This window comes from Eublepharis macularius, chromosome 16 (genome assembly GCF_028583425.1).
Source record: "Eublepharis macularius isolate TG4126 chromosome 16, MPM_Emac_v1.0, whole genome shotgun sequence".
NCBI lineage: Eukaryota > Metazoa > Chordata > Lepidosauria > Squamata > Eublepharidae > Eublepharis > Eublepharis macularius.
Window position 1 is genome coordinate 35,101,754 of NC_072805.1, and position 72,089 is coordinate 35,173,842.

A 72,089-nucleotide genomic window follows, 5' to 3' on the forward strand; every position below is an offset into this window, starting at 1 on the left:
TATGGGTGCTACTGGACTTATAAGTAGTATATATGTGTGTGTACTGTGGTCATGCATGTAGTGTATATAGATAGTGTATGTGGGGCAGCAACATTAAGGAGTCTTGCAGAACTTTAACATCTGTGGTGCCCTTAGTGGATAAGGCCGGGGGTCCAGCTGGCCCAGGAACCCTCTACCCTGGTTGCCCAGGTAGGCATCAAAGCTGGGGCTCGGCTTTCCCTAATGGTGCCTCCAAGCTCTGGTTGATATTCAGAGATATACTGCCTCTGGATCTGGAGGTTCACATTGTTGTGACTGGAAGCCACAAATCTGGCTGATCCCTTTTTAAAGCTGTCTGTGTTAAGGGCCATGTCACGCAATGTAATCTTAAACAGCATCACACACTCTGCTGTAGCATAGTAGTGAAGTGGTCAGGATGTGAATCGGCACTCTTCTGGTTGGAATCCCACTACTGCCGTTAACTCTAGGTGGCCTTGAGTAAGCCACTCCTCTCAGTCTCAGCTGCACTGGGGGATAAGTATAACACTGACTTTGTTCACCACTCTGAGTGGGGCACTAATCAGTCTAGAAGAGCTTTATGTAAGCACAATTATTATTATAAGGGATCTGCTGTAGCATAGTGGTGAAGTGGTTGGGCTGCGAATCAGCACTCCGCTAGTTTGACTCCCACTACTGCCATGAGCTCAGCAGGTGGCCTTGGGTAAGCCCCTCCTCTCAGCCCAGCTCCCCAGCTGTATTGTGAGAATAATAATAACACTGGCCTTGTTTATTGCTTTGTGGGGCACTAATCTATCTAGAAGAGTGGTATATAAGCACAGATGTTGTCGTTGTTATTGTTGTCAATGGGCTTAGAAGGGTGCAATTCTGTTTAGCGCCGCACTGTTAAAAGACTTAAAAACAATTTTTTAGCGTAAGTGGGTTTTTTTACTGGAATTGTTCTTTATTTAAACTATAAACAATAACATAAATAAATACCATAACATACATAATAACATAAATGTTGATGGACTGCAGCCCGCCTCAGATACATTTCATGGGCCCCAATCTGCAGAATTTGATGCTACATAAATTCTGAAGGAGGACACAAAGTTTCTTGCTTGTTTTTGCCACAACAGACTAACATGGCTACCTTTCTGATTGAATACAAATAGATAAGTTGTCTAATGCCAAGTCTCGTCTAACTACACAGCTGCACATGGATGGAAATTGCACTGCCGCGCTGTAGCAAAAATTCACAACCTATGAATGGATCTTCTCAAAGTTTTTTAAAGGGAAAAAGCGCCCATCCCCCAATTTGGATCCAAACCATGGAGCAGGAGAAATGGCGTAACCCTTCCCCCTCTTTTCCAGTTTTACTGATCTCAGCCACACACACAGTCCTTGTAATTAATCCTGGAATGGCCAAAAGAAAGGAGGAGGTTCTTGGGGGGGGGGGTGTCCATTTTGATCCATGACACAGTGGCATGGGCGGGGGGGGGGGGAGAAACACTGTGGTTGCAAGAAAGTGAGTCTAAAATCAGAAGTGTTGCAATTTTCCAGGCTTCATGGCATACGTATATGTAGAACTTGTGGGCACCCAAGAATGGGGTCTTTATCAGACAAAATGAGGTAAATAAATTTTAAAAAAGCAAACATTAGGATTAGAAGGAAGTTAATCCTTAAGAAAACTAGGACGAATGTATAGAAGGCAGCCAGCATCGCTTCTTATCGAAGAATCTCAAGGGAAAACTTGCTGGGCTCTTGGAATAGTTTGTACTTTGGTTCATGGTGAGATAACCGGGTCTTATGACTATCCAGTGAGTCAAAAGGATGACTCGTTCTTCAGGAAATACATCTGTGTAACATTTTGCAGTGAGTTACATCAGTAAGCTGTGTCAGCATGTTCTTTCCCAGGAGCAAGGAGGGGGGAGGGTTGTTGTTGTTTGCAGAATTAGAGATTTCACTGCATGGGGCGATGAAGACAGAGAGAAGCTATGGTGGGGGACAGATGGTTTCTCCACAAAGGCAGAGTTGAGCCCAAATCCTGCTTCCTGACTGTAGCAGGCACAGGAAGTCTCCAGGTATTTTTTTAAAAACCCTTGTAGTCTTGAGAACTAGAAACTTAAGGCTGTGATCTTAAATATACCTCCTAGGAAGGGAAGCAGGAATTGGCTTCCGAAGCTGCTTAGATCAGGTTGTACACGTGCTGTTTCGCCTTCCGTTATTATCTCTGAAATGAAATCCTGGCCTCAAGTCATAGCTGATTCATGGCACCCCCCCCCCCCCGTGGGGTTTTCATGGCAAGAGACTAACAGAGGTGGTTTGCCCTTGCCTGCCTCTGCAGCCCTGGTCTTCGTTGGCTGTCTCCCATCCAACTGCTACCCAAGGCCGACTCTGCTTAGCTTCTGAGATCTGACAAGATCAGGCTCAAAAAAGGCAAAAAAACACACACACAAAGTTGCATTTTGCATTAAGTATTTAACAGCATGTATCTGGTTTACAGGGCCATCAATCCATCCAGAAGGTGAGATGAGGACAAGAGCTGCAGTAATCCAGGGGGCAGAGACCCACATCTAAATCTTTATTTGCAATTTTGCACAGCTTTCTTACATTCAATGCACAAGAGGAGCTCTCAGAAGGTGGGTTGGATTCCTATGACATTTTAACTCTTTTTTCCCCCCTTGGCTGCTTTTCTGTAAAGCAGATGCTTTAAATGCTTTAGTTACAGTCTGGGTAGGTGATTACATTGGTCGCTGGTGTGAAATCATGTGAAATGGTGACAGACGTGTAAGCTACCATTCCAGGCCTACGTGCAGCCTGGCAAGGCAGGAATACAGTTGCTATCTCCTAGCCAGGAGATCGGAAAAGTCCTGAAGTGTAGGTCATGAGAACGGCGAGCTGACACCCCACAGCCCCTGGAGGTGTGCAAAATCTACAGATCAAAGTAGTGGAGTTCCTGATCCAAGTTCCTTCTAATCTCCCCCCTCACCTCCTCCCTAATTAATAGCACTCAGGAATCGGACTCTTCCTGTCCCACACTCAGCAAGCCATCAATATCAGTAGATGTGCCTGATCGAACCTCCTCTGGTTTTATTGCCTTACAATGCTGGAGACAACCTGTTGAATTATTGTGCTGGGGGGAAAATGTCATCCTGCCCAGAAGGATGGACTTTATCCTTATAAAAAGGGCGGCTTTGTAGCAGCCCTGTGTATCCTGGGATCTTTGCTCAGGGACCCTCAAACTTTTATCTGAGAGCCAAGCTACGAGTGATGCCTTACACAGGTTGGACACTTGTCAGCTTCTGTCAAGTTTTGAAGGGAGATGTAGGCATCTTGGTTTTACAGCTTGGCTCTCCATTACAGCTGCAAGACCAGGATGCCTACATTTCCCATCAAAACTTGAGGGAAGCTGACAAGTGTCCAACCTGTGTCAGGCGACACTTGTAGCTTGGCTCTGAGTCCCCTCCTTTTCCCTACCATGAAGTGCTGTTACTCTAAAGGGTGTCCCGCCTTCTCCTCTTCTAGATCTGTAACTACAAGTCTTCCTTGGAACTGCTTTCCCACTTCCCTTACTGTTTTCTAGATACGTGCGTGAGTGCTGTAAAAAAATAATTAAAAATCCACTCCTGTTGAACATCTGCCTGTTGCATTCTCCAGAGGCAAGCAATCCTCGTATAGATTGGTTAAAAGATCCTGAAGTTACCCTCCTCTTGAAACCTCTCTTTGCTAATTCCCCTAACTTTACAAGGAGACCATCGATTTGGGGTAACGGACTTGGGGCTAAAATTGAGTAGGGAACACCCCTGGGTTTTGTTCCAGGGTCTGCCTTCCATAGCAGCAAGTAGTAATGATCATGAGTGCCCTTGAGCATGTGAAGAGAGCCTTGGTCACTGAGCATCAACACTATCTGGGAAAAGAGGGAAATTGCTTCCAGGTGGGCTTGAGCTTTGGTATGTTTCATTTTAAAAGTAAAGTTGTGAAGTTTTGCAATCCTGAAACTGTCTTTTATGTGCCTGTCTCAGAGTTGGTGAGTGTAGAATTAAAACAGCATTCTTTGTGGAATGGACAATTTATATAGAACCTGGCCACATTCACGTTCCTCACTGTTTTTTATTTTGCATCTAACAAGGCACTACACTGACTGTCATTTTCTTTTCATTCTCGCCTCATTGAGAATCTTGGACAGGGTGTTTCAAACTGATGAGTTAAATTCCACCTGGGGTATTTGCAGGCACTTCACATGTTTGTATTGTAGCAATTAAAGCACAAGCGTCTTTTAAATCACTGTAAGGTACAACTTAGGCAAGATGCCGATCAGCGTGAATGACATAATGCAGCTTCTCTGCCGCGTATCTGAAGAGCGAAAAATGAAGGCAGCCTTCCGGCATTCCGGACGAGGAGCATTGGTGGCCGGCGCGACTGCCTTTGTTGGTGGCTTGGTAGGAGGTCCGCCTGGCATTGCCGTAGGTAAGTGAATGTTTCCTGATGAAAAGGAAGGCTCTGTTATAAAGCCATTGTAACCTTTTTAATTCAAGTATTAAGGAGCTGATGGAGTGAAGAAACAGAGTTTATTGTAGTGTAATGAAAAACTGATGATCTAAAATGAGTATTTCTTACCTGTTTTTCAATGGTGGGAGGGAAGGCAGCATGGTATAGTCCGATCTCGTCAGATCTCGGAAGGTAAGCAAATAGAGGTTGAGGCAGGTGGGCTGAAAAACTGGTTTCCTACCAGGAGGGGAGGGTTGCCCCCCATATTGTTGTCATCTGGTAGCTGGCCACCCTGCCCCACGGATGTGTGTTAATGCTTGATGGATGGCAATATGGGCACATCTGTCCGTTTTAGACTTTATTGTACTGACTGATACGTTTTATTCTTATTTATGCGATCTGTTCTATTGTATTTATTACTGCCTGTGATCTGCTCTGAGCCCACTTGAGGAGAGAGCAGAATATAAATTGAATAAAATAAAAATAAAATAAATAAGGGAGGTCGGAACTTGGATGGGAGACCACCAAGGAACACTCTGCAGAGGAAGGCACTGGCAAACCATCTCTGCTTCTCACTTGCTTTGACAGCCCCTTGGTGGGGTCAACATAAGTTGGTTGCAACTTGACAGCACATACGCACAAACGCTTCAAGGTCGAGCCCCCTGGGGTGTACTTAGTTCAGTGGGTTGGATCCAAACAAGCTTCCACTGGTGAGGAGAAGGAAGAAAGGATCCCCTTTGACCCCCCCCCCCAAGGCTATGCAGGTGAGCAAGGGATCTGTAGGGACAAAAGCCCGTGGAGTGGGGGACCATAGTAAAGAGCAGAATTGGGCAAGGTTGAGTGGAAAAGGTGGCTGAAATCAACCCAAAGAATGCTTTGGTGAACTGTTTGTATGGACACAGCACATGGCTGATGATGTCCATCAAAGTGTTCTGTCTTGGTCTTGATGCATAAGATGCTTCTTTGTGTTGTGCTTCCAGGAGGTGCAGTCGGAGGGTTGCTTGGTGCCTGGATGACCTCTGGACAGTTTAGGCCCATCCCTCAGATTATCCTGGAATTGCCTCCCGTAGAGCAGCAGCGGCTTTACGACGATGCTTACGCCATCATCAGGAATTTAGACTGGACTGACTTGGCGCAGCTGACGGCCCTGGTCATGGGAAATGCCGCCGTTCAACAGCAGTTGCTAGGCATGCTGATGAGCTATCTCACCAACGAGCTCCGGGCAGAAATCAAGTACGGGGACTAGTTTTTTTCCAGGATTTCCTGTGTGGACCCTTTTTTGTTTGACTGTGAAGAACATTTTAACCTCTTAGGACCATTGATTTCACATTAGAAATGGGAGATTGCTGGAAAGAATATATAAGCTATCTTCTTCCCCTGCCACGACTTTAATCGGTGGCACACAATTGCGTTGAGTGTGTCTGGCCTGGTGCCTCGTTCTCCTGCCTTTCCTCGCCCCCTTCTGTCCTGTTGCCCAACATTGTTCTCTGCCAGTCCAGTAACTGCTGCTATCTCCGTTCATTGATTATAGAACATAGATGCCTTGTTCTCTCATGGTAGTGCCTAGATGGCGGCTGGGATTTAAATACCAATGGCAGATAGGGCCAATGAGTTCACACTATCAGATAGTCCTTGGGCCATGAGCCAGTGGGTAGAACTGGCCGTTCTGACATTTTATCCACATAACACTGTGCTGGAGTAGATCACAATGTTTATATTGGTTGGCGTGAATATGATATTTATGATGGTAGATTGTTGCCTCGCTCTTGATATATTTGCTGTGTCGTTAGGGTATGCCAAAGTAACCTTTGAAAACCCACTTGAAATCAAGTCTGTCGAATTGCCTGAACCTGTCTACCTCTTGTATCATGAAAGGCATAAAAATAGTTGGTTGTGAGCAGTTCATTACAGGTTTCTGACTTAAATGAGATCCACAGCAACTGGACACTTTTTGCCTATCAAAGTCATCTTTGAGCAGAAGACACATGAACAATGATGCACGAGCAGCGTTTGAGTTTCAGAGCTGGAATTCCAGTTTTAAAAGTCCTTTGCAGGAAGAGTGGGGAAAGTGTGTGTGGTTTGATTACATATTGGATTTCAGTTCAAGGTTCTCTTCTCTGTCTTGGTGCTCCATCACATCTTGGTGTTTGATACTTTTTTTCCTTAGTGTTGGATCTCATCGGGTAATCAGAGATACGCTGCATTTTGCTATGGAAGTTCCCTTTCAACATGACGGCTAGTAGCCTTTAATGGATCTACCCTCCATGCATCTTGCTCATCCCCCCTTTTAATTTTAAGGTTTTTATTTATTAGTGCAAAAACATTAAAAAAATTAAAAAGCAAACAGGAGAGGAAAAGAAAAAAAAACTGCTGGCTACAAAACACTATTGTCAAATCTATACATAGGCATCTATAACAAATTTCCAAATATCTAAATATAAGTCTATGTGCAATTGCCTTCTATATGCAATATGTTCAAATGTTGATATGTTTATAAGGTCTTCAATCCAGTGATTTACAGGAAGTGGGTTTTTGTCTTTCCAATGCTAAAGTATAAGGTGTTTTTTTTTAACAGAGGGCCATTTCCATTGACCCATCAGTTAGGTTCCAAAAGACAGGCAAGTAATTTAACGGTACATTAACATCCTCAAAAATAAATGAGTTTTCTAACACAAAATTAATATGACTAATAACTTCCTCCCAAAAGGGCTGAATGACTAAACATGACCGAAGCATATACTTAAGACATGCATGTTGTGAATTACACCACCAACAGATGCAGTGCAGTGCAGTGCAGTGCTTAAAAAGATGCTGCGGTGTCCAGTATACCCTAAATACAATTTTTTGCTGAACAAGTCACAACTTAAGAACCATACTAGCAACAGGTATATGGTTTAAGGTCTTAACCCATTGCTTTCACAAAATTGGACGCTCCAGATCATTATTCCATTCATCTCTAAGATTCTGTATATCATATTTATTAACTGACCTCGAATACTTATATACAAATACTCAGGACCGGTGCCGCCATTGAGGCAATGAGGCGGGCGCCATGGGCGCTGGGGCACTGGAGGGGGCACCGGAGGGGTTGCCAGGGGCGGAGGTGCTCGCCGTGGAGCTGGTGTGCCTGGCCCGTGGCTGCTACAGCTGGCCAGCCCGATGCTGCCGCCGCTGCTGCTACCACCATCACCACACACCCCCAGCAGGGCGCAGCAGCCACGGGCCAGGCACGGCAGGCGTCTGGGGTGGCGTCTGGAGTGCGGGCAGCCTCTGCGCGCCGCCCGCCAGCCAATGGCCCCAGCTTTTGCTGTGTGATGATCATCATGTAGTCATCATGTAGTCCCGGGGTGCACGCGCGTGCACCAGGATTGCCACGGGCGCCAGAAACCCTGGCACCAGTGGTGCAAATACTGTAGATTTCCCTTTCTGTATTGATTCAATAAGAATCTTCAAAAGTGGGGGAGATTCTAAAGCACTCAAAACGTGCTGGACCATATTTGGACACCAACAAATGTTGCAATTGTAAATATTAGAAGGAACAGCAAATAGTGCAAAAGGAAGAATTCTTTAATAGGAAGTAATCCCTATGCGTTTCGCATCCACTTCGTCGGGGATGTTCAGAATTCCTTTCAACATCTATTCCACGTGTGCACTTACTGCAGAGTCGCAATTGTAAATATTGCCATTCAGCATTACTCATCCTCATTTTTTGCTGCCCTAAGCCCGCACTGAGCCTGTTTGTGGGGAGGGCAGGCTAGAAATCAAATAAATAATAAAAAGAATAATAATTTAAAGACATTTCTGCTTGTGGCCATCAGTCCCATCTGCATAGACCATAAACACTGACAGCTTAAAACAATTTCCAGATTTAAATAGCAAGATTCGAGTTCAGTAGCCCCTTAGAGACCAACAAGATTTCGAGGTTATAAGCTTTTGAGAGGCAACTACTCCCTTTGTCAGGTAACTCGGACTCTCAAAAGCTCATACCCTGGAAATGTTGTTGGTCTTTGAGTTGCTACTGGACCCGAATCTTGCTCTTTTACCTCAGGGCAACACAGCTACCCAACTGAAAAAGACTAAAATTGTGTTAAAAGATCAAAACTTTAATTAAATTATGTGCTGCCCAGAACGAGCCAGGCCACCTCTCCTGGACCCTTCAGGCTCACAGACACAACAACAGCAACAGATGTCCACTGACGTTGCACAGCTGTGGTCTCGAACTCCCGAGCTCAAGCGATCCGCCGGCCTCAGCCTCCCATGCTCAGGCTGGGATTGCAGGCGCGCGCCACGGCGCCCATCTTTAAATTTTGTGAGAATGTGTATCCTCAAAAATCTTGCTTTCTGATCATGCAAGCAGAAGCTGGAAAATATGCACATTATCCTATTAACACACAATGGCAACCACATGTATCGAGAGCACCACACGTAGTGTGATCACCTGTCATGCATGGTTGGATTGACAAACTAATGACTGAATCGGGCTTGTATATGTTTGGAATGTTTGAAAAGAACTCCCGTTGCAGGCGTCAGAGAGTGAGAGAGACTTACCTTTAAATTATTTGGATGTAAAAAGGACCAAACATGAGAGCAATATTTCATATTCCTTCATGTGGATGAGTTCTCTCTGAACATGCTTGAACCACCCTGTTTGCATTCAAATAAAAAGTCACACCCCCGCCCTTTCAAAGCATATTTATGGCCAAAATGAAGACTCTACACTTGAACACATCCATATCACCAGAAGTCAATCAATAATAAGTACAAGATTGAGATCTCCTGTACTAGGAATTAGATGAAAGATGAATATAAACAACGTGAACGGATGTTGCAGTAATTTAAGGATGGTTTGGCTGCACGGCAGGTCATGTATTGCCTCCCAAATTTTTTTCTAAGGTGCTGCCATTTAAATATTACTTTCTCACTTCAGCTTAGTGGTTTAAGATGTCAAAGAATCCATATTTTATTTCTTTTTCTCTTTCCCATAGTCCTAGAAGCAATATTTGCTGGGATCGGAGGAGAGGGCTGTGTTTTTGTGCACACACAAGTCCACCTGTCACCTCAGCATCGTGCCTTCTGCCTGTTACGAGGGGGACTCCCCTAACACCTATCCACCTCATATGCCGTAAACTTACTGCCTGACATACACAGGTGTCGCCTTGGAAACCGAGAAGCGCTGCACCAGCAGTTTTAGGAAACAGCTGAGGAAAAGCCAGTGTGGGGAGCTGCACATATTTATACCAGGAAACCATCTGTTCTGCCGATGGTTATTAACCTGGCAATGCGTTGAGTCTGACAGAATCAAGCGGAATTTGAACAGGCAGATGGTGTGATGTTTGGGAAAGATTTCTGGTGGTAGCAAGGGGAGGGGGGGTGAGCAGAACTCTCCACTGTTTTCTGTTAGTGACCTGGTTAGAAAACTAGCCAGTTGAGGGAACTTTGCTGAGCAAATGAACTGGAAAGATTTTTTAAAGTTTGATTGAGGTGGATTTTCAATTGAAACACACCATCTAGTGGCCTAAAGAGGAAGTCAGTTTGGTGTAGTGGTTAAGGGTGGCAGGACTCTAATCTGGAGAATCGGGTTTGATTCTCCACTCCTCCGCTTGAAGCCAGCTGGGTGGCCTTAGGTCAGTCGCAGCTCTCTCAGAGCGCTCTCAGCCCCACTCACCTCACAGGGTGATTGTTGGGGGGATAATAATAGCATACTTTGTAAACTGTTCTGAGTGGGCTTTAAGTTGTCCTGCAGGGCGGCATATAAATCAATTAGGATTATTAATATAAGTCATGGTTCTGTTTCAGTGACGAGTTGCTAATTTGGGGTTGGGACATTACTGGAGATTTGGGGGTGGAAGGTGGAGCCTGGGCAGGGAATCAGCTCAGCAAGGTATAATGCCATAGAGTCCGCCCTCTGAGGCTGCAGTTTTCTCCGTGGAACTGATCTCTGTATTCGGCAGGTCAATTGTAATTCCAGGATATCTCCAGGCCCATCAGGTGACGGTACCCTAGCGTCAAGGTAGGCAGGGGCGCTATCTCCACCAAAGGCAGTGTTCCTCAATTTGGTTCTAGGGTGGCTCCTGGCACCCACGTGTTTTGTCCTCACAACAAAGAGCCAAACCAAGCTTTTTGTCCCTCTCGTTGAAGAAGGGGGTGTTCCAGAAGACACCAGAAGGTATCAGTTTTGTGGATCTGTGTCTGTAGGAAGCACCTATTGAGAAATACCTGCCCCCACTGTAGGAACATGTTTGGCTTGGAATCTCCCAATGGTTTGTAGAACAGTCCAGAATTTTGCAATTAGCCCCACCCCCCCACGGCAGCCATTTAGCGATTGGTTCTATCCCCCATGACAGCCATTCGTGTGTTTTATGATGCAACAGGACTGTCCTCTGGTTCAGCTGGCTTTTTTGCACAAGGGAGCTCGGGTCAGAGAAAGAGATTTTTTTCCGCAAAGGTTCGGTAGCACTGGGATCTATTTGATGGGACCCAGGTTCAAATCTCTAGTCTACCATGGAAGCTTGCTAGGAGGCCTTGGGCCAGTCACTTTTGCTCCCACTAATCTGCCTTGCAGTGTTGTTGTGAGGATAAAATTGAGGATGAGAGAATAATGTTTTAATATGAGTTGAGTCTAGGTTTCCATCTCTGTGGCAACAAACTCTGGATTCTTTGGGGGGGCGTGTGTCGCTGATACCATGACATCACTTCCTGGTGAACACCCAGAAGTGATGTCACATCCCCCTCCCTTTTTTTCTCCTGCTGCTTGGTCGATCAAGCACAGGCATTGAAGTGGGAGAGCAGAAGCCTTCGCACTGTGGATGGGAACTAGAAACCCTAGATGGGTCCATGTTGGTATAAATAGCTAAATAAATAAATGGTGGGTTAATTGGCGGGGAAAGTACCAATTCTAAAAGTGGTGTCATGGAAGGAAGGGTTCAGGACTGGCTCTTGTCTTTGGGGAAGAGAGGCTGTTTGGCTTCAGCTTCCAAAGAAAGGGGACAGTTTGCTCCCTATATGGCCACAGGAAGGGATTGCTATGCCTAGTCATGCAAGGAAATGGGTGCCCATGGACAAGCCTAGCGTGAGCTCAGCATTTCACTAGTAGGTCAGTAGGCAGGGAGTGGCCCCTAACCCTGTTGTTTTTCCTCATCCACGAAGACCCTTTTGGATTTCATCCCCAATGTTCAGGAAGCAAACAGCACTGGGAAACAGATCGGCATGTGTCACGGTGTTCTTTGACACCGCATTGGGGATAGCTGCCCTATCCAATCATTTCAGGGATGCAGATTTTCCTGTCCCCAGCAGAGATCCTTCTCTGTCTGTGAAACCAATGTGACCTAGTGGTTTGAGTGCTGGACTGGGACTGGGGAGAGCTGGGTTCAATTCTGCACTCAGCCCTTCAGATGAGCCCTTGGCTTATCATTCTCTCAGCCTAACCTACCCCACCGGGGTTTTGTAGTGATAAAATAGAAGCGGGGAGATCTATGTATGCCACCCTCAGTTTATTGGAGGAAAGGCAGGAGGAAAGGCCATCCGAGGCTAGATGGGTGGCAAAGGACCTTGGTTGTGGCTCCAAAACTTTGGAACTCCCTCCCCAAGGAGATTCATCTGTCCCGCTCTGCTGCCGTCTTCCACCAGCAGATGGAGCCTTTTTTGTTTTGTTTGGCATATCCCCAATGACTGTTATTGGCCTTCCTTCCTCACTTTAGTGTTTTGTGTTTATATGTTTTTTTTAATTAAATTATTTTATATATTTTAAATTCTATTTTAAATGTTAAAATATTTTCATGTTTGCATGAAAATATTTTCATGGAAAGGCAAAACAAACAGGTTTTGAATGAATGAATGAATGAATGAATGAATGAATGAATGAATGAATGAATGAATGAATGAATGAATGAATGAATGAATGAATGTGATAGGTTCCATTTTACCATCATGGCTTCATGGGCTGTTCCCATTTAATAAAGTTTCTTCCATTTCTCACCTTCCACTCCGGGCCAACATCCATTTTTTTTAAAAAAAAAATTCCCCCCAAAACATTGATTCTCACTTTGGAATTAAATCCATTTTGTCACTAATTAGACATGAGCTTTCATCTTTGCATATCAAGAGATCACACAAGCTGCCAGCCTGAATGCATACATTTCATCATTTAATTGCTGTTACCTCTCTGCTAATGCCTCCTATTAAATGTGATTTATGCAACCCAACAGATAAAACATAAATCCATCCTAAACATTGCCAAAAAAAGGAACGAGGGGAAACACAGAAGATTGAGGGACTTGAAATCAGCGTGCTCCAATGAAGGAACTTCAAAGGGGGATTCCAAGAGGAAACTGCAGAGTTACGACGAGTCCTCAGTAGGTTTGATAGCATTTGTCAGGGACTCGAGAGGTCGGACAATTTTCTCAGCATCAATAGGGGCTGAATGGCTTAACATGGCCCAGCAATATATGTTATCACTAGTTGCTGTGTCTGATTGCTGTGCAAAATCAAAAAGAGTCCAGTAGCACCTTTAAGACTAACCAACTTTATTGTAGCATAAGCTTTCGAGAATCACAGTTCTCTTCGTCAGATGCATGGAGGGCAAGAAGAAACTGGTCAGATACAGAGGAGGGGAGGGGAGGGAGGAGTAGATGCAAACAGCCCTCAAACAGCTCCTTCTGATACAGAGATCAGAGATATGCACAGATTGCTGTGCATATCTGTAAACTTTTCAGTTTCGCATAGAAATGTCACAAGCTTGTCTTTTTAGCTCCAGTCTTTTTCTCCCAGTCTTTTTCTCCAGTCTTTTTCTCCCTCTGTATATGAAAAATTTTGCCTGCTGAGACTTTAGTTCGTTGCATATGGCAAAAAGGAACTCAAACCTATAAAAGCTGATGTGCAACAGACAGGTATGTCAACAAGGTGCCACAGCATTTTTCTTTCCTTATAAGTGTTCAGGCACTTGAAAGCGCGTAGCTCAGCCAGGCTACTTGATGACCAATACTGAAACGTTAACCCAAAAATGTTGTTTCCGTTCCAATATGGGTTGAAGAGGTGCTGCTATTCTGCCCACAGAGGAAGAGAAAGAAAAGTCACCCACAGCCCCCACTTCCTGTTTCCACTTGCAAGCTGACGTTTGGGGAGAGCGATTGTCTCGCCAAGGAGCAAGAGGTTATTTTAGGATCTGACAGCTATAAACACACAGGTGTGGAAAGAAAGCAATTAATTAAACAAAGCAAGCAAAATACAAAAGAAACATCAACGCATAATCAGGTCAAATCATACATACAAAGAAATAACAGGAAAATAGACAGCACTTCAGCACAATTACATAACAAGACAAAGGAAATATATGTATATGACCTGATAGTTTCCAATGCCAACTTCAGTTGTCTGGGACCCCAAAAGACAACGGGCAGACCCCTATGACCAATTTGTGTCCAGCTCGTTATCGGTCAGTCTGGGCTGAAGTCCAGTTAAAGGATGATCTTACTAAGACATATAGGCTAAAATTACCTTATCTTGAGTCCCTTCACAAGGAAGATAATTAAAGCAAGGTTGATTGATTGCAAGGGTCAAGACTAAAAAACACTCTCCGTGTCCAGGGCAAGCCGATAAAGGGGGTGCCCTGGCAGCCCGTTCAAGAAATTATTATTTGACACACACACCCCTTTCTGTCAGGTGTTTTATTTTAGTATCCTTAGGGCCAGTTTGCTTGACCCTTTTGGTATCTATGTATCCTCGTACTCAAAATACCAGCCAGGTCAGAGCTTACATCAGCAAAAACAGTATAGCTTAGTAAGGCATCTTCATATGTAATAGAAGACATATTTAGGCCCAAAATAGTAAAGAGTCTCGTAGCACTTTTAAGACTTCCCAACTTTATTGTAGCATAAGCGTTTGACAACCACAGTACTCTTTGTCAGATGCATCTGACGAAGAGAACTGTGGTTCTCGAAAGCTTATACTACAATAAAGTTGGTTAGTCTTAAAGGTGCTATGGGACTCTTTACAATATTGCAACTACAGAATAACACAGCTATCTCCGCTGGATCCAGGCCAAAAATGGCTCTTTGGGCAAGATGGAAGAACTGTGGCACCAACTCCTTGAAATACAGATATCTTCCACAATTCCACTATGATAGAGATAGGAGTCACCCTGCTCCTACATCTCTAGGCTGCACTGCCATGGTTGCTTGGTATAGTCAAGGTTGAGATGCTGTGCTGGCTCAGTCTTTTCAGGGAGAAGGCTAGGAAATCCAGATAGTGAGGGGCATTTCCTAACACACGAAGTGTGAGTTATAAATATAAAACTGAGATCAGAGATAGAGGATCTGCTTTGGATGGAGAAAATCTCAACTTCAGTCCTTGGCACCTCCAGTTAAAAGATCTTCAGTAGTTGGTGAAGATCTTGCTGTGCCAGGACAGCCACAGCCAGTCAAAGCAGACGGACTGATTCCAAGTGAGGTGAGACTTATTTTAGGAGGAAAGATATCTGTATTTCAAGGAGTTGGTGCCACAGTTCTTCCATCTTGCCCAAAGAGCCATTTTTGGCCTGGATCCAGGGGAGTTAGCTGTGTTAATCTGTAGTTGCAAAATAGTAGATTCCCGTAGTACCTAACTTGTTTACTGCTCTGGGTGAGGCACTAATCTGTCTAGAAGAGCAGTATATAAGCGCAGTTATTATTATTTATTATTGTTATTCTCCTAGGATGTTCTTAACAGCCCCATCAAAGAAAGCCAAGGGTATATTTGGGGAGATTTTTTCCCTTTTGTAGGACAAAGTTTATTGTGTAGGTATATATTGTGATGAACTGTGAGAATGTTTCAATTTTTCTACATATTAAGATAGACGAGTAAAAGGAGAGTGCAATCAAGTCATAGCTGTCTTACAGCGACCCCTGGTGGGTTTTCAGGGCAAGAAACTAACAGAGGGGGTTTGCCATTGTCTGGCTCTGCAACCCTGTTCTCTGTTGGAGGTCTCCCATCCAATTACTAACCAAAGCTGACCCTGCTTAGCTTCTGAGATCTGATGAGAGCAAGCTTGTCTGGCCTGTCCAAGTCTGGATGAGTGGCTGGCCAATTATTCAAATTTCAGGCCACTGCAAGCAGAAGATAGGGTGGAGAGGGTTTTGTCTGCACCTGTTCTTTATGCAGGACAAATGGATTGACGGTGCAATGAGTGAGCACATCCCGAATGCACATCTGGCCTGCCTGATCTTTGGTGCGCTGCGAATGCAGCTGCCTCTTCCATAGCGGCAGGAAATGGAATCTACTCTGAAAAGCACATTTTATGAACACTGCAGATGGCTACACAGGGAATGCTATTTGATGGTTCTGTTTGATTTTTAGCACATATAAGTCAAGGTTTATCACAAAGGGTGATAAACACATGGAATTTGTTGCCACAGGAGGTGGTGGCAGCTACAAGCATTGCCAGCTTCAAGAGGGGACTGGACAAATATATGGAGCAGAGGTCCATCAGTGGCTATTAGCCACAGGAGATAGATGGTATTCTCTTTGTGGGGAGGTGGTGCTCTGTTGTCTTGGTGCTGGAAGGAAGGCAGTGGGAGGGCTTCTGGTGTCCTGGCCTCACTGACAGTCCTTTAGATGGCACTGGATTTCTAGCCACTGTGTGTGACAGAATGTTGGACTGGATGGGCCACTGGCCTGATCCAACATGGCTTTGCTTATGTTCTTATGTTCTTATGTTTTACTCTGTTTTCGTACTTTAAAATGTATTTGCCCAGGAGCAAAACAGTCTGCGGCACCCACTCCACAATTTATCCACAGCTGTTTCTCAACAGCTGCTAACACTAGACTTTGTGGCTGTTTGGGACTCTATGGAAACAACCGCAAACTGCAGAGAAGAATTGCTCAAAAAGCCTGGGAATTATGTTTGCTAGCCAGAATTTTTAGGTCTGTTGATAATCTAGAAATTACGAAGCAAACTGGGTTTGTGTACAAGGTGAATGCAAATTTGCTAATCCTAACTCTTGTTAAATGAAATATTTTAATATTAGAGGAGCAGAAAATTGTAGAAATGTAACTGAACAGTGGTGCTGCAACAGGTTTATTTCTTCATTCCTGGATAGCCGGCATATCCTTGGATAACACTATTCGAGGCATTTTCAACGGCCAAAAAGGCAAAGCCTCGCCTGACCTGGAGCCAAAATCGTCCCTCTGGGCAGACATCATATAAAAGCCAAAGAAGAGAGAAAACTCTCCACAAGTCTTATTCCTAAAGTGGAAAATGGTGCCTATCTATGATAATGTAAGATCAGCCTAATATCCAATTTAGTCCAACAGAATTGAACTCCAGCGAAGGTATACTGTCTCTGAACATAGAGGCTCCATTTAGTCTTCATGGCTAATAAACATTGATGGTCCTATCCTGCTTTAATTAGTCCAGTTCTCTTTTAAAGCCATCTCAGACCTGCTCTGCAAGATACAACTTACCACATTACAAGCTGTTGATGATTCTTGGCATGAACACATATTACAAGTGTTGATTGTATAAACATAAAACCTGCACTGTGTAGAGATGACATGGTGCTGGTTTTGTGAACATCCGATCAGGGGAAATGATTCCAAGAAGCATTTTTTAATTATTTGCTCTAATTAATTTTTGTTTGAACTTCTAAGGGCTGAAATATTTGTGAATCCAGGAAGGATCAGTTTCCAATTTACACCTCTCCAGGCTAAATTGTCAAAGGAATCTGAATTTGGCAAGTGCCTCTAGATTATTCTAGAATACTTCAGAGTTAATGACTGATGATTAGCTATTGTGGGAGGGTAGAGGAGTGGAAAGAGAAGAAAGCTGGTTGTTGTCTGGGTAACTGATGAAGAATACATATAACAATAAAGACTGACTAAGCTTTGTGGTTATTCACAATAGCGATGTGGTTCTTATTGTAATCTTCCAAGATGGAACTGGGTGCTTTAACAATGGTTGCCTGTTCAGCTAAGCAAACCCAAGATCTTTATAGCAGGCTATGGGGCCAGAAATGCTCGCACCCCGCACAGTGTAGTATAACAATTAAGCCAGCTGTCTGATGCAGCAAGCCAACAGCCAATGCTAGTTTCTGGCTTTGTAGCTATTGTTATGCTTCTGTCGCTTCAGAATGAAGAAGACCCTTTTCTGAATCAAAATGCTTGGCTCCATTTATGCTGTGGATGCTACTTTCCCACTTTTTGAGGCACATGCAATGCCCAGATTCCACTCAAAAGGGGAGACTTTTTGCATCAAATTTGGGGGCTTCCATTCTAGAAGATTCCAAATGTTTCTCTGCACAGAATCACATTTAAGGTCAGTTTCGCAGAGGACCACTCGAAGAACATCAATTACTTCTTTTTACCTTTTTTTTCAAAAACTGTTTTTACTGTTGATATCCTTCTTTGTTGATGAACTGGCATCTCTCCCAGTGGCTGGAAAAGAGCCAGAGAACCAAGCTACAAGTGACGCCTGACACAGGTTGGACACTTGTCAGCTTCCCTCAAGGTTTGATGGGAAATGTAGGCATCCTGGTTTTACAGCTTGGCTCTCCATTACAGCTGCAAGACCAGGATGCCTACATTTCCCATCAAAACTTGAGGGAAGCTGACAAGTGTCCAACCTGTGTCAGGCGTCAGTTGTAGCTTGGCTCTCAGTCTTTGCCAGCTGTAACCAGTGGGGAGATGTTGCAGGGAGATGTCTAAAACAGTGAAGAAGACTAGCTGACCCCAAACAACCCTCCTGTTCCACTAAGACCAGGTTTAAGTATCAAATCAATCAAAATACTACGTAGAACCTGGCTATATGCAATAGAGAATAAAAGAAACGTTCTGCTGATTTACTGTCAGGCTTGTCTATTTCACAGGATATCTTCAATTACAGAATGCAAGCAATAGCAGTCAACTTATTGTTCTGAGCCAGGGCTGAGGCACACGCAAAGGGCCTTTAAGTCCACCTTTCTCACTGCAAACCGCAACGGAGGTTGTGGTTTGACTCACTCAATAGTCGGCATCTTATCTTGAACAGTGAGAGCCCCCGCCCCGTTCACAATGCAGTAGAAGGCAATAAGGAGCTCTCTGTCTGGGGCTTATCTCAAGGGTCAATGGGGTGGAGTAGCTAGAGTTATGAAACCAGTTCAGATCCTTGCTCAGTCACAAAAACTAACTTCCTGGGTGACCTTGAGCCAATCATTGTTTCTCAGCCCAATCTACCTTACTGGATTGTTGTGAAGATTAAAGTGGGTGGAGTTATGTACATAACCCTGATCGCCTTGGATAATAATAAGGATTATTGTACAGTGTAAAGTCAGCATGGGGCAGTAGTTAAGAGTGTTGGAACCAGGTTCAGATCTATGGGTGACCCAGGTTCAAATCTCCAGTCTGCTCACTGGGTGATCTTGGGCCAGTCATGTAAGCGGTCAGTCCGGCCTCTGCCATTTTAATAGCAGTTTTATATATGGCTGCTTGTGATATGAAAGGTGTTCAGGCCTCCGGAGTTAAAATGGCCGCGGTATTGCCACTAGAGAGCCTCTAACAGTTGCTGAGTCCTGCCCCGGAGAACACGGCATGCATGGAATGCTGCACCAGAATGTGCAGTGATTGAGAGGCGATTGGACTTACTATCCTTCTAGCCCCAAAGGTCTCGCAGAGTCATCCCCACTTAGCACATTCCTTTCCCTCCTTCTGTGATGAGATCTCCTGTCCAAGATCAAGGAGCTAATCAAATGACATTCATAAGTTTATACAGTTGTTCCTGGGAAAGTACAGTCCCCACCTAAAATCCATCAACTTAGCTCCGGCGGAATTCACTAACAAACTATCCCTGTCGTACAGCTCTAGTACATGTTTTGCATTTGCTTTCACACACCCTGGCAGCTACCAATCAAGGTAATCAAACCTTTTGTCAAACCCAGGAACCAACCGTTGGAGCCTTTGTTCTAACGGCTAGGTGGGCTCTCCCACCTCAGGGCACATTTTACCTGTAAAGGTAGGACCCTGGCCTCATTCAAATGGTGCACGCTTCCTGAGTCCAAGCACTGCTCCCTTAGGGTTGCTTCCCTAAGTCTCTCCCTTTCTCCTGGCCAAGAATGCTGGTGTTTGAAGCTCTCTTCTTCTATGGACCACGCTGCTCCTCTGATTGGTAAATATACTTCCCCCCACTCTATTCCAACTTCTGGCTAGCCTCCTAGGACTCTCTCTCTCTCTGTGTAATTATTTTACCTCTGTAACTCTGAGTGTATGTGCATGCAGTTTTGATCTTTAATAGAAGTTGTTGTTTGATGTTAAGCACCAGCCCCGTCTGCTACCTTGGAGAGGGGACCTGGTAGAAATTGGTGATTTCCCGCTTGTTACCCTTCTCGCATAGCCATTCACCTTGCTTGCTAATTCCCCCACAAATCATCTTATTGCAAGGAGACCAGTTCCGGTAGCAGTCACACACACTCAGCCTAACCTACCCCACAGGGATGTTGTGAGGATAAAATGGAGGAGAGGAGAACAATGGAAACCTTTTTAGAGAAAAGGGGAGGATATAAACGAAGCAAACAAGTAATAAAGACACTGTTCTCAGGACAGGACAGGATGAAAAAGTCTCAGCACGGATTATAGCCTCTGGTGGCAGGTTTTTATTCAGTACGCCTTCTGCAGCGCTGTGAGATAAAAGCACCAGCAACACCAGTTTTTAGTCCTCCTTTTCAACCAGACACAGAATCCGATGAGGAAAACAAGAACTTTTTGTGTTTAAATTGCTCTTAAAAATCAGAAACATCTGCTTGACTCCAGGGGCTTTTTTTGGCCCTGTCTGTCGTTTGTCTACGAGGGTGGGAGGAACAACACACAAACGACACACACATACTGTTTCAATTGACAGGCTGCTGTGGAAAATTGCAAAAGGCTTGGGAGAATTGAGTCACTCTGAAAAGAATAAACCTGAGCAAGCACCAACAAGGAGCTGGCCTCTTCCTTACTAATATTCAGGTCACTTTGTAAAGGCCGATTTGGAGTGGCCATTGCAGGCCTGAAAACATTCTCGTTCAAACCCCCACAAGGTTGGAGGGCATTTTAATTAAAATAACAGGGACAGCTACCTATTTTGGAAGATTTTTACTATTAGCTTGCCCTGTTAGCTATATATTGTGTTATTCATTTAATAACTTGCGCGCTCTAACAGAGGCAGTGAGATATCACTGTCGAGAAATGGGTTTAGGTGCTCGATCCATATTGAATGCATGGAGCAGCCTTCATTTGAGACCACTAATCCATTCAGTCCAGTATAGCAGGGGTCTCTAACCTATGGGTCTAGGGCAAAATGTGGCCTTGTACAAGAAAATTGTCCTGATCTGGACAGCCCAGGTGAGCCTGATCTCATCAGATCTCAGAAGCTAAGCAGAGTCGGCCTTGGTTAGTCGTTGGATGGGAGACCTCCAACTTAGATCACGGTTGTAGAGTCAGGCAATGGCAAACTATCTGTGTTAGAGCCAAACTACAAGTGACGCCTGACTCAGGTTGGACACTTGTCAGCTTCCCTCAAGTTTTGATGGGAAATGTAGGCAGCCTGGCGGAATGTTGGACAAGTGACAGTTGAAAAGTCCGTTGGACAGTAGTCGGAGAGCCAAGCTGCAAGACCAGGACACCTACATTTCCCATCAAAACTTGAGGGAAGCGGACAAGTGTCCAACCTGTGTCAGGTGTCACTTGTAGTTTGGCTCTCAGTCTCTTGCCTTGAAACCCCCACTAGAGGTCACCGTAAGTCAGCTTTGACTTGACGGTACTCTCCACCATTTATCAAGAAAACCAAAACTTCACGTTAAGGTATATTAAAGGAATGGCACAAGCTAGCCTGATCTCATCAGATCTCAGAAGCCCTAGTTCTTCCTTGACCACCAAGGAAGTCCAAGGTCGCTGTGCAGAAGCAGGCAATAGCACACAAATTCTCTTTGTCTCTTGCCTTAAAAACTCTGTGTGTGTGTGTCACCATCTGTGAGTTGACAGCATTTTACACACATATTGGAGGGACAGGTGAGAATCTAGAATAACCAGTATGGGAACAGAATGACAGGCAAAGATTTTTATGGACTTCTTAGAGACGCTTTACAGGTAGAGAAATGACCAATCTGAACAGTTGTCAGTAATCCAAGTGCAATTCATGTGTGTATTTATGCCGGAGCACTATAACAATTGCACAGGGTGCTGCTGTATTTACTTATTGCAAGACCTTGTGTTTGCCACTTCCTAAGAAAGGACTCACAACCAGCAGCACTGAAATTTTATGGATTATTGATCAACACGTCAATTATCAGTAACGTTCAGTTACATCATTTCCATTCTACAAATGGATTTTCTTATACTGCCTCTCTTGCTCTGAATTTTGATGTAGTTTGCATCTTTTATTATAAAAGGGTGCTGATCCCTGATCCATACTGAAGTGCTGTGGACTTGGGTAGAGTACTTCCTTCACAGATAGAAGCTCTCAGATACAAAGATCTCCATTTGCAGATGGTGAAAAAAGACCAATCTCAGCCCAAAGTTCTGGAGAATGCCTACAAGTCAGGGTAGCCAGTACTGAGCTGGAGGGACCAGTATAGGCAAGCTTAGTACATATACATGCGCCAAATTGCAGAAGCCCTTAAAGATATCAGGCATATATATATTATATGTTATATAAATTACTGTTAGCAACCACAAAATATGAAGTGCTTTCCTACCAGAGAGCGTGGAACAAAGAATGCAATATTGACACCTCTGAGGACAAATGGCAAGAAATCTAGAGGGCTTATATATTTAACTCCAGTACAGTGAACATCAAAATACAATCAATAATGATCATGACACGCTGGTACTTAACCCCTTACAGCACATATATTATTCCATATCACCCATGTGCTGGAAAGGCTGTGGGAAAAGGGGTACTTACCTACATTGTTGGTGGGATTGCACTCACATTAATCAATTTTGGCAAGAAGTGATTGACCACTCTGACTAGAAATAATTTTGTTAAACAATTGGCAAGATCCTGAACATAAGAAAAATCTTGATAGCCCATTTGCTAGCTGCAGCTAAATCAGCAATGGCTGCAGCAAGGAAAAACAAAAAAAGTCCTACCGTTTCAAATTGGTTATTGAGAGTTTGGGACCAGTTTAATTTGGTTAAGCTTACTGACTATATTAAACAATCTGAAAGGCCTGATTATAGGTCGAAATTTATTGAGCTTTGGTACCCAATCCTAGAATTTTTAACTAAAGATGAATGTGCAAAACAGCTACTTAGACCTAAATACTATTTTTATGTACTGCTCACCATCTAGAATAAGGCAACAAACTCAGCCTTATTGTTATAACAGCATAGCTGACGTTGACGTATAAAAAGGTACGAACGAATGTTGGAAACCCAAGTTTCACTGTTAATGTTTTGTTTGTTACTGTCAGGGCTTTTTTCCAGCGGGAACACAGTGGAACGGAGTTCCAGCACCTCTTGAAAATACTTGGAAATAGTGCATGAAAATAATATTATTTCAAAGAATCCCATGTGTTTCTTCCTCATTTCCCTCTTGAGAGTTCGGCCACCTCTTTTCCCAGAAAAAAACTCTGGTTACTGTTATATTTGAAAAACTAAATACATATTTTTTAAAAAAAGATATCAGGCAGATATCTAGTCCTGATACCAGATATCATTTATCTGAATGAGCCAGGGTCTGAATACGAGATTCTGCATGCAAAACACGTACCCTCTCACATCTAAGGCTCCCTCTCCATCTCTCTTACATACGGACTTGCAAAGAATCCTTCTGTAGGGGGATGGGTCACAGGGCTACAGCCACAGTCAGGGCTCATTTCGAGGGGGAATGCGCAGGAACGTAGTTCCGGCAGTTCCCCAAAGAGGTCACATGTCAGGTGGCTCTGCCCACCTCTCGGCCATTTTGGGCCCGTTTCTGCCTGGATTGGGGCAGAAATGACCCGGATCAGGCCTCTGACGGGTGATGGATCACGTTCCCACTCAGCAGCGGCCCGATCCTGACCATTTGGGGCCCCTTTTGCCATTTTGGGCCCAATTTCAGCCCTGAATGGCCAGGATTGGGTCCAAAACAGCCAGGATAGGTGATGTCAGGGGGTGTGGCATACGGAAATCAGTTATGCCAATGACACACTTCCAGTGCTGTCAAGGGGTGTGGCATATGCTAATGAGTTATGCTAATGAGTTCCTCCAGCTCTTTTTCTACAAAATGACCCCTGGCCACAGTCAACATACCATAGAGGTTGGAGTGTTGGACAAGGCTCAGGTTTGAATCCCCACAATGCCATGCAAGCTTGCTGGGTGACCTTGGATCAGTCATATATCTTGAAGATAAAACAGAGGAGGGGAGAATGATGCAAGCTACTTTTGGTCTGCACTGGGAGAAAGGGCAGCTATAAATGAACTAAAATAATTAAAATAAACTAATGGGACTGCACTGACAAATCACTAGAATTGGATCAGGGCTTAAATTTCTGCACTGTTCCCCATCAACCAAAAGTTCACTGATTTTCAATAAGTGCTCTCAAGCCATCCATTGTAATACATTGTAATCTTTAATCAATGATTTATCCATAAATAAAAAGGGGAGGTGGAATGGTTAATTAGAAAAAAGAAGTTCAGCTCCAATGTAAACATATTGGCAAATGGAGAAAACTCATTAGGGAGCTGTAGGTTTAAAATACCAACTAGTATTTCTGCACAGAAAGGGAAAAGACAAACAAAAAGCAAGATATGCAGTCAATAGGAATGGCTCCTAGTTTAGTTATAAGATTATCTGCACTAAGAAAGTCACTATTGTCTAATGGTCAACAATAGTATAATAATTTGGTTACATAGATCCTAATATAAAAGTATAAATAAGCCATTTTGGGTTTTTTAAAAATACTTTATTTCCAGCAAAGCGCTGATTGATGCTTAGTTTCTAAACTGAGACATGCAGGCTCAAACTAGGTTTAACGGGGTTTCATTCACCCCCCCTCCCAGAACTCTGTCCCTTAATGGGACATCTGTGTGTGTGTGTTTATAGGGGAGGGGGATCCTCCACATAGGCTAGAAGTCCCTTTTGTATGGTTAGCAACCTCTCATTAAAATTCTCAGTGCAAATCCCAGCTCTTATATAAGCAACATGAAGTAAGCGTGTCACTCCCACGGCCGCAGAAGAATGTGGTTAAAATACTAAGCAAGAAAGCCAGTCAGTTCTTAAGCTTAGCCGCTCTCATGATTTTGAGGTGAGCAGATAATAATGGCAACATAGCGGCCTGTTTTAACTGAAAACAAATGGCATGGAAAGGATATAGTCATCGTAAGTCCTGCTAGCTACACGCGACGCAACTCGGACTTACACTCTGGCTATCAGCATTGCATCTTATTTCTCTCCAATTCTGAAAACCAGAAACTTGCTTTAAAAGAAACGATAAGAGCTGAGATTTCTGGAAATCTTAGCAAGAGGAGGAAGCCTCCCCTTCCCCCCACAAACAAGTCACACACAGGCACTTCATTAAAATTAAACTCGATATTTGAAATATGTATGATAGAAGCTGTGGTTTTCTTCCATTAAAGACCCTTTTGTTGCAACGATCATTATTCTATTAAGTGATAGCAATTTTTAAGCATGCATAATTTTAAATAAATTAATGGATGAAAATAGGGGTTTTGTCTTGTAGGCAATGCTGCCTACAAACTGCAATTTTGTACTCTAAATATGGCTTGTATTTCAGAGCAGTTTTATATGGTTTCTTTGGCATTTACTATTTTAGCCCAAAATTCTCCTTTTACCTTAAAATAAGACACTGAAAAGCCAGGGCCTGCATTCTTTTAATTATTATTTTGAATATGATAAAAATCAAGCAATGCTGAAGCTAGAGGAAATCCACACTTTAAGGCCAAAACTCATAATGTAAATTCAGAGATAGATGCTAACACTATAAATTAATTTCCAAACTACCACGACTGATTTCCAAGTTTCCACTCCTAAAATTCTCCTAGTGCTGAACTCAACTTAAACTGAAGGCTCGCTTCACACTGGAGCTTATTTGCGATGGGCATGTAACTGGTTAACTAGTTGTGTGTGCTCTCGTTTCCCTCCTCTGGCCTAAAGATGGGAGCTTTCCACTCACTCCAATTAATTGCAACTTGCAGGCAACCTTAGTCTGAAATTAGTTTCTTTCCCAGCAACTGGGGATTCTTACAGCACAATCCTATGAGTTTATTCCAAAGTAACTTCCACTTTAGTTAATGGGATTTGCTCCCAAGTAAGCATTCTTAAGATTGCGGCTTTACACAGTGCAATCTGTAAGCAGAGTTATACCCCTCTAAGTCCAGTGAAATCAATGTTGGCTTCGAAAGATGCAACTCGGTTTAGGATTGCACTGTTAACCACAGTTTCATCTGGGTTAGGAATTCCAGTAATGGTGGAAATAGCTAACACCAGTATATTAAGACTCCCTTATTTGGGCATAACGACCAACTGGAGTTAGCCAAAGACTTCTGTGCTGGGACACTACTACACAAGAGGAAGAGCATGCCTGCCTATTAATTCAACAGCTCGTTAAATAAACAATCTCTTTGATATGTCTGAAATGGATCTAGGTCAATGCAACATCGTCATACAGTCTTCTCCTTTCCGCATCCTGTTGATCAAAATAAGGCTCTTGAGTGAACAGCCAAACTCAACACGAAGCATTTGATTTTGGGGGGGAAGTAGCAACCAAGTGCTTGTATTATTGCCCACAAAGTAGGCCATCATCTTGGATTCCTGGACCTTCATGTAGGTTCCATAGTGATTGTTAGATCTGGAATGTGGCTTCCAGCTTGAAGGAAAGCAGAATTTTCCAGCATATACCACGGCTGTTCCAATGGAACTTTCCCCCTTTCATCTAGGTGTACGATGTCAACACTTTAGGAACTGAAAACAGGACAAGCTCCAACCTTCTTAGAAAACTTGTCACGTCTGGGATTGTTCTAAGCATCTACCTCTAACTCTTAGAGTGACAATGGCCTCTCCCACACATACTTGACACAATAAGACCTTCTTCCTTATTCACAGAATAGGAGAATTGAGGAACACAATCAAGAAACTCTGAAAAAAGTGCATTAAGCCTCGTGCCTGTCCTCTTTACTCCTCAAAAGTAGCAACACGGATCCTACAATTAACAATACTGCAAAAAGGTCAGCTATGGAAAGACGACCATGCCACGTCCGATGTGTAAAAATCAGTATCGGTAGGCCAGTAGTCCAGTTTATCCTCGTCAGACCTGTCGCTGTCATCACCGCTTGAAGGGTCGTAGCCACCTACAGGGGAATCTGCGGGTTTCCCCTGGCCACAGTGCTCTTCGCTTTTCTTTTTTTCTGCCACCAGTTGTTTATAGCAAAGGTTACAGACCCTCAAAGGCTTGGGAGAGAGCCGGGGCATGAGAAACCTCTGTCGGGAGCACTCTCCGCACACAACAAAGCCGCATTTTCGACAGTGGTGCCGGCGTGTGAGAGTGGAGAATTTGGTGTGCGTGCAACGCATGCAAATATCAGTGGCCTTGTCAGGGATCCAGGGTGCGGCATGTTCTGTCGGGGGCTGCTGGCCCGTTTTGGACAGCAAGAGACGAATGCATTCTTCCAGATGGTTGATCCACTCTTTCCTCTCGGTAAGGGAGGCTGCAGAAACGACAAAGGATTTCTTCGACGTTTTGATCATCCACCGGTTCTTCGTTTGCAACGTATCTGGCAAGTTTTCCAAGGTGACTTCGTCCAGGGGTATGATGTGCTGTGAGCTGTACTTCCTCTTGTTGATCACAATGCTTCCGTACACAAGGAGGTCGTTGAACAGGAAGAAGATCCGTGGCTTGGCTTTTTTGCGGCATTCTTTGGTCAAAATACCTTCGCCCAAGAGGACCCTTCCTGGCATGGCCAGCGGCTGACCCGATGCCCCGAAGCAGTTCTCTACAGCAGCAATACGTTGGCTATTAATCTCGGTATTAGCCAGGTGTTCTACCATCTCGAAAAGTCACCTGGAAGCAGGAGGAAAAGCAGAAGAGGTAATGGACGAGAATGCTTTCTGTCCTCAATCCCCATTAAACACACCTCCACCCTACATCTCCTACGTACAGTAGTCGAATTCACAATTGTAAGATTTTCTTTAAAAAGGAAACTGGCCTTCCCATTCAGCTTGAGGCCAGCATTACTTCTCAATATGATCCCTCCTAAAATCAATCGACTTGCATGTTACCCTTAAAAGATGAACGTCCAATGCCTAAATGAATTCTTTAGAGCCAAATCACATTTTTCAGAATTATCACATGGTCGCATCCCTTCTGAACTCAATTACTTCAGACTATCAACGGAAATTTCATTTGAATGCTCTCCCATGCCCAGAACTTTCCGTCCATTGTAAGTTCATTGTGTGCACCAGCCTCCGTGGACCCAGTGATCAAGCTGGACTCTGAAATCCGCTGTCTGTCTTGAATTTTGCTGCCAGTTTTAACTGTATCTCTATTTATTGTATATTGTATTGTGTTTTAATCGGGATGTGATCTGCTCTGAGCCTGTATTGCAGGGAGAGCGGACTATAAGTCCAATAAATAAATAAATAAATAAAGAAGTTAGCATGAATTTATTATTTTATTTATTGTATTTATGTCATTTATTGTCCGCCTTTCTCACTGAGACTCAAGATGGATTACACAGTATGAGATTAGTACAATCCATATCAAGGACATTTCCATAAACAATCCTGTAGGGTAAATAGATAGAAGTTAGAAAGACATAGCATTAGTAAGAATCCAATACAAAGTAGAAGAAAATACTGACACAGAATATAATCACTTCTAGGACTGACATTAGACACCATAAAGCAAACATAAAGCACAGGTAGTACATAAGAGTACATATTTAAAGCAAAAGATAACATGTAAGGCAACATAGTGGAGAAGTCTACGGTCCCTAACTCATTAGCGTATCACCTGAGACCCCCATCCCTACAATACAGCCCTCCTATTTGAGTAAAAAGCCTTTTTGGATAATTCAGTTTTGCATCGTTTGCAGAAAGCCAGGAGGGTGGGGGCTCCTGACCTCCTCAGGCAGGTCGTTCCACAGGATAGGAGAGGAGAGGAGAGTCCTTGTTTCATCTACACACAGGTGTGTGGTTTTTTCCCCCTCTGTATGTTTTTTCTCCTTCTTTATAGAGGAACCATTTACAAATGTGATCTCATTAATTGCTACGGTCCAGGAAGGACTATACCGCACACTTTCCCTCAACATACGGTTTGATCTTCTGTCTCTCAGCAAATACTCCCGCGCAGTTCAGGGTACAGGATCCAATTGTTTATGTTAGGAGTCACCACCGACCTATCACTTAATGAGACCTACTTTTACGTAATGAAAATATCCTTAGGTACTTCCCAACCCCTCCCTGACCTGGATAGTCCAGGTGAGCCTGAACTTGTCAGTTTTCAGAAGCTAAGCAGGGTCAGCCTTGGTTAGTAATTGGATGGGAGACCTCCAAGGAAGACCAGGGTTGCAGAGGCAGGCAGTGGCAAACCACTTCTGGTAGTCTCTTGGCCAGGGGTCGCCATAAGTCAGCTATGATTTGAGGGCACTCTCCCCCACCACTCCCCCACCCCAGCATGTTACTGAGTTTTGTTCTGTCCTAGAACCAGGGTGGATAAAAATCAATGGTTTCAAAATATTTGGATTTTTAAAATTTAAATCGGATTTTTTAAAAAATGTTTTTTGAGGAAAAATCTATCTAAAGATAGTTTTCTATTTAAGATACATTATAGTCCAAAGGTTATCATCATAAAATAAGGATTAGTATATTCATGCAATGTTTAAATTTTTTGGTAAACAAATTCCATTAATCCATTAACAATGTCATGCTCTTCCAGAGGTTTCTGTAAGATTATTGGGCATTTTTTCTATCAAGAAAATATTTTCTCAGATGCTTGGTTTTACAGTTCTCAAACCTGAGAATTTGTGTCTGCAGAGATCACGTCTCTTCTTCTCAGCAAAAAGGTTATAAAATAAACACACACAGTTGAGAAAAAGACCTTAATCCCATTGTTCCTTTGCAAATCTTTGTATACAGAACCAACCCTTTACCTCTTAAGTGCTAAGTTTCAAAACATTCAATGAATAGAAGATGGTTGGGAGCAAAATAGATCTACCCAAGAAGCTAAGCGTGAGGATTCTTTATGCAGAAAATCATGATTTAAATCTAGTCTTACTGACTAGTGATTTAAATCAAATCCGCCTTGCTTAGGACATAAAACTACGAAAAGCATCAGAAATGAAACCGTCAGCTAAGCAGCACAGGGAAGAATCCTATGAAAGAAATTTAAAAAAAAAAACATCTTAGAGCAGATCTTTTCACGATCTTTTCTTGGGTCTTCTAGAGGACTCACATGCTACTCCGCAGAAGCAGCAGCCCCTGTCACTGGCAAACTACAGTCAGCTAACAAATTAGTCACTGGAGACCCCCAATTTATACACTTGCAGTATTTTGTGTTTCAATAGTATCTGGATTTACAGTGTTAGTCAGGGGCCCACAAAATTCACAGTCATGGAGAAACCGGTCATTTTATCACATACTTGGGTGGGCAGAAACTTAAAGAGAACCTCTCCATCTTTGTATCTCATGTCCCTACCGTATGACTGATCATTAACCAAGAAGCAGAAGCCCCGATTCCTAAAGATCAGGCAACAAGTAGGTTCCTTTTTTGCTATGATTGTGCAAATAAGCATTCGAATCCAGCTCTCTTAAGCAGAGTTACTCTGGTCTAAGCCCATTGAAATCAATGAGCTTAGACTGGCGTAACTCTTCTTAGGATTGCACTGTAAAAGAAGTTGCTACACAGATTCAAAGCCTCTTACCACAAAAGACCTTTTAAGGGGTGTTTTGGGAAATGAGACAAACCTAACAGTTGTATGTACAGTGGCAGCCAAAATAGTACCATGATGACATAGCAGGAATCTAAGATCCGATTAAAACAACCATGGGACAACAGAAGGATAATAATGAAAGGAGAGGAGCTTATATTTATTTATTTCATTGATATCTCATCCTCTCTCTCCCATGGGAGCCCAAAGCAGTTTACGTTTTTTTCCCTCTCCTCCGTTTTATCCTTACAACAACCCTGTGAGGTAGGTTAGTCTGAGAGGGTGTGATTGGCCCAAAGTCACCTAGCAACTTCCACGGTAGAGTAGGGATCAAAACCTGGGTCTCCAGCTCCGATTCTAACACTCTAACTATTCTGATACTCTAACCACTACAACACTCCGGCTTTCTGAATCTTAACTGTCTGGGAGAATAAAGAGATTTTTGCCTGAAACCAAAAGCTTGTAAATCTGGTGCCAACTTTGCTGCTGTGGAAAAAAGAGTTCCAGAAGTTGGGGGCACTACAAAAAAGTTCCCAGCTCTGGTTCTTAAATGCACCACAAGAACAGTGGGCTTATATGGGAGTCCCAGATCACAAAGAGCTTTATAGGCCATTGCCGGCATTTAGAGTTCTGCTGAGATGTCATATGCACTTGTTAGCAGCAGCCCTCAGAACCAGTTGAAACTTCCAAACAGTCATCAATGGCAGCCCCACGCCAAGGGCCCAGTAGTAGTCTAACTATGATTTATTATTTATTGATTTGATTTATATCCCAGCCGCCCCACAAATGGGCTCAGGGCGGCTAACAACATTCATTAAAACACAGTGAATTAATCACAAAACCATAAAATCAATAATACTCTTTTAAAAGTCATTAAAATAGTCCTGGTGCAAGCTATTTAAATAAATATCTGGGAGTCTAAATATAGGCATAGTAGATGGCTGAGGGCAGCCCCAGAAAAAGTGGTGGTCTTAGATGGAAGAAGGGGGACACCCGCTGGCAAAGGCCCGGCGGAACCTCTCCGTTTTACAGGCCCTGTGGAACTGTAACAGGTCACGCAGGGCCTGGATCTCCAGCGGGAGAGAGTTCCACCAGGCCGGGGCTGCTTTCCCGCTGGAGATCCGGGAGAGATCTGTTACAATGATGTAATTGGAGCATGGACAGCTATGACTGAATCACGCCTGTCAAAGAAGGGTTGCAGCTAGCAAGCCAGCCCAAGCCGGCTGAAGGTGCTAAAGAGGAAATGCATGCTTCCATCAGTAGCGAAATGAAAAACAGACCCAAACAGTGCACCAGATCCTTAAGGGGGAAGGGGCAGTGCATCCCCACTCGGAACAGGCAGACACGTCAGTCCTCAAATGGCTGCATTACCCCTCCCCATGCCACCACACTTTTCAGTTTATTGAATATAATATCTGTTACAGAGACCACTGTTTGCGAGTTAATATATAAAAACTACAACCGGAGAGCCATGGTGGGGTGGACTTCATAGCCCCTCTGATCTCAGCGTCCAATTGAATTTAAAATACATCACAGAAACCGGCACGCTCCAATTACATATACTGATATTCAAGAGACTGCAGCAGCCAGCTTTACATAGTTATTAGAGAGAGTCTGTTTTTCCGATCTGATCTTGGCAGGAGGCTTTTGGTAGCCTTGTATCACAGAATCCATGGAGCTGATTAGTTACACCGTACTCTTCTGTCGCTTTCTCCCTGACAATGTAAATATTTTCAGCACGCCACAGGATGAGATTAATTGTAGCCTGTGGGGCTAGCCAAATACAAAAGACAGAAACCCTGGCCCTCAGCGTGATGCGCCAGTTCGGCTCAGAATGCCTTTCCAGTGCACAAAGCTGCGCTTGCTTCAAAGTCAACCTTTTTTGCAAGAGCCCCGAGAGATTGGCCCAAAGGTCTCCATTACCCAGCGCTATGTTTTTTTCCCAACAGTGTCAGTTACTTGCGAGTGTCTCGTAAGCCTTCCTTTCTCCTTTCCTACCTCCACCTGTTATTCATATACTGCCATTGAACATGGAAGTTCCATTTAGGCATTTCGGTGAAACTAAAGGCACAATACAGCCCAACAGCCCAGAAAACACATCAACTGCATGTCTGCATTGGGTATTTAACAGTAGAAAAGAGCAAGAGTGCAGTATAGGGTTGCCAGCCTCCAGGTAGTGTCTGGAGATCTCCTGGAATTGCAACTCATCTCCAGGCCACAGAGATCAGTTCACCTGGAGAAAATGGCTACTTTGGTAAGTGAACTCTATGGAATTATGCCATACTGAGGTCCTTTCCCTCCCTAAACCCCACTTTCTCCAGGTTTAACCCCCCCCCCCCCCGATCTCCAGGAGCTGGCAACCCTAGTCCAGTAGAACCTTATAAGACTAACAACATTTGTGGTAGGGCTTGAGCTTTCATAAGTCACAGCTCACTTCTTGCCCTTTTTTTACTGCTACAGACAAACTGACACGGCTACCCATCTTGAGCTATCTTGTGTATTTAAAGTGCTTTTGAGTGTAGTTAGCTCCTGGTAATCTTGAGGGGGGAAGGGAGTTTGGAAAGACGGCACCTTCAGTTCCCAGTAATATCTGGAAGAAGCCACAATTGTTAAAACTAAACTGATATGTACTCTAACAGACTAGTCCAAAAGGTCACAGTGAAAGAGAGAATTTCAGGTGGGTAAGTTGAGTTAGGGTGCATCTTTACAATAATATCACTGATTATATTTACTGCTCGTGGTAGGCACTAATCTTAGAAGAGCGGTATATAAGCACACATTACTATCATCATTATAATAATTATTATTATCATTATCAGGGGTCATTTCATAGAAAAAGAGCTGGAGGAACTCATTAACATAACTCATTAGCATTACTGATTTGCATATGCCACGCCTGTTGACATCACCAGAAGTGTGTCATTAGCATAGCTGATTTGCATATGCCAAACCCCCTGACATCACCTATCCTGGCTGTTTTGGACCCAATCCTGGCCATTCAGGGCCGAAATTGGGGCCAAAATGGCAAAAAGGGGATGAAAATGGCCGAAAAGTGGCCCAAAATGGTTAGGATCAGGCCACTGCTGAGTGGGAGAGTGATCCACCACCTGTCAGAGGCCCGATCCGGGCCATTTTGGCCCCAACCAGGCTGAAACGGGCCCAAAATGGCCGAGAGTCAGGTGGGTGGGGCCACCTGTCATGTGACCTCTTTGGGGAACTGCTGGAACTGCGTTCCTGCACGTTCCCCTCAAAATGAGCCCTGATCATTATTATTACATGTGACACAAGCTGGGTTGAGGTTCCTCACCCATCTCACAATCACGTACTGTCAGGACTGTGCTTTAAAAATCATTTGATGGATTGGCATGGCTTGGGGGGGGGCTTCCTCATTTTCTATAACAACAACAACAACATTTTATTTATATACCGCCCTTCAGGATAACCTAACGCCCACTCAGAGCGGTTTATAAAGTGTGCTATTATTATCCTCATGACAATCACCCTGTGAGGTGGGTGGGGCTGAGAGAGCTCTCAGAGTCTTTGGATCACTCTGAGAGCGGAACTACAAGTGACAAAAGGCACAGATTGGACACTTCTCAGCTTCCCTCAAGTTTTGATGGGAAATGTAGGCAGCTTGGCAGAATGTTGGACAAGTGACAGTTGAAAAGTCCATTGGACAGCAGTCACAGAGCCAAGCTGCAAGACTAGGATGCCTATACTTCCCATCAAAACTTGAGGGAAGCTGACAAGTGTCCAATTTGTGCCTTTTGTCACTTGTAGTTCCGCTCTGAGAGCTCTCAAGAGAGCTGTGACTGACCCAAGGCCACCCAGCTGGCTTCAAGCGGAGGAACGGGGAATCAAACCTGGTTCTCCGGATTAGAGTCCTGCCGCTCTTAACCACTACACCAAATTGGCTCTCTTTTGAAAAGCTGGAGTTGGCAACCCTACATGTGACTGTGAGATGGGTCGGGAAACCCTGACCTGGCTGGGGTCACATCTATCAGGTAAATGCATCCCTAGCCTTAGTAGAAAACAGGAGTCTACTGGTACCATAAAAGACTAGCAAAATTTATTCCCGCATAAGCTTTTGTGAGTCAGCGCTCCCTCCAGCTGAGTCATGAAAACTTTAGGCTGAAATAAATGTTGTTGTCTTTAGAGCAAGAGAGAAAGAGACACTAGGATAAGCCCTTGCCAATTTCCCCAACCTCAATACTTACATAACTGTCAAGTCTTTGGGTCACTCGCTCACATTGGACAGTTTGGGAGCCACCCAAGCAAGCAGTGACGGTGCTACAGAAACATCTGTGTGAAATTGCACAACAGCTGAGCAAAAAGGTAAACACATCAGGCTAGGAAGAGATTTTTGGCTTCCACAAAACAGCCACTTGTCCCACGCCTGCATGCAGATGTTTCCTTGAAGGAAGAAATGCTAATCAGGATAAGTTATATTTTAAAAATGAATAATGAAGGCCATGCTCCCACTGACTTTGCAGTGTTGAGAACAAATCTAGCTGAGTTTGAAGCAACAATTTTATCCTGCTTTTGGTAAGCATTTGGAAGGTTTGCTGGAAATTTTAAGGTCAGGGATGGTAATTTTCCTTCTCCCCCTACACACATTTTATGAAGACCGCAGACTCATTTTAGACTCCCCAAAATATTAACTATAAAATTTATTTTTGTATAAAACAATGGTTTTAGATCCCTTGGAACAGAGAAAATATTGAAACTTGGGGCACTACAATGAGAGTCAATCACTTTAACAGTGTGAAAACAGCAGAGTGTAGTGTGGCAAACAACATATCGGACTAGAATTTAGGAGACCTGGGTTCGAATCCCTGATCTCCCGTGAAGCTTGTTGTGAGATTTTGAGCCCGTCAGTGTTTCCCAGCCTCACCAACCTCATAGGGTTCATGTGAAGATAAAATGCGGGTCGGGAGAATTATGTACGCTATCATGAATCCTTAGAGAAAAGATGTGGTAAAAATTCATTATGAAGAAAGAGACAGATCTTTACTCTTACCTACTTGGAAAAGTCAAGTGAGGCTTACTCTCAAGTAAGAGTACACAGCACTGCCCGCTTGCACATTGTGTGCAATTTTGCACATGCTTAGCTCTCTGCCTGAATTGTGGGATGTTAAGAATCTTTCACTTTCCAATGAAGGGCTGCAAACTGGGCCAGCAGAACAATACTCCTTTGAAATACCACAACAGCAAAGCACACCCTTCCTCTTCATTTAGTAAACACAAAGTCCTCTGGGAAGGAGAAACAACAGGCAATGCTGGAGAAAAGATCATGCTTCCGTCGACTCCTGTGTAACGGTAACGTGATATATTCATACTGCACAGGAACAGATTTTGAAGGTGGAATCTGAGCTCGTACTAACAGTCCAACCGCTGGGAGTTATCCCTTGGGAACTTTCTGTCAATTGACGGCTGCTCTGCCAAGAGAAACAGCTAACTTGCCACCCCATGTTTCAAGTACAAAGCTACGGGATGATAGCAACTGTAACTGTTTCACCGGGCCTATGGTTGAGGCTTGATGTCTGTCCCCTGCCTTAGATCCAGAGGAGTTAGCTGTGTTAGTCTGTAGTAGTAAAATAGTAAGAGTCCAGTAGCACCTTTAAGACTAACCAACTTTATTGTAGCATAAGCTTTCAAGAACCACCATTTTCTTCGTCAGATGCATGATGCAACTGACGAAGAGAGCTGTGGCTCATGAAAGCTTATGCTACAATAAAGTTTGTTAGTCTTAAAGGTGCTACTGGACTCTTTACTATTTTGTCCCCTACCTGACTGCCCAAGTGCCACCATCCTGCCCTGAATCTGGTTGTTGCATTTTTGTACTGTCAACACCCTATGGTTCTAGCACAGCCTTTTTACCTGAACTTAAAAAAAAAATTATTATAGATTTACCAAAACGAACAGAAAAACGATAAAAATACATATGCAATGCAGCAAGTTACATTATTGAATTAAACTCGCTTTTTACCTGAACTTGATGCCTTATGTAATGATCGGTTTTATGTGTATTAACCGTAGTTTTGACTTTATATTTACATTCTGTTATGAATTGCCTTGAGCCCACTTGTGGGGGGGGCAGTATATAAGTGTAATAAACTGAACTAAACACGAACTATGTCGGTCTGAGATGTCCTGAATCCACCCTGGAGTGGCCCATTGTCCCTACAACCAGAACCAGGGGACATAGTCTGGGGAGAAGATGAGCTCGTTCTCATAGCAGCTATACACTGTGTTAGATCCAGCACAAAATTTCTGCTCGCACTAGAGCTCTTGTACAAGCAGAAAAAGTGAAAAAGACGATGGTAGGCATTTGTGTTAAGTCAAGTTTATTGTATCCTCATGTATGTTTATGCCTGAGCAAGACATGGATGGACCTGAGTTTGGTCCATATGAAAACCATAAAGGTTGGTAGAAGAAATGTGTTGACCAGTCCATGAGAGGCCCAGAGGTCTGTCAATCCATCAACAACAAGATTTCACTTCGTCCTGGTTAACTACACAACTTTACTTCACTGTTCTGGTCAACTACCTCTCACGGACCTTTTCATTCCAGATTCGGTCCCCTCGTGTGTATTATTGCAAGGGTCCCTATTGGGCTAACAACATTGTGTGACCAATTTCTAAACAGAACTAATTCCCCACTGAAGGAGAGAATGTGGAATTCAACCTGATTATGCACGAACCACAGCAAACTAAATGCCGATCCTCAGCGTTTCACTACAGTCCCCAAACCCGAGGCCATTTTAAGTTCTCTTAACAGAATTACTAAGAGTACCCAGAAAGCGACAGTCTGCAGTCAAGCTGAAAGTCCGCACCAAGGGAATCTGAATTCTGCCAGCCGTACAAATAATTTAGAACTGCCTGTATTTATTCTGTACGCGTTAATCTAAAGGAGACGCAACGGCCTGCATCAGGTCTTGACAATCCAACTCCTGGCGAATGGAAATCATACTCAGTCCATGAGAGGGATTTGAGATTCCCTGGATACCATCCACTCTTTTCCAAATCCATCTCCATATTCATATGGTCTGGAAACTTCTTAAGAGAAAAACTGACCTTCTTCAGAGGCTGAATTCTGTCCCCCGCCACCTCGCAATTCTTGCACAGAATTGTCTTATACATACACAACTGCTGGGTATAGCGATCTTTTATGTAGCGCTGATAAACCTCGATTTGTGCTGACCAGGAAAACCATCTTGCCACCTGTTAGTTTATGAACTGCAAACCTAAACCCATTCTGTTCACTGCCGCAGATTTCTCCTCTTGCTCAACACACAACGGATTCCTAAGCTAATGCCAAAAAAACAATGGATTGGCAGAAATTCTAAAATCCACGGAGAGGAGAACCCTCGCTCCATCTCCAGTCTCCTGCAAGACATTTGAACCGATGACTAACTTCATCACTCCACCCTTGCAAGTAATCTCTCTTTACTAATCCAACTTCCTCGGTTTCAGAAGGAACTTGTTTGGAGCCCAAAGAGAATGAAAATGAGTCACGCCGCTAAAACCGTGGCTAGCTGCAGCCCTAAGGTTGCAAGGCCAGGAACTCTTTCCTGGGGAGAAGGCCTGCTGAATCTAGTGGGACTTACTTCTGAGTAGACCTTCTTAGGTCTGCTCCTCGAACAATTCCTTCAACTGCTGCAGATGGGACCAATTAGTTATTTTTTTATTCACTTCATTTATGCCCCGTCTATCTCCCCGATGGGGTCCCAAAGTGACGTACACCATTCTCCTCTCCACCATTTTATCACAGACCCCAGCCTGTGATCTATCCCCTTCCGCACAATAGTTTCAGAAGTTGCGGCCTCTGCACTAATTTGCTTCGAATGAACTGTGAAAGTTGGGCAAGCAGGGAAATGGGGCAGGACCTCCTCTGTGGTTTCTCTGACCCTCTGTAACCAATTGCCTGCGGAGATCTATCTGTACCAAATTGTGACATTACTCTATTTGCTTCTCACTCACTCTTTACTGTAGCCCCTTCTGCACCAGGGACGTAACTCCCCACTTTTCCTGAAGTCAAGCTGAAAAGCACAGCATCAGCTTTCATGCAGCCACTCACACTGTGCTAAAACTCGATATTAAAATCTTTATTTTTGATACCCAGATATTTAGCCCCCTGTACAATATTCCCACCCGAGCCAAAGCAAAAAGAAAAAGGGAACGTCCTCTGGTGCTTTCAAATCAGCAATTCATTGATCCTTCACTGGATTTTAAAAAAGAGAGAGAAAATAGGGAAGCGGGGAAGAATGGAAAGGAGGGGAGGAGGAGCGGCTGGTTAGACAAGAGTAGCCAATCAAAATGCAGTGGGCTGGCAGGGTGAGGGAGAGGTGGAAAGAGGGTGGAACACCAAAAACTGAGTAAAGAGTATGAGTGGGAATACAACCTACCACGAAGTGTTTTTTTTAAAAAAGTCAGGGTATAAGCAGCACGCCCAGAAAAGCAGGGGAAAAACTGCATAGCGGCTGGAGTGACTACTCATGGTGGCAAATCGGGTGCAGACCAGTCATGGAAAAAGTGCTGCAGGATGGGAACTGAACTGGCGAAACTGACCTGTGCAGACGTGGCTCTGGTTTGCTAATTTTATCTCCGTTGGTGTTAATATAAGGAAGCTTCTTCCCCTCTGCTCTCTGCCTTTGAGGGAGTTCAGATTTTGACTGGTATCAGAGACATATTTGATTAACGCTTCCCCTCCCAATTCGGAATGGAAGCTGCCACTCCCCTTACCGTCTTTTCACCAGAAGATCCAGGGTGCTTGTTACCAACTCCACCCTGAGCTCCATCTACGGTTACCAACATCCTGGAGAAAAAAAAGCGTCCTGTCCCTTAAACAGAGGCTTGATGTTTAGAAATGGGCAGCTTTTCGTGGCGTGGAGGTAAATAACATCTGATTAAGCCTCTATTAAAAAGGCAGAATATTTATTCCTCCACCCTTTTGACAACCTAGTGCAAGCACTTCCTAAGTCTGTATGATTCTCCAAACAAAAGTAGGCAAATGGCCCCAAAAACGTGCCCTGAAATACCCTCCCCTTTAAAAAACATCTAACTTGGTGAAGATTTCTGGACAACCCGAAAGCTTGCATACCGTTTTGTATTATGGTCGGTTTTGACAAACAGCAGGGCATGGATTTTAATTTGGGGGAGGATTTTACTGTGACCTCAGCAGCTGCCTGCCTGACCTGGATTGCCCAGGGACCACGAACTCATCAGATCTCAGAAGCTAAGCAGGGTCAGCCCTAGTTAGTACTTCGATGGTTAACCACCAAGGAAGTCCGGGATAGTTATGCAGAGGCAGGCAATGGCAAACCACCTCTACTCACCTCTTGCCTTGGAAACCCTACAGAGTTGCCATGTCAACTGCAACTTGATGACACTTTACACACAAGCAGCTTCCAGGAACAACTTCCTTTTTTAAAAAAAAACGTAAACCTTGATCGGGTCACGTTCAAATGTGAGCCAGAGATCAAGGGCCTGCAAGACAGACTCCACCCACTGACTCACTCCTCCATGAGCACAAACACAGGCTCTGTAACCCGTCCCCGGCTTTGGCATGGTGCGCTCCTCACTATGTGCACATCACCTGCTTTTTCCCTTTTATGAGCCTCATTCCCACACCTTCAAAGTTCAGCACACAAAAGTTTCCTTCAATTGGAGTGAAGAGTAAAAGAGTATTTTTCTTCCCTCTGTGGCAGGCTGCCCTTAAAGGTACACAGACTGTCACAAGGGGGTTGCAAACCCAGCACAGGTTGCTTGGGAGTAACTCTCCCTTGTAGCACCTGGATTCTGAGCCGCACGGATCGGGGCTGTCTTCTTTAAGGAGACTGCAACGGCTTGGATAACCCCACACGTACCTGCTGAGCGCAAACTGCTTGGCACCAGAAAACAGCTCGAGCTGTAGACTTGCCACGCTGTAACCTGGACCCTTTAGTTTTAACAACATCAATGAGTGGGAGATGCTGACTCCGGGACACCTTCCAAATAATCCCCCTGGGAGATCTGCCATGCACCCTCTCGTTTATTCGTTGTAGGACCACTGGCTTCAGGAGAGGAGAGTGAACCATGAGATCAGAAAGCCATTGGTCAGGAAGCACTGTGAGCAAGCAGCCATCTTGAAGACCCCCTCCCCTATTGCCTCTCTAGGTACCGTCACCTGGCACCATCACTGAATGGCTTTGAAGAACAAAATCCCGTCCTCGCACCCTCTCCCTTTTGACATTTGCCCGAACAAGAGAGATCAAGAGCGGCGCAAAGCTTGCATTCGGAGCCCAACAACCTGTTGGTTTCCTCACCTACTTTTTTGCAGGTGCACCTGAGTCATCCATCATACTTGACATTTTTGTCAGCCCGCTCTTTCGTCACTCCCACTGACAAGGGCATTTTCCCCCCTTTCCCTGTTTACTGCCCTCTCTGGTGTTTTGGAGAAGATTCAAAGCATCGCTGCCTCGTTTGGGAACAGCCCCACTGTTAAGCCCTTTTCCCTGGAGACTCTCCCCAAATTCCTTCGGGGAGAAAGAGCCTTGTTTGTTGGGAATCCCTAACTTTTGGATTCCTCGCTGCGTAACCGCCTTCAAACATTTGCTTGGCATCCCCTACCGGAACTCTCCAACACACCATACACAAAAACTACGCTCAGATTCTGGATTGTGATTCTCTCAAGTAGCTTTTCGCAAACTAGGGAGGGGGGAGGGTCGAAAAGGCACCCACTGGGGTCTATATCAACACCTTCCCAAAGGAGAGAGGACGCAAAACTTTTTTGAAAAGTTAAAGACGCTTTTAAAAAGCTATCTTGTGCCAATAGGGCGCCGGCCGCTTTCCACTCGAGCCTCCCACTTCCTTTGCAGCGCAAAACTTTCAGCGAGCGACGAGATTCTTTACGAGGAATGTGGGAGGCCCTTCCGAAGACTCGGAGGTGCGTTTTTCCTGACCCTGAGCAAGGCAGGGCGGAGAAGCCCAAAGGAGAAAGAGCCCCCCCGACGTACCTTCTCGCGACTTTTTTCGCTCCTCTTCCAGCCGGCCGCCCGGCTGCTGCGAACCACGCCTTGGGTCCCTTTCCAAAGGGATCTCTTGGAAATGCTTTAGATCCGAGAATCCTCTTCTCTCTGGGGCTGGAAGGTCGGCTCGGAGAGGAGGAAAGAGCCCCGTTCTCCCCGCCCCAGCCTTGCCCCCGACCTCAATGCAAGGGCCGGAGGAAGACGAACAAAAAGGAGCGAGAAGAACGAAAAGGAACTTTGGAACGTTCAGACTCCCCAACGTTCCATTCGGGAGGGCGGCCAATCAGCGCGCCGCCGCCGAAGCAGGACCGTCCGGTTCTGGAACGCTCAGACTCAGCATTCCACGCTGGCCACGCCCACCAGCCCGAAACAACCCGGGCCAATCAAAGGCCGCCGTCGGAGGCCGGCGAGAAAAAAGAACGGAACAAAAGTCAAGAGAAGCCGGACGGTCAATGCGCCGCTGGTGGGTAGGATTGCCAGCGCTGGGGAATTCCTGGAGATTTGGGGGTGGAGTCTGGGGAGGGGGGAGCTCTGCAGGGAATAATGCCTGAAAGCCCACCAGCCCAAAGTGCCATTTTCAGGTAGGGAGCTGTATTGGTGTGCAGTAAAACAGCAGGGTTTGAGTCCAGTAGTACATAGAGATTTTGTTTTGTATTGGAATTATGAAATTTCTCTTTTATTGTATATTTTTAAATGTATTGTACCACTATATAATGTTGTAACCCGCCCTGAGCCCGCTGGCGGTGCGGGCGAGCAAGAAATTTAATAAATTATATTAATTGTGGGTCTCTAAGGTGCTGCTGGACTCAAATCTTGATTTTCTCCAGGGGGGGCTGATCTCTGTAGTGGCACTGCAGTTGCCACCACCTGTTAGGAAATCCCTGGAGATTTGGGTAGGATAGGGTTAGGGGGAGGGGAGGAAGTCAGCAGGATATGATGCCACGCCACTCGCCCACTCCAAAGCTGCCATTTTCTCCAGGGGAACTGATCTCTGTAATCTGGAGATCGATTGTAATTCTGGGAGCGCTCCAGGCTCCACCTGGAAGTTGGCAACTCTAATGGTGGAGCGTATTTTGGAGCTGGATCTTCAGGAGCGATGCCTGTGCAATGAGGCTTTGGGAGCAGAAGACATGCACAGCGAGAGTAATTGATGCAAGGCTATCTCTAGGCATGTTTACTTAGGAGTAAGCTTTCCGGTCCAAGGGTGAGTGAGGATCGACACTTCGGCAGTCGTAGCTAGCTGCGAAATCATTCCGAGCGCAAAGGACGTCCAAATGGCGCCCCAAGTGGCCAACGGTTGAATGCTTTTTTAATTTGCTGTTGTTTTGAAATGGTTTGTTTTCCGCTCAACTCTTCCGGAGCCGCTCGCAATAGCATGCTCATTTTTTAAAAAACAGAGCCAATAGAAGTTTTGCAAAACCAAATGCAGTAAAGCTTCACCTTCTAAATTTAAATTTCTTAAAACATGCTCCATTTTTAAAACTTATGTAAAGGCCACCTTTTGAAAAGACAAGGCTGAAAGTTTTGCTAAAAGCCGATCGAGTTGGAATCTGCTGGATTTCTTTGGGTAAATCCATCCTTCAAGAGCTTCATGGAGCGAAACAAGCTCATCTGTCAGTCACTTGTGCAACTACAGACTTCATCCCATGGCGGCGGGGGGGGGGGGCGACAGCGAACCTTGTTCCTTTCTGTTCTCACAATAGCTTGTATATTAAACACTGAACACTACCGGATGGACTTGCAAACTGAAAATGAGTCTTATTTCCCTCAGTTTATTTATTTCCTGCATTGTTTCCTTCCATTCTCCCCAAGGGGGACCCAAAGCCGCTTCCATTTATCTCTCCTCCACTTTATCTTCACAACAACCCTGTGAGGTAGGATAGGCTGAGTGTAGAATAGGCCTAAGGTCACCCAGCAAGCTTCTATGGCAGAGTGGGGATTCCAAACTGACTACTACACCACTGCTGGGTCTCTTTCCTGGTTTTTAGCATATTTTGATACTAATAATATAGTCATTTGGGGAAGAGAGGAGAGTGCCCTCAAGTCATAGCTGACTTATGGTGACCCCTAGCAAGAGACTAACAGAGGTGGTTTGCCGTTGCCTGCCTCTGCAACCCTGGTCTCCCATCCAATTACTAACCAAGGCTGACCCTGCTTAACTTCTGAGATCTGATGAGATCAGGCTCACCTGGTGCCCTGACCTGGATAGCCCAGGTGAGCCTGATCTCATCAGATCTCAGAAGCTAAGCAGGGTCAGCCTTGGTTAGTAATTGGATGGGAGACCTTCATCGAAGATGAGGGCTGCAGGGGCAGACAATGGCAAACCACCTCTGTTAGTCTTGCCATGAAAACCCCACCAGGGGGATCACCATAAGTCAGCTATGACTTAAGGCTACTCTCCACCTCCACCACCAGGGAAGAAAGGTGGCATGGTATAGCCTGATCTCATCAGATCTTGGAAGCTAAGCAGGGTCAGTACTTGGAACGGGAACACTAAAGAAGACTTCGCAGAGAAAGGTGATGGCAAACCACCTCTGCTTCTCGCTTGCCTTGAAAGCCCATTGCTGGGGTCACCATAGGTCTCGACAGCCCATATATCCCAGTAGCTCAGCATATATTTTAGAAATGAAGCAATGATAAAAGTCCACGCTGGGTCAGTCAATTGATTGTTCTTTGTTCTGTCCATTATTCTTTTTTGTTGCTTCTGTTTTGCTTTCTGTGCACTGTTTATTTATTTACTTGTATCCAGCTACCAAACTGGAGTTCTGCTGGTCAGGTATCCAATTTCAAAGTAGTTGCCAGCTTCATAAACAGTCTAAACTGTAGTCAGTGAAAGCTGATAAGACAACACATTTATTCATTTCTTCTTTTCTTAGATCCTCACATCTTTTCTTGCACTTTTTAAATTATTTATTTATTTATGTCATTTATAGTCCACCTTTCTCACTGAGACTCAAGGCGGATCACACAGTATGAGGTTAATACAATCAGTATCAAGTAAGTACATTTCAGTACAATACCATAAGGTAAACATATACACGTTTAAAGACATAGCATTAGCAAGGATCCAAGACATAGTAGAGATACTGAAGCAAAACATAATCAATTCTAGGACTAACATTAGACAGCATGGAGCGCTGGTTGTACATAGGAGTACACATTTAAAGCAGCAGATAATATATAAGGCAAAAATAGTGATGAAGTCTATGATTCCCCATCTCGTTAGTGAAGCATCAGGGACTCCATCCCTATAATACAGCCCTCCCATTTGAGTAAAAAGCCTTTTTGAATAGTTTGGTTTTGCATCATTTACGGAAAGCCAGGAGAGTGGGGGCTCTTCTGACTTCCTCAGGCAGGTCATTCCACAGGATAGGGGCCACCACAGAGAAAGCCCTTGTATGGGCTGCTGCCGACTTCACCTGTGTGCAGCCTGGTACCTGTAGGAGACCCTGTTCAGATGAGGTTTTGTTGCTGAAATACCACATTTCTGCCCCTGCCCCCGCAAATACTCAAACCGTAATATTTATCAAGGATGTTGTAATACTGCAGATGACTGGGGGCCCTGCATGCAACAAGAACTTCCCTTCTTACCATAAGAGGCAGAATCAAGAAGCAAACAGAAAGATGGAGAGAAGTGGAATCAGCCATTAAGACATTCAGGCCCTTTTCTCCTAGCCAAACTGTGACTTGTTACTAAGATTGCCAGAGTCTACCGTCTGAAACTGCAATTTTTTCCGGTGGAATTGATCTCTAGTCTGGAGATCAGATGTCATTTCAGGAGATCTCCAGGCCCCACCGGGAGATTGGCACCCCTAAGAGGGCCACATTTCTTTTAAGATTTATCTTCCACTTGATGTCAGCTGGGTGACCTTGGGTCAGTCACAGCTTCTCGGAACTCTCTCAGCCCCACCCACCTCACAGGGTGTTTGTTGTTGTGGGGATAATAATGACACTTTGTAAACCGCTCTTGAGTGGGTGCTAAATTGTCCTGAAGGGCGAATTATAAATTGAATGTTGTTATTACTATTGCTATTGCTATTACTATTATTATATTTGACATCTTTTTATCTCATCTTTCTAATAAGATTGAAGGTGGCTAACAGCATGGTAGTTAATAACAATAACAACAGCTAGTAACAATACTATAATAATCAGGGCTTTTTTTCAGGGAGAACGCAGGGGAACGGAGTTCCGGAACCGCTTGAAAATGGTCACATGGCTGGTGGCCCCACCCCCTGATCTCCAGACAGAGGGGAGTTTAGATTGACCTCCGCGCCGCTCGCAATCTAAACTCCCCTCTGTCTGGAGAGCGGGGGGCAGGGCCACCAGCTATGTGACCATTTTCTCTGAGGGCAACCCACTGAGTTCCACCACCTCTTTTCCCAGAAAAAAAGCCCTGATAATAATAATTTTTGTAGAATACAATATGTATAATTCCTGTAGAGGTTATATAGGTCAAGATAGGCCCAAACGTTTGACCTTTATAGGTCGTATCAGATACATATGAATGTTATTATGTTTAGCACTGCCTATTGGCATCAAGATTAGATTACTCTGTTGCACTGGAATCACTAATGTTTCATCTGCTATTAGATATTATAATCACGTTACACTATCTCCTATCTTGTAGACTATAATAGTGTTAATGTATGCTGATTCACAATATTGTATTTTATAGCAGTCTTGTATTTGTAGTGTAATGTTTATAAAATAAAAATCATCTATCTATCTATCTATCTATCTATCTATCTATCTATCTATCTATCTATCTATCTATCTATCTATCTATCTATCTATCTATCTATCTATCTATCTATCTATCTATCTATCCATCTATCCATCTATCCATCCATCTATCTATCCATCTATCTATCCATCTATCTATCCATCTATCTATCTATCCATCTATCCATCTATCCATCTATCCATCTATCCATCTATCCATCTATCTATCTATCTATCTATCTATCTATCTATCTATCTATCTATCTATCTATCTATCTATCTATCTATCTATCTATCTATCTATCTATCTATCTATCTATCTATCTATCTATCTATCTATCTATCTATCTATCTATCTATCTATCTATCTACAAAAAAAGAGATTAGATTACTGTGATGAGCTGTACGTGGGGCTTTCCTGGAAATTGTGGGGAAATTTCAATTGGTACAGAATGCTGCAGACAGGATGTGAACTAGAATGGGTCATAGGAACCATATTGCTCTGCTATTGGCCCATCTATACTGGCTCCTAATCTGTTTCCAGGTACAATTCAAGGCGCTGGTTGACTTTTAAAGCTTTGTCTAGCTTGGGATCAGCATACCTTAAGGGTCCCTATAAATGTATCTGGAAGCTTCTGAGGCCCTGATTTGGGTGTCCCCAGCTTTTGTGATTAGGTGGGTAGCAACCTGAGCTACCCACCTACCCTGAGCTACCCCGCCTTCTTGGTAATGGTACCAAAACTATAGAACTCTCTTCCCAGGGATATTAGTCTGTCCTGTCACTGTTTCCCACCAGCAGGTAAAGACTTTTTTTGTATCATCTAGAGTTCCCTCAGCGATCCCTCCTTCCTGTTCTATGTTTTAGCTACTCTTTTATGTGCTTTTAATATGTATTTTAGTTTTGGTTTTAATAGTTTTTGCGATATGTTTTTATGACATGTTTTTACAATGTTTTAACTGCCAGTTTCTGATGGGGCAGAAAGGGGGCATACAAATTCTGTAAATGAAATAAATAATCAGCATCCAATAATTATTTATTTTTGGGAGTCACCAGTGTCCATCTTTGCACCATCTATTGAGTAAGAAGAAGCTGTTGATCTCTGGCTGCATTTTATCAACAAACTACAGGTTGTTCCACGTTTAACACAGTGTTCGCTTGAGAGCGAAAGATATTTCACAGGGTTGGAAGGACAGGATATATCTTCTGGTAAGAGAGATTTTCTCTGTGTGTGCGCATTTGTGCACGTGTGTATCTTCTTTCAGGACCTAAAAGCTAGTTACTTGCAACACAATCAACTATGGTAACTGCTCTTCTGCCCTCTGAAAGACCTCTTCAGGGATCCCATTCCTCAGAGCAGGAACCACTATGGAAAAGCTCCGGGCCCTGGTCGATGCCAGATGCACTACCCTAAGTGGTGTAGTACCTAACAAATGGCTGCCTGAAGACCTTTGTCGAAGTCCGGCACTCTAACCCCTACACCACACTGCCTTGGGATGATTATTTCCAGTGGCTCCCCACTCACTCGTGTATGCAACACATCATGTATTCTGGAGGATGGAGCCAAGTCTTCCCTTTGTGTTCATTTAAGCCTCGTTGGTAGAAGAAGGGCTACAGAAATGGGAGTTCACCCCAGTGCTCTCTATGATGACTCCTACAATGCAACAGGAACTTTTTTTGGGTAGGGGGGTGAGCCCTTCATGTGCCTGGGCAGCTAACTGATGCTGGCCTTTCCAGGTGGCAGGGCAATGGCAAAAGAACATTCCTTGTAGCTGTCAACTTGATGTCTCCTCCCAATGCTTGTGTATATTGTATTGTCGAAGGCTTTCACGGCCGGAGAACGATGGTTGTTGGGGGTTTTCCGGGCTGTATTGCCGTGTATTGCAATACAGCCCGGAAAACCCCCAACAACCATCTTGTGTATATTTATTTTGGGATTTATAACCCACCAGATGGCGCCACCGAGCCCTCAGTTCCTCCCCCAACTCATCAGAAAAACAACATATAACATAAACCACAGCATTACAAATAAAAATCATAAAATCCCTTCACTTTCTCCTGTCCTCTATGTGCACTGAGTTCTACCAATATATACATTGTTTAAATAGGTTTTACACAAACAGAGTGATACAGAATTCTTTGGGTAAAAATGCCTGGGTAATTAGAAAGTTGGTCTACATCTTCACCATTCAAAAATACAGGAGAAGACATCGCATTACCAATTTTATGCACTTCATTAGGAGTTAGAGTTTTTATGTTTCATCTTTCAAATTGTCACATCATCAAGCCGGGGTTCCCAATTAGCAGGTTTGGAAGTCATGCTGGTTTCGTTTTTTGACAGCGTTCTTTTTGATCAGTTGACTTCCACATGCCTAGAAATTCAAGTTTATTGTTCATTCCCTGACTTCAGGTTTCCTGGAGAGGGGAAAAAAAACCCATGCCTATGCCGCTTTTGAATTCTCATTCTTCATTCACTCCCTTTTATTTAAACAGCGATCTTACATTCAGTGTGTGTTCTCTTATTATACAAGGGAAATGGTGATGAATGATTAGGTATTTCAAACACTAAAACTTAGGTAGATTAGCTACTTCAAATATTAGAACTGAAAAAATATTGCAGAGGACAAGGGTGTGATAATAATCAGTTAATTTAAAAAGTTGTAAATGTGTTCACCTGCGATACGCAGATTCTTCGCCGAAGTACATAAAAGAACTATGCTGGAGAAAACTTAGGGGTGGCTTTCGGCATACGATTAACATGCTGCCAGGAACCAAGGGTGCAAGAAGTCGTGTCCTGCTGACCTCTTGAGATTCAGAGTCAAGCTACAAGAGACGAATGACACTTGAATGGTAAGTGAACAGACTCACATGTAGACATGGGCACGAACCGCATTACGAACCAAAAAAACCCACCAACCGCCTGATCATCTGTCCGCGATCCGGCGGTTCGTGAGGGTCCATGGCCAATGAACCAGCGTTCATTGGAAGCCCAGTTTGTTGCGTTCGCCCGCAGTTCGTGAAGCCAGACAGTCAGGCACCATCAATCAATTCCCTTGGAAATGAAGCTGGGGGAATGCCTGAACTCTGTCTGCACGCCTTCTGTCGCCCTGGAAACCCGAATCGAAGTCCAGCTTACCTTGATCAGCAGGTCTTCCTTCCAACCATGGAGCTGCAAATTGGTTACAATTGGTTACATGGGAGAAGACACCCGGGGGAGAGAGAGGGGGAAGAGGGGTGTTCTGTAGCCATGGGCACTCCAATCTCATCCCTGAAAACCCTGATAGGCAGTTCTGACAGCCAACCCGTTGTACACTGGGCTGTCAGCTGGTGGCCCTAATTGTATCAAGTGGAAGTTTCCTGGGGGCCTCGGATTGGAGAGGGTATAACACCAAGATCCCTATTGAAATCTTGACCAAACTTGGGTGCTGGCTGGAGGAGAGCCTGCTAAACACTCCCTGTGAATATGGGCTCTCTAAGTGCAACGGGGTCCATTCCAATGCCCACAAACTATGAACCGCAAACCAGTTCGGTAATGGAAAATGTTATGGTTCGTTTGTTTGGGTTCAGCGATGGCACCGAACCACAAACTGCAGGTTTGTTAATTTTTTTTTGGTTCGTGCCCATGTCTACTCATGTGTATATTTATTCACTACATGATCAAGTGGAGCGCAAGCGAACAGGGAGGAATACACATGAGTCTGTTCACTTGCCGTTCAAGTGTCATTCGTCACTTAATGATAACGGCGGTTTACAAAGTGTTATTATTAACTTGTAGCTTGGCTCACAGTGTGTGTACCACTGATTGGCTCTGGACAGATAAAGGAACTGCAGGGAGTTCCAACCTTTCTAGCGAAGGAAGCCAATATATTTTTCATTTATTTTATGTATATTTTAAAATTCACGTATATCCTGCCTTTCTCCCCAAAGGGAATCCAAAGCACTTATATCATACTCCTCCATTTTATCCCCACAATCAACCCTGTGAGGTAGGCTAGGCTGAGAGAGTGTGACTGGCCCAAGGTTATCAAGGAAGCTTTCATGGCAGAGTGAATCTGAAGTTGGGTAAGCAAGAGCCTAATCAGAACCTCTAACCACTGCACAATACTGTCTCAATAGGGTCAGATCAGTCAACTGATGCTTCCTAAACACTGTACCAGATCAGAATTGTGAATGGGTTTGACCAACTGGAGGAGCTATTCTTGCAGGATAGACTATGCAGTCTTTTATTTATTTAGTAGGAAAAAAACCAAGAGTCAAGTAGCACCTATAAAGCTAAGAAAGTTTATTTCTGATAGGGTATGAGCTTTCATGAGACACAGCTCACTTTTTAGAGCCACACAGCCACACACACTCAGCACAGCGTACTTGCAGGGTTATGTGCAGAGAATGACACGAGGACTATGTCAGTCGCTTGGAGATCTTTGGAGAAAGGTTGGATAAAGATGTACTGAGCAGATAGGTCAAGAAGGACTGTTGCTGCACCTTTTTTATTTATTATTTTTATTAAAACCCTGATCTGGATAGGCCAAGAGAGCCTGATCTTGTCAGATCTCAGAAGCTAAGCAGTGTCGGCCTTGGTTAGTAATTGGATGGGAGACCTCCAGTAAAGACCGCAGTTGCAGAGGCAGGCAATGGCAAACCACCTCTGTTAGTCTCTTGCCATAAAACCCCCACCAGGGGTCACCATGAGTCAACTCTGACTTGAGGGCTGGATTTTTTAAAATTGATTTTAACTGATGTTAACCGCCCAGAGCCCCTGAGGAAGGGTGGTTTATAAATCGAAGTAATAATAATAATAATAATAATAATAATAATAATAATAATACACCTCATCATGAGGTAGGTCTCCCACTGGTTGTCCCTTTTGGTGACTGCAGCCAGATAGTCTGAGTCCCATCAGAGTGAAACAAAACAGAAGTCCAGTGGCACCTTGCTGACATCACTTCTGGGTGCCCTGGGAGTGATACCTGAGCATTGGCATGCTGCCTATTTTGACCCCTTTTTCCTGCCATTTTCATCCTGTCGCCCAGTTGAATGGCAGTGGAAGATGCTCCTTTGCTACCTGTGGTATCCCTTGCTATCAGTGGGAATCATCGAGGGGAGAATTTGAGCAAGCTCCGGCCCTACAGCTTGGGAATCATGGCATGAAACGGAAGTCCTGGTTTCTGCAAAGCTCGGCCTTGCGTCCCACCACAAATGCACTTCGGATCAGAGTGTTAAGAGGGCACGAAACCTGCTCTTGGACCATACGGGAATTATTGAATTATTGAGCTCGCTATGCAGAAAAGTGAACTCCTCAAATCCCTTTGCTAGCAAACCAAACCCATTGCTGAACAATGCATCTCTCTTTCCTGTATTTATTCCTCTTGGCACACAGCAGTGGGCAGATTATAAGAAACCATTTCCCATTTAACCCCAAGTGGTAACCAAATGGGTTTGCAACCCTCCCTGTGAGTGTACATTTACCATCGGTGAATAGATGGGTTTAGCCTAGCTGCATGCAACTGCGGTTTTATGGAAATTCGTGTGTGTGTGTGTGTGGAATTGCTAGGGAATTTGTTTTTAATTAAGCAATAAGGCTGAATGGGCTACTCGTGCCACGCAATAAAACCACTCCTCCCGAAGGGCAGGGAGGCATTTTGGTGCTGATGAGCTGCTTCAAATCACCCCCAGATTGCGATCAGATGATGACTCCCTGGTGCTAAGATGAGATGGCTCTCCCTAGACTTGTCTTATTGCTCATTACTAAAAAGGATTCAGTGCACAGAAGCGAAGGAGCTCGAGTTTGGCTCCTACCAAGCATTGCGGCTCCACCATGCTAAAGATCCTTCGTTGCTGAGATTCCTCTCTTGAGCACAATTCTCAGGTCTGCCAATCCACATCGGAGGAGAGGGCTGTGTGTAATGCGATGGCATGAGCAACGCTCTGGGTGATAGCCCCACCATGAAGTCCAGGGAGATGGCCTAGCACGGGGGGGTCGATTGGTAAGACAGTTGAAAATTATTTATTATTATTATTATTTATGTCATTTATAGTCCGCCTTTCTCACCCAACGCCGGCGCCAGCGTTTCTGGCGCCTGCAGCCAGCCCAATGTGTGCATGCGTGCCCCGGACTGCATGATGATGTCATCACATGATGATGCGGCAAAGCTGGGCCCATTGGCCAGTGGGTGGCTGGGGCAGCACGTGGAGGCTGCCCGTGCTCCGCATGGCACCCCAGCCATCTGCGGTGCCTGGCCCACAGCTGCTGTGCCCGGCCAGGGGGTGTGGCAGCGGCAGCGTGGGGCTGGCTGGCTTGAAGCAGCTGCGGGCCAGGCATGCCAGTTCCGTGGCACGCACCCGCACCCGGCAGCCCCTCCGGTGCCCCCTCAGGTGACCCAGTGCCCGCCTCACCGTCTCAATGGTGGCATTGGCCCTGTTCTCAAGGCGGATTACATAGTATGAGATTAGTACAATCCATATCAAGTACATTTTTGTACAGTATCAAAGACATTTCCATAAACCATGTCATAGGGTAAATAGTTAAAAAGATGTAGCATTAGCAAGAATGCAATACAAAATAGAAGAAAATACTGAAACAGAACATAATCACTTCTAGGTCTGACATTAGACAACATAAAGCAAACATAAAGCACAGGTAGCACATAGGAGTACATATTTGAAGCAACAGATGTAAGGCAACATGGTGGTCAAGTCTACTGTGCCTAACTCAATATGCCACAAATGGTCTGCGATTTGTTTATTCCTGTTGCACATTTGCTGAGTGATCACTAGTAACAGATACCCAGAAATTACAATTGATCCCTGGGCTGCAGGGATCAGTTCCCCTGCCAAATTTTTTTACGTCATTTATAGTCTGCCTTTCTCACTGAGACTCAAGGCGGATTACAGCGTGTGAGATTAGTACAATCAGGGGTCACTTCATAGAAAAAGAGCTGGAGGAACTCATTAGCATAACTCATTAGCATATGCCACACCCCTTGACATCGCCAGAAGTGTGTCATTAGCATAACTGATTTGCGTATGCCACACCCCCTGACATCACCTATCCTGGCTGTTTTGGACCCAATCCTGGCCATTCAGGGCCAAAATTGGGCCCAAAATGGCAAAAGGGGGCTGAAAATGGCTGAAAAGGGGCCCAAAATGGTCAGGATTAGGCCGCTGCTGAGTGGGAGAATGATCCACCACCCGTCAGAGGCCTGATCCTGGTTGTTTCAGCCCCAATCCAGGCTGAAACGGGCCCAAAATGGCCGAGAGTCAGGTGGGCGGGGCCACCTGACATGTCACCTCTTTGGGGAACCGCCAGAACTGCGTTCCTGCACGTTCCCCCTCGAAATGAGCCCTGAGTACAATCAGTATCAGGATATTTCCATACAGTGTCAAGGACATTTCCGTAAACAATGACAGCTTCAGAGTGTGGACTTTATGAGATTATACCCCTGCTGAGTTCCCTTTCCTCCCCACATACCAACCTTCCAGGTTCTACCCCCAAATCTCCTAGAATTTCCCAACCCAGAGCGGCGACCCTATGAATAACTAGGACTAAGCCTAAACTGCCACCCAGTGGGTGCTGGGGCCTTTGAGAAGGGAATAGCAGTGCAGGTGTTTCCTCAAGGTTATCTAAAATTGGATAGCTGTCTTGGATCTACCAGAGCTTGGAGAAGGCGTGGTTCCTTCAGCTGAGAAACAGCGGGCAGGAGTAAGTAAAGAAGTCATAACAGTTGGGGGAGACAAAGCTAACGAGAAGCACATGGGGTACAGGAATGTTTCCTCCGGGCAGTGGATGTGTGGTTGTGGATGTGCTGCAGTGTAGGCTTGCATCTTTATCTCTGCCTGTCTTTGATAATTGTAAATGAAGCCATATTACAGAAATGCTATAAATCAAAATCTGAGAGGTGCTGACTTTGGGACTTCTTACCACTAGAAATGAAGAATGCATGCAGCAAAATCAGAGTTTCAAGCAATTCCTCAAGAGGCAGTTCCTAGGGAGGAATTCTGGAAATTCCTAGAGAAGCAGTTTCTAGAGAGGACCCAGAACTGACGTGTTCCCCCTAGGAATACTTTGGTTTTTCCATAGAATTTCTGGTGGTTCCTAGAGAGAAATGATATCATGTCTGGGTTTTCCCCAAATGTGACATCAAGCCATAGGCCCGACGGCCATGTTATTTTTTTTTCTCCTACCACCAGAGTGGTGATGGGAAACAGGAGCTGAGGGCGGGGCATCCCCCACCCCCAGTGGCGGACTGGCAACTCTAAAGCTCTCCCTGAAATGCTGCCCCTGAGGGACAGGGGACCCCTCAGGAATGGAATGAGCAACAAACCGGGGGTCTGCAGCAGAAAAAGGGAAATGGTAGAAATCACATCTTCCTGTTCGTTAGCAGAAACCGTAGTCTGGATCCATCTCAGTTATACCAAACTCTTCATGTGAATATTGGCAAGTCCAGAGGGATGTCGGGAATAATCTCCTCTTTGAAGTTTCCATGCCCAACTCTAGCTTCTGGACTATTTGTTGCTGTAATAGCTCATGAGCAGGACCGGGTTCACGCCCCTTCCTTGTAGGGTTGCCAGGTCCCCTTACCCTCCCAGTGGGAGGGGGGAAACCCAGTACTTACCAGGCACGATGATGTCACTTCCGGGGTACGACGATGTCACTTCTGGGGCATGACGATGTCACTTCCGGGAGTGAGGTCATCGTGCCAGCCATGGGAATGCTCTTAAGCTTGGCCGCTTCCTTAATAATCAGCCTGTTTGGAGCCCAAATTGGCCCCAAGTGAAGTCTGGGAGCAAACCTGTAGCCAGTGTGATGATATTACTCCTGGAAGTGACATTGTTGTGCTCCTCAGTGGGGTATAATGTGATAAAGTCCACCCTCCAAAACAGCCGTTTTCTCCAGGGAAACACATCTCTGTTGTCTGGAGATCAGTTATAATTCTGGGAGATCTCCAGCCACAACCTGAAGGTTGGCAACCTTATTTACACCTCACCTTTTCCTCTTGGCCCCAAATTACATCTCTGGTGGAGATGCACCCCACTTCCAGCTGTGTTGAAATTGATACTTTCTACAGAATCTAGTGTGTGGATGTTAAGTAACATTTCAGAAATGTCACAAGTATATGGGATCATTCTTTATTGTAATAAATTCTCTCGGAGTTACATGGGTGACTTGTTAAATTATACATAAAATTGTAATCTTATCTCAGACTCATGAGGTTTGTTTCTAGAAGATGGGTGTGGAATTACTTTGTGGGTGTGCGGCACCACCTTGTGGGGGGAATGCCACTGCACAACGAATTAGTTTTCCAGGTAGGAGACCTGAAAGGACTGCCCATTTCTCAACGTCAAAAATAAATGGAACGACATCAACAGACCTGCCATTATGTGGACAGAAGACCACATTATCCTCACAACAACAACAACCTTGCAAAGTAGGTTAGGCTGAGAGAGTGACTGGCCCAAAGTCACCCAGTGATCTTCATGGCATCGTGAGGATTAGAACCTGAGTCTCCCAGATCTTAGGTTGACACTCTAACGGTCACACTTTACTGGCTTTATTGGACCTTGGACCTGCTACAATACTTGGTGGTGGAGAGTGCCGTCAAATCATAGCTGACTTATGGAGACCCCTGGTGAGGTTTTTATGGCAATAGACTAACAGATGTGGTTTGTCATTGCCTGGCTCTGCAACTCTGCATTGGAGGTCTCCCATCCAAGTACTAACCAAAGCCGACCCTGCTTAGCTTCTGAGAACTGATGAGATCAGGCTTACCTGGGCTATCCAGGTGAGGATACTACAATTCTTAGAAGTGATGCAAAAGTGCTGTTTGTGAGGTGAAGTTAAAGTGCGATCTGTGAGATCTTGCTCCCAGATGCAAGTTACCAGACGGTTACTCAAACGCTCTGTCCTGGGGTATCAAACCAGCTAGCTTGGCAGAAAAATCCGCCTTCCTGCAATCGTATAGCTTGTTGTTGGTTTGTTCCCTGTGCCCTATTTACAGGCAGTAGGCCTTGCAGCTCCCTGCTTAGCAGAGGTCAGGCAACGTAAAAAAACATGAAAGGCTTCTCTCTGATCCTCTGGTGTCTAAAATCCATCTGGCTTCTCAAGCTGAGCATCTTATTGCTCAGGTTACAGCCAGAGCTGCTGTCCAAATAAACTCCCCTGCTTACCCATTGACCTGAAGACTTGCTTAGCTGCCAGCTCACTCACATGCCCAAGTTTTGGGTACACCTGGCCAAGACATCCATCAGCGCCCCCTCACTAAACACACCACTCCCCCCCACCCCCATATGCACAAACAGACGCCCTCCCAGAAGAGAGATCAGAGCACAAGTTGTTCATGTTCCTCGGAACCCCGCTGGTACTGTCAAAGCTCAATTTAATTTATATTTTGTTTAATTTATTAAATTTCTAACCTGCCCTCCCTGCAAGCGGGCTCAGGGCAGGTTACAACATTATATAGTGGTACAATAAGACAAAAACAACAATACACCATAGAAGATAAAATATACAACTTCATAATTCCAACGCAAAATTAAAACCACAATCTAAGATGCAGCATATGATGGTTCACCGTAATACATCCCGCACACCCATTTCATGGAGATAGGGCAGGCAGGTTCTCTCCAAGCACCTCTCCTGGGTTGAAACAGAAGTAGGGGTGCCAACTCCTGAGTCTGGAAATTCCTGGATCTTTGGGACTGAAGCTTGAGGAGGACAGAATGGAGGGACCTCCATGGGATATAATGCTATAGAGTCCACCTTCCAAAGTTGCCGTGTCCTTCAGGGGAATCGATCTCTGTAGTCTGGAGATGAGTTGTGATTCTTGGAGATCTTCAACGCCACCTGGAGTTTAGCAAGCCTAAATGGGAAATGGCTGCAGAGCCTTTTCAGGTATAACTGGAGGGTATGATCTCTCTTTCCTCGCCTACCTTGACCTGCAAAATGACCTTCACAAAATGAAACTAACTGTATTAATCTGTGGCTTGCACATTTTTTTTAAGAGCTTGGTAAATAGCTCTGCACTCCATCTCCTGGTAGAAAACCACATCTAAGGTTTATTTGAACTTCCCGTGTGAAGCATGTACCTTTTAACAGTGGTAATTATCAGCAGTTAACATGGCTTTTTCATTTTGTGCAATTACTGTCTTGAACTTGTATGTATATCTGAGAGCTTTCCTGAACTCACTTTACCATCTCTTCCTCCTCCCAGGATATATTAGTTATATATCCAGATGCAATTGTTCTTTAAAGCTTTTATGTTAGTATTTTGATTAGTATCTTAAAACTGGTTTAACACTGTAACTACAAGCTTATGTCATTACAGCCTGATTTGGACCAATTGTCAGTGTTTCTGTAGCTGTAAATTCCCTCCCCAAACCTATAGATCAGAACTTCTTATGAGCAAGATAGTGCTGTTAACCACAGTCAAAGTATTGCCCTTGTTTCAGACCGTGGTACGAAGTGGTAAAGGGATAGCTATAGAACTGCTAAGTTGAGTGTTTTATAAGGGACTTTATATCTCAAAGGAATCCTGCAACCCTCTAATAATCGTTTCCCTAAGGGGAAAAAAACCCTCTTATTCCTGTTGGATCAATCATCTATGGTTAGTGGTAGACCCTTTGGCAAATGACCCACCGTGCTGACTGTCACTGCCAACTTTGACCACCAAGGGTCTCCAGGATCTCAGTCCTGGTGGTCGCCACCAAATGTTGAACACACAAATGAGAATCAATCCCTGGTTGATCGAACACCATTTTAGTTGCATCCGATGGATATAACTTAAATCATTTATGGGCAAGCCCACAAACCAGTTATTTGTGGACCAAGAAAGAGACCCGTCGTTTAAAAACCTCTTTTCCACCTGACCTCTCTTGGTTTCTATCGGAGAGAGGCAAAATTCTGCCGGTGTGCTTTGCACATGCTTTTTTTTTTTGCCGAGGCTTTCGTTCGCCAACAGTGCTTCCTCCCTCATTATCATCGGGTTGCAATCAAACTCTAATTCCTGGAATAAAAAGCGGCAGAATCTGTTATTGAGACAATTAAACCTTTCATCTCCATTATTTAGGATGGCTACTTACCTTTTACTCAATGGGTAACCGTAATGCAAGTGCCCCTATAAAAACTCTTCAAATGGCCACTGTGACAGCGAGTAGATTTTCCTTTGTGTAAAATAATCCTCGGTGAGTGAGACATAACGATCATTTACATTAATTAGGCAGCCACCTAATGGGGTGTTCGAGAGCTGCTATATCATTGGAATTTTTTTCCCTGTGAGCACCTCCAACCACCCCAGCTGAACAGTTCCAAGTCCATAATTTTGAAATAATCCTTTAGATCATGCATGTGACTAACAGAGGGGACGATAAATTAATGGAAAGGGGGGAATCTTGTTTTCTACTAATTTACAGGGGAGGGGATTTTTTATGTTTGCAGGAAGCATATAATCAAGCCTGCTATATAAATTGGAATAATTCCACTCACAGCAATAATACTGCTTTGTAAGTGCTCTTCTGGGTGATTCGGGAATGGGAACATTTTGGGTGGTTTCACGCATTGACCCAGGGAATACGTTTTCAGACAATTTGTCTTGCTTCGAACAGGCACTGCTGTGACATCAAATGCTGCATGTATGAATTGATAGTCAGTTACAGACACCACCGTTATAAACATCACAGACAGACCTTTTAATGGCATATCTCAGAACTGCAAATGCAATGCTCTTTAACCGTATCCATTCACACGGGCACACGGGCAAGTGTACGATAACCAAATGAGGCCAGCTGGTCAGACAATTTTTGTAAAAGCTGATAGTGATTTGACAGAACTTTTACTTCCTGGCATGTATATTTATTTAGTACCTTTTGATTTAGAGTTTCCAAAGCCCCCCTACCGGGGGGGGGGGGGAAACAGACCAGCGATGTCACCAACATGATGATGTCACTTCTGGGGAAAGCCCAGAAGTGATAACAGGTAGCTCTAGGACTTGCCAGAAACTATTTACCATAGAGTTTCTGGTGATTCCCAGAGCTACCATCACTTCTGGGTTTCCCCCAGAAGCGACTTTGCCATGCTGGTGACACCCCCACTATGTCCCCACCCCCACCCTCTCACTGGTTGCCAGGCATGCCCTGGCAACTATGGTTGTCAGCTCCAGGTTGGGAAATTCCTGGAGATTTGGAGACGGGGCCTGGGAAGGGTGGAGTTTGGGGAGGGGAGGGTGCTAAACAGGGATATGATGTCATAGAGTACACCCCCCCAGCAGCCATTTTCTCCAGGGGAATTGATCTCTATAGTTTGAAGAACAATTATAATTCTGGGAGATCTCCAGCCCCCACCTGAAGGTTGGAAACCCTACTAGAAACCGTATTTGGATCCCACCCTTCCTTCAAGGAGCACAGGGTGGTTTGCATGGTTCTCCCCTCCTCAATGTTATTCTCAAAACAACACTGCAAGGTAGGTTATACTGAAGGAGAATGAGCCAAGGTTCTTTTTCAGTTTTGCACTGAATGGAGATTTGAAACAGGTTGTTCCTGGGTCTAGTCTAATACTTTAACCACAGCACCGTATTAGCTCCCCCTGCACATTTCTTCTGTTCCACTGATCAAGTAGGTTTTGCAGATTTTTGAACCAGACACACAAAACCCTGCACAACCTGTTTACTAGAGGCAAAAATAAGACTTGTGTTTTCAGCCATAGATGCATGTCTCTCACACATGGTGTGAGCAAGCATAATTGTTAATGCAGTATTTAAAATGGGAGTCACTGTCTATCCAGATAGAGAAAGTCATTCTTGAAAAATAAACATAGCCATTTTCCAAAGAGATTCCTGCCCAAGGTGAGGCACAAGAAAATGAAACACAGAAGAAGTTTCAATGAAGGAATAAACCAAGGCAAGTTCCCGCAACAATACAGAAAAGGATCAGCTAAGATCAGAGCCCAGAAAATAAACATTAAGAAATTTTTCCTCTGTAAAGAGAGGCCCAAGCAGGCCACAGCAGGGAAGCTGTTCCAGAGGAATTCTAACAGAGAAATTTCTTGCTCATGTCCCCATTAATTCTGACATCATAAACATATGCAACGTAGACATGAGACTGAACTGCAAATAGACAAAGGTGGACTCCCAGAGAACTTTGATGCTTTCCACTAGTCTTAAGAGATTTCTTCCAACTTAAGTTGTTCTTCTGCTGGCAAAAGTGCCACTTAAGTTGAAGGGAGGCTTCTTCAGCAGGAGAAAGGATTCAAGCTTTGCTGAGCGGATTTGTATGATACAAGCCCTTGCAGATGTCAACAGCTGGCATTTTCTGACATCAGTGGTCAAGATATATAGTGGGCCTAGGGGTATCTGAAGGTACCTTATTACCAGGAGAGAGAGAGAGAGAGAGAGAGAGATGGAACACACTATGAACTGGTGCGTTATCTTTATTTTTTTTTACAGTGCCACATATACAGAAGATTAGATCCAGACTAAATTTTCCACCAATGCAAGGCACAAACAGAAGCAGAACAAAACTTTCCTGTCTCTCCTCTTGCAGCCCACTGAGAATCTCTATATATGGGGCGCCTCTGTGCATGTTCGTCCAGTGTAGGGAGATGCAATGTTAGCCAGGAAGTATAGTTTTAAAAGACAGAACTGGTGAAGATCGCTCCTCAGAGGGTTTGTTAAGTTCATCATCACCTCCTGGAAGGCTCTGTCAATTTCACCTCTCCGGGCCAACAAGAGGGCAGCAAGGAATGGAAGTTTCCCTTCTGGCATTTCACAGCCCCTTCACGCAACTCCAGTATATAGCAAAGCCTTTGCCCTGCCTTTTTAAACTACCCTTTAAATTAACTACCCTTTAAATTAGACTAAAACTGCCACTTTAAACTACCCTCTGTCTTTTTAAACTACCCTTCCTGGCTAACATTGCCTCTCCTGACACGTGTTCTTCACGTGTCAGGTGTCTCGTGGAGAGAGACTCTGAGCTTCCTGAAATGCTGCTCCTGGTGGACAGAAGACCCTAAGAAATGGCATGAGGAGCAAATCAGGAAGGGGAAATTTGCAGAAATCACACTACCCCTTCCGTTAGCGGAAGATTAAATCTGGATCCAACCCAGATTCTGCTTCCAAGTGTGTGGACCTTCCTGGATTAAAGCTTTATTCTAAAGAGGCATTCGAAGCATGAAAATGCTTCTTTGCAAATGATCAGAAAACAGGATCCACACCATCAACCCCCCACCCTGTTTTTTGCCAGTTCTGAGCAGAGGAAAACGCTCCATCTGCAAAGCAAGCTTTGGAATGTTGAATTTTTAATGGCTTCCGCAGCAACACATTTAATCAAAAGCCCTACAGCTGTGTATCTGGAGTCAGGAGGGGATACGTGTTTTCTGGAAATGAATTGGTAGAGAAATGTTATTAGTATTTCAACAAATGGACTCAAAGAAGAACAGCGTCGGCTGTTGAACTTCTGGTAATAAGACAAGAGACTGGAGGGCTTTGCTCTGAATCGGTTCTGCTGATAGGTCTTGAGATCGGTGTTAATGGCTCCCTGGGCTTCAGTGGGGAAGGGAAAAACGTGGGGAGAAGGACAAGGGAAGAAAACTTTTGCAGAAGAAGATGAGGAGTTGACAAGACAGACCCTTTATTGGCATAACCGTAACAGTGTCGAAAACAAGTGGAGCCTGTTAATTGTTAAAAGATGAGGAGTTGCCTTTCCCTCTAAAAACAGAGGGCAAGGATGGCGAGACAGCATGGTGTAGTAGTTATAGTGATTTGGGTGAACTGGGCTTGAATCCCCGCTCTGCCATGGGTGACTGTGGGCCAGTCGCTCCCAGCCTAACCTACCTCACAAGGTTGTTGTGGGGATAAAATGGAAGAGGGGAGAATGATTTAAGCCTCTTTGGTCCCCCATTGAGTGTAGAAATATTTAACTAACTACATAAACTACATGGATGCTATGCCTCAGTCAGCCAGAACTGGCCAAAGTGAAAAATGGCCCCAGGGGCACATATTTCATGGAGATAGTTTCAGGTGGGTAGCCGTCGAAGGGCAAAATCCATGTCCAATAGCACCTTAAAAGCTAAATAGCTTTCCCAGGTTTGAGCTTACAAGAATCAAGGCTCCCTTTGTCAGATTTCATGGATCAGAGGGAGGGAAAATGTTAGCATAGTTTGCCCTTTTCTGGCTCAGCAGTAATATTGATTATTGAATTTCAGGTTATTATTATTATTTGTAGTAAAGACGCTGCAAGCCAGATCAACATCCACCCAAACCCACCAAAACAGAAGTAGCATTTTCATACCATCCATCAGCAACCGGTGGCAATAAACTGAATTGTATCCACACACAACAGCTTGTGTGTCCTTCACAGTCCAATGAAACACAGTTAGGCCTCACTTTAATTTGTATAGCATCTTCTCTAACGATGTCGATTTAAGACATTCATTAAAGGCCCATAATGTTAATTAACTGGACTGTGCCAATAAAGTTCTATTAGCCTCCCTCTATTAAATTAATATGATAGGCATTTAACAGATGTCCTAATTAGATGTTACATCAAGGAATGAGGTAAATTAGAATCAAGCCATTGTTCCAGGGGAACTTTGAGCTGTGTGGAGAAATGATGCACATTGGGACAAAAGTGTTTTTTAATATATATAGTGGTTTATAACTTCACACAGCTGGAGAAATTTGGTTGTTGCTGTCCAGGAAAGAGATTGCAGTTATGGTGGTAAAAACAGCTAACTCCCTGTTACAAAGTTAGAAATGGGACTGAAATTGAAATGAAAGTTTGTGCGCCCTTCTACTCACAAGAATTGTCGGCGTGCAGAAGGGGGACCTTTGGGTTCATCTTAAAGCCATCAGGTAAATTTAAGATGCATCCCGATTTGGAATCCCTGGATCTACTGTGGCTGGTCGAGCATCTGCTTGGCATACAGAACATCCCAGGTTCAATCCCCGGCATCTCCAGTTGCAAGGATTAGATGGTAAATGCTATAAAAGACCCCTCCTTGCGACCCCAGAGAGCCACGGTGAGTTAGCGTAGACAATACTGATCTTGACAGATCAACAGTCTGACTCGTAAGGTGGCAGGCACCTTCCTATGTCTATACACATAGTTCTGGTTACATTGTCTCAACTGAAAAGTGTGTAAGTAGAAGCATAAGAACAAAAATCAGAGATCTGTCAATAGAAGCATAAGAACAAAAATCACAGATCTTCTGTCAATAGAAGCATAAGAACAAAAATCAAAGACCTCCTGTCAATAGAAGCATAAGAACAAAAATCACAGATCTTCTGTCAATAAAAGCATAAGAACAAAAATCAGAGACCTTCTTCTGTCAATAGAAGCATAAGAAAAAAAATCACAGATCTTCTGTCAATAAAAGCATAAGAACAAAAATCACAGATCTTCTGTCAATAGAAGCGTAAGAACAAAAATCACAGATCTTCTGTCAATAGAAGCATAAGAACAAAAATCACAGATCTTCTGTCAATAGAAGCGTAAGAACAAAAATCACAGATCTTCTGTCAATAGAAGCATAAGAACAAAAATCACAGATCTTCTGTCAATAAAAGCATAAGAACAAAAATCAGAGACCTTCTTCTGTCAATAGAAGCATAAGAAAAAAAATCACAGATCTTCTGTCAATAAAAGCATAAGAACAAAAATCACAGATCTTCTGTCAATAGAAGCGTAAGAACAAAAATCACAGATCTTCTGTCAATAGAAGCATAAGAACAAAAATCACAGATCTTCTGTCAATAAAAGCATAAGAACAAAAATCAGAGACCTTCTTCTGTCAATAGAAGCATAAGAAAAAAAATCACAGATCTTCTGTCAATAAAAGCATAAGAACAAAAATCAGAGACCTTCTTCTGTCAATAGAAGCATAAGAAAAAAAATCACAGATCTTCTGTCAATAAAAGCATAAGAACAAAAATCACAGATCTTCTGTCAATAGAAGCATAAGAACAAAAATCAGAGACCTTCTTCTGTCAATAGAAGCATAAGAAAAAAAATCACAGATCTTCTGTCAATAAAAGCATAAGAACAAAAATCAGAGACCTTCTTCTGTCAATAGAAGCATAAGAAAAAAAATCACAGATCTTCTGTCAATAAAAGCATAAGAACAAAAATCAGAGACCTTCTTCTGTCAATAGAAGCATAAGAAAAAAAATCACAGATCTTCTGTCAATAAAAGCATAAGAACAAAAATCACAGATCTTCTGTCAATAGAAGCATAAGAACAAAAATCAGAGACCTTCTTCTGTCAATAAAAGCATAAGAACAAAAATCACAGATCTTCTGTCAATAGAAGCATAAGAACAAAAATCAGAGACCTTCTTCTGTCAATAGAAGCATAAGAAAAAAAATCACAGATCTTCTGTCAATAAAAGCATAAGAACAAAAATCAGAGACCTTCTTCTGTCAATAGAAGCATAAGAAAAAAAATCACAGATCTTCTGTCAATAAAAGCATAAGAACAAAAATCACAGATCTTCTGTCAATAGAAGCATAAGAACAAAAATCAGAGACCTTCTTCTGTCAATAGAAGCATAAGAAAAAAAATCACAGATCTTCTGTCAGTAAAAGCATAAGAAAAAAACTTAGATCACCTCCTTCTCCCCCCCCCCTCATTTATAGCCCACTTTTCTTACTGAAACTCAAGGATTACAAAATAAGAAACACAACTCAGTCAGACAGCAAAGACCTCCGATAAACAATGCAGTGGAGATAGGCTTACTTAACTGGAAAATAATGCAACAGAAAACTAACTAGGGCAACTGACTGAGGCCGCCTCCCGCTCTGTAGGCTCTTGCCCGCTCTTGCAGTGGAAGAAAAGGAAGGGGAGATGACATTGCAGACATAGTGATGTCACTTCCACCTGTCACTGTAGGGATTCCCCCTATCTCTATGGGAATTCGTAGAGTGTTGTGCAATGTGGTGATGTCACTTCCAGTATCCCTGCATCATGCATTGGTCCCCCCTTGCATGCACTGTCCGCCAAAGCTCCTGGGATTGCCACGCACAGGTATACTTATTGAGGTATGACATACCATAATGAAGAAAGGGGGTTAACGGAAGTAGAGGGTTTTGTAGTAGCAAGTGAGGTACACATAACAAATAAACATTGCAATAGATTGCGAAAGTGTCCCTTCTAGGGATATTTCTGGAGCTGTTCCGTTATATCACTTCTAATCCCTTTAAAAATGCCCTTCTGGACATTTCAGTTTTGCACGTTCTGTGAAAGGATAGAGGTGCAGGTACTTTCCTGACCTTCTCTGGTAGGTCGTTCCACAAGGAGCTAGCAAAGAGAGTGCATGTGAATGGTTTGTACCTTCCTTCCTGTAAAATAAATTTTAAGAATGGAGGTTTTTTTTCCTTTTGAAATTAAAACTAAAGAAATATGGCTAAGGTGATAAAAGTCTCTTAAAAAGACTCGGCGAAAGATCTTCTAATGGGATTGACAATGATAACACAAATGAAAAAAAAAGTTCTTCCCTGGACGATACACAATCTCTGTAAGAGCATTCTGGATGTCTGTAAGTTTATCTACCTTCTGTCTCTGAGCTGCTTCATCATTAGGGAAGGAAATACACTGTGTTGGGGAAATGTGTGACCTTTCACCTGAGAAACTGCTCCGTTCCCCGTGCAACATCCGTAAGGAAAAAGGTCTTTCCTGCAGAGGTAAACATGATTGTGGTGTCCACTATGTGACTCTATCTTATTCAAATCAGAACTACGGCAAACTAGCAACAGCTCTTAGTCTGATGTTTGGGTTTGCAGGACTGTCTGCTTTTGGACACCACAATAAGCCAGGGCTTGAAGAAAAAAAACCCCAGCAGTTAATTGTAATGTCTGAATGAAGCCGTCGTCATGTATGGCAGGTGGTGTCAACCTTGTTGAGCCCATGGGCACTTTTGGAATTTTGAGAAACGGTAGTGAGTGCCACCAAGACAGCTGCCGTAGAGGACAACTACAAAATGTGAGGTTGCGAGCCAAACATCCTCTTCTGATGTAGAGGAACCATTTGGAAATGGGTGCTCCCTGCAGATCTACAGGTGATGCCTTCTGGGTTTTCTGAAGCACTTCCTGCTCCAGTGCAATGGAAGAAAGACGGGGCTAGCATTTTGCTTTTGCGGGTGTTTTGGGCAAGAAGCAAGCAAATACATAAGACTGCCTTCCACTGAGAACTAAGCTACAAGTGATGCAGGACGTGTTTTTTAATTTGTCGGGGACGCAATTTTACCTGGGAACTGTAGTTTCCAAAGACAGTTTTCAATGATAGAGCTGTGGGGAGAGGAACTTTGCAGGTTAGGGGAGGGGACGAGTTGGTAGTTCGTCTCTCCGTTGAGATTATAAGAAAACAATTGCAAAGTCCCTCTCTCCCAGCGATCCCGCATGGATCTGTCATCGAAAACTACAGTTCCCAGGTAAAATTGCGTCCCCGACATGTTAAAAAAACACATGAATGGCGTCATTTGTAGCTTGGCTCTTAGACATACCACTAGTTATCAAGGTCAGTATTACCTACTCAGACTAGCAGCAGCTTTTCAGAAACTCAAAGGTCTTTCACACCATCTACAAATTGATCGGTTCAACTGGAGAAGCTGAGGATTGATCCTGGGACCTTCTGCATGCCGAGCAGGTACTCACTCTGTCACTGAGCTATGGCCACTCCCCAAGCAAGTGGCACTAGAAAACTCTTATGGTATTGATGGGCAACACAATGGTGATCACCAGTTCATGGTACTCACCAGGGGTCATTTTGTAGAAAAAGACCTGGAGGAACTCATTAGCATAACTTATTAGCATAACTCATTAGAATATGCCACACCTCTTGCCATTGCCGGAAGTGTGTCATTAGTATAACTGATTTGCATATGCCACACCACCTGACATCACCTATTCTGGCTGTTTTGGACCCAATCCTGGCCATTCAGGGCCAAAATTGGGCCCAAAATGGCAAAAAGGGGCTGAAAATGGCCGAAAAGGGGCCCAAAATGGTCAGGATCGGGCTGCTGCTGAGTGGGAGAGTGATCCACCACCTGTCAGAGGCCTGGTTCAGGCAGTTTCAGCCCCAATCCAGGCCAAAATGAGCCCAAAATGGCCGAGAGTCAGGTGGGTGGGGCCACCTGACATGTGACCTCTTTTGGGAACTGCTGGAACTGCGTTCCTGCGCGTTCCCCCTCGACATGAGCCCTGGTACTCACTCACTCATCTCAGCTCCCCCTCACTATACATAGTGGCTGTTGTGCAGAGAATAAAGATGGCATAGCATTGTGGAGATCAAAAATACGAAATGGTAAATTACAACACTACGGTTGCAGTCTAGAGGATACTTTTTGGGGGGTAAGCCCCATCGAACAACACAAGACTTACTTCTGAGTAGACCTGCTTTGGCGTGTTCCTTAAGCCCATCATTTTAGTTCTTGGCCCATACCTGCTCAAACTTGCTTTAAGGTGCAGCGTCTGAAAAGGTAACGTTTTATGCATTCTCAAGGGGAAGAAATGAAACATTCTGGTTCACCCTTATTTATAATCCTATCCCATTGAATGCCCTGTTGTGCTTTCTCATTTCAATTTCAATGTGCATTCTGATTTTTTTTTAATTTCAGTAGAGTTAATCTTTTGAAACACACATTTACTCGTGAGAATTGTGCTCCGTTGGCAGGCCACTCCTCCCTTTTCCTCACCACAAAGAGGAAACAATGGCTTAAACTTTGCATTACAAAGCTCTCTGCCAGTATTGCTTATAGAAGTATCAAAAGAATTATTTTCCATCTGAATTTGAAGACAAATCTGAGACGCAGGAGTTTACACGGTTCAACAGAATGTGCCACTAATCATGCGGCAGGAATGGTAGCCTTAGAATATAGCTGCATTTACATAATCTTTTCTTGAGTTGTTGTTGATTTGTTCAGCGGTAAACACCTGCCCATTAAACTGTGAAAAGGGGACTTTTTTCTTGGTTGTTTGAAAAATCAAGAAAACAAACTCTTTTTAGGCTGTCATTCAACAGCATTGAACAGTCAAAAGAATTCAGACAATTTTGAACACTTCCTTGTATGCAAACTCATCTCCCCCCCAACCCGCCAACTTTAATACAAAACCATTGAATGCAAGAAATTTTTTGAATCTCTCTATTATAAGAACAACGTTATACTTTTGTGTCGCTTTCAGAAAATGTATTTTTATCCAAATTTTCAACATATTTTAAATTGCCATAATTATGTTTTTGGAGGTACAAATCGAAGGATCAAACAGGCAAGAAAGAAAAAAACAGCAAATTAAAGTGTCTTTGTATTTAAAACAGGAGTCCTACCCTAAAATCCTACGCAAGTTTACTCAAACATAAATCTCACCGAGCGCAATAGAATTTGCACTTTAGAAGCTGTGTTTAGGTTGGAAAGCTTAAGTCAGTGATTTGTACAGGAATAAATTATTATATTACTCATGCACCCTGGATTTTTCTCGTAAGTTTTCTCTGGCATTACCAGCCAAAGGGCAATATTCTGTTCTTTGGCCACCCTACTGCTTGGAAGGTTAGCTCAGGCACTGCATTCATATTTTGATGCAAGTTTGCTTGCTTTAAAATATTTATACCTACCCATTCAGCAGAGACTCAAGGTGGCTTAAAATGCAACACTAGACTGCAAGAGGAATTAAAACAACAGAGGCATAAATGATTTCTCCAGCCTACCAGATGAGATCATCTCAAGCCCTGCTCTCGTTTTCCCACCTGGGCGGTGTCCAGAAGGGCTTTTTTTGTGGTGGCACCTTGCCTTTAGAATGTCTTCCCCAGGGCCTATTTTCTTTAATGTTCTTGGCCAATTTTTTTTTTTTTACCCAGGTGCTGAACTAGGTGGTTTCGTCTTTAGCTGTTTTATGATCCGCTCATAGCCTGAAGTCTGTTTTATCAACATCATTTTATCTGTTTCATTTAATGCACTTTAATGCCTTAGCTTGCCTTTATTGTCTATTATTTATTTGGTTTATGTTATTGATGTGGATTGTTCTATTTGTATATTCTACTGGTATTATTTTCTTTTATTGTCTGCTTGCTTGGTATTCTTTTATTGTTGAACAGGTCACGGAGAGGAAACATATTTTCTAAATAACACTGCAGCCTTCGAATACTTCAATATTTCTAAACGTTTTCAAAAATAACACAGCTTTACGAAATAGAAAGCGATGATGCCCATTGCCCCTTATCAGGCAAACTGGACTGGACCCTGTAACTGAAAATGTCCTAATCCAGGGAGGAGAAAAGGGGATGGCTCTTATAGAAGGTAAAACAAGAAGGTCTAAGGAACACAATTGGGTCATGGAAGTATATTGGGAGATGCAGTCTGATAAGTACGGGGATCACTGGCCATAAAAGGCTTTCAAGGTAAGAACCAGCACCTTAAATTGGGCCCAGAAACAAATGGTTAACCAGCATAGATCTTAAAGCACAGATGTCAAATATTCTGAGTGGCTAAACGCAGATAAAAACGTGGCTGGGGAACTCACTGATGAATTGACCACTGAACTGTCTCCCAGGGCAGCCCCGTTTCCGTTTGGAGCGCATTACAATAGTTCCTAATGCTTACAGTCTAGAAATGCTATCACAAATTAACAGAGCGATTATAAAAACTTTGAAGTCAGAAAGTGGAATCGTTTTATTTAAAAATAGAATTTATGAACATAAATACTTTACAAAAAAGTAAAAACAGATGCTTGAAATACACCAAAACATTCATGTGCGCGAGGAATACGATGTGGTCATAGTTCATGAAACATGACCAAAGATCTATTTGGTGTCAGGGCCAGTTTCAGTTGTTAGCTTGCATATTCTGCAATCAACACTTCTTATCCCCCATCAACAGTAACCTGGCCTCTGAGTTTCTAAAATAGTTACAGATCAATAGTTCCTCTTGCTTTAAACTTCTTCGCGGAACGTTCACTGGCTCTAAACTGGATCTTGCTGCCAAAGATATAGGATATGAAGCCATCCATTTCCATGCTGAAGACATTGTTAAACTTGGGAACAACTGAAAGAGAAGGGAAAACTTAGCTGTTGTCTGTTAGTATACATCGTCCGAGTCCCGGGAAGTACTTGCACAACTCTTTCAAGGAATGTGTTTGAGATCAATCCCTTACTAAGCGGGAAGTGTTGTCTGCTATGACTGGAAAGCTCACTGAACCAAAACCTGTGGTTTTATTTCACACAAACTTTGGAGTTCAGATTCCATCAAAACTATCCCAGCACTAACCCACTGCTGGCCCATTCTGAAAAGATGATATCACAGCAGGTAAGCTACTCCCAGCCAGAGATGGCTTCTGTGAGATCAGAGCAGATCAGCCATTCATAGAACTAATGCAAGAGCGATTGGAATCTTCCACAGTTGGCCGTACTGAGAAGATTTTTAGGTTCTAATATTGGTATACTCTGAGTGCAATGCAAGCAGAACTAAACACTTTTGAGCTCAAGATGGACTTAAAAAGATGCACAGCAGTTGACTCCTAAACTGAATTACATACTAAGCTCACTGACATCAAAGGATTTAGAAGGATGTAACTCTTACGGCTGCAAAATAACTCTCCTTTGTAGAGATCAATGGGACTTAGAAAGTGCCAAACTCTGTATGACACCCAATACCTATATGGACACAAGCATGACTATATACCAATGTCTTCCTCTTTTAAAGGTGGGGAGAAAAAAGATCACAGCTCTGCTACAGGTGTCAGGTCTGTTGCCCACAGTCCCTCCATCTTTCTGAATTATTGCAATCATCTCCTGTGTGTGTGTCTATTTTTCACATAAGCTGTCCAGCTCCTGGGAAGGCTGCGCTCTTATCTGCGATGGCTCACCACAGAGGCCTTGGGACAGTTCCATCCTACTCTCCCACTGACTGTACCCGGCTGGTTGGGCACCAAGGGTGGGGGGCGTATGTAGAGGGACTGAAACTTTGTAGCAAGCACTCCATACGTCATTCTCAACAAGAGACCTGTGTGCAGCCAGATGCTTTTACTTGCCTCTGTGTAACCTATGGACATATATATGCTGAAGCTATGATATCTCATTAAAGAACCTTAACTCAAGAGAGCTTGGATTTCTTGTTGCAAGCGGTGGGAGTCAACTTTAACGTATCCTGTTCTCCATAGACTGACAGCAGGTCTTACATGAGTGTCACTGCTAATTTTTCCAGGGTTTAACAAATTGCTGGGGTGGGGAAAAAATGGGAGTTTGATTCCTTGGGCAACGCATTCTTCAAGAAAATGCAGCCAGTTAGAATCAAGCGTGCTACACACACACCTTTCAATCGGTCTTCTTTCGTGATGATTTTGAAAACGTGCTTCGTTTCCTGAACAACGATGCCCGTAAGGCCAACATAGGAGGGACACTTTGATTTTGTCACTGTCAAAAGAAAAGTCAGGATCATTACTTACCCTGGGTCCTGAGATCTGACGAAAAAGGTAGGCCTATAAATATTTTACACCAATTAAATAAATAAAGTTGGCCAGACAGTTTTAGCCTTACGTTTATGACAACAACAAAATAAATAAATAAATAAATAAATTTATTACGGTCATTGATCAGTAAACAGTTTGAAGGGAAGCAAGTAGATAACAATTAAGAAAACAGCAATGTTAAAAACAGAATACATTCCCCAATAAACAGAGGTTTAAAATTTCAAATATTCTAAAAACTAAGTTAAAATATCAAAATTGAAGATACAGTTAAACCTATCTATACTTCTTTCTCTCTCTCCTTATTTGGTAAGCCGACCATTCAAAGTTCAACTTTTGATTGTTTCCCGCCAACATAATTGACAGAAGAGTTCTTCTGTTGTGACCTGGATAAGCATTAATACTAGGGTTGATAACTTCCCTGATGTTATGGTATAAACTACAGTCAAAAAAGACATGTTCCAGTACATCTTGCTAGCAATAAGCTAGTAAGCTGTGCACTTTTTGAATCCAGAAGGCAACCAAACAAAACTACGCACCGAGTGTCACTTGTTTGGGACCACCGCCTGTTACACCACGAATCAGGTTTCACCAACAAGGTAACTTTAGGTG

The 72,089-nt window shown here is 43.8% G+C and overlaps 3 protein-coding genes across 4 annotated transcripts in view; 1 reads left to right on the forward strand and 2 right to left on the reverse strand.

The window, feature by feature from the left end:
- C16H19orf12 (chromosome 16 C19orf12 homolog) overlaps positions 1-6,683 on the forward strand; it is a 7,937-nt gene extending 1,254 nt beyond the window's left edge. The window contains exons 1-4 of one of the 2 annotated variants that reach the window (XM_055000936.1): positions 2,040-2,060; positions 2,483-2,618; positions 4,271-4,446; positions 5,448-6,683. In XM_055000936.1, coding sequence (XP_054856911.1) covers positions 4,287-4,446; positions 5,448-5,713 — 426 coding nt within the window. In that variant the 5' untranslated portion in view covers positions 2,040-2,060; positions 2,483-2,618; positions 4,271-4,286 and the 3' untranslated portion in view covers positions 5,714-6,683. Of the gene's footprint in view, positions 1-2,039; positions 2,061-2,482; positions 2,619-4,270; positions 4,447-5,447 lie in introns of those variants that run through there. The other variant, XM_055000935.1, reaches the window with a different exon arrangement.
- A 17,303-nt stretch (positions 6,684-23,986) lies between these two features.
- On the reverse strand, positions 23,987-41,629 carry PLEKHF1 (pleckstrin homology and FYVE domain containing 1). The gene is made up of 2 exons (XM_055000947.1): positions 41,309-41,629; positions 23,987-27,446 (listed from the first exon to the last, which is right to left on the reverse strand). The coding sequence occupies exon 2, from the start codon at positions 27,431-27,433 to the stop codon at positions 26,615-26,617; it is 819 nt and encodes a 272-aa protein (XP_054856922.1). The 5' UTR covers positions 27,434-27,446; positions 41,309-41,629; the 3' UTR covers positions 23,987-26,614.
- Positions 41,630-69,666: 28,037 nt separating this feature from the next.
- The window catches only part of POP4 (POP4 homolog, ribonuclease P/MRP subunit), a 10,644-nt gene continuing 8,221 nt past the window's right edge, over positions 69,667-72,089 (reverse strand). Inside the window, exons 6-7 of the mRNA XM_055000556.1 lie at positions 71,323-71,424; positions 69,667-70,057 (exon numbers count right to left, since the gene is read on the reverse strand). Of these exons, the coding sequence (XP_054856531.1) occupies positions 69,921-70,057; positions 71,323-71,424 (239 nt within the window). The 3' untranslated portion in view covers positions 69,667-69,920. The remainder of the gene's footprint in view (positions 70,058-71,322; positions 71,425-72,089) is intronic.

Bases quoted from the DNA above. Each gene is read 5' to 3' on its own strand.
- PLEKHF1 (XM_055000947.1), bottom strand. From the start codon at position 27,433: ATGGTAGAACACCTGGCTAATACCGAGATTAATAGCCAACGTATTGCT.